Source organism: Indicator indicator, chromosome 13 (assembly GCF_027791375.1).
Source record: "Indicator indicator isolate 239-I01 chromosome 13, UM_Iind_1.1, whole genome shotgun sequence".
Lineage (NCBI taxonomy): Eukaryota > Metazoa > Chordata > Aves > Piciformes > Indicatoridae > Indicator > Indicator indicator.
The window spans coordinates 9438630-9507784 of NC_072022.1; the positions used below are offsets into that span (position 1 = coordinate 9438630).

General features: G+C 52.2%; 2 protein-coding genes across 4 annotated transcripts in view; one reads left to right on the forward strand and one right to left on the reverse strand.

Moving 5' to 3' along the window:
- Nucleotides 1–6675: 6675 nt before the first annotated feature.
- MFSD1 (major facilitator superfamily domain containing 1) lies at nt 6676–29184 on the reverse strand. Of its 3 annotated transcripts, XM_054385681.1 has the most exons (17): nt 29129–29184; nt 28982–29034; nt 28184–28296; nt 27757–27799; nt 26670–26737; nt 25000–25108; nt 23871–23973; nt 21980–22078; nt 21083–21194; nt 19305–19361; nt 17889–18045; nt 16534–16631; nt 15333–15445; nt 14009–14056; nt 12694–12754; nt 8971–9085; nt 6676–6857 (listed from the first exon to the last, which is right to left on the reverse strand). In XM_054385681.1, the coding sequence occupies exons 1-17, from the start codon at nt 29145–29147 to the stop codon at nt 6798–6800; spliced, it is 1428 nt and encodes a 475-aa protein (XP_054241656.1). In that variant the 5' UTR covers nt 29148–29184; the 3' UTR covers nt 6676–6797. The 3 variants fall into 3 exon arrangements, with proteins under 3 accessions (XP_054241656.1, XP_054241658.1, XP_054241657.1); XM_054385683.1 differs by lacking the exons at nt 6676–6857; nt 8971–9085 and adding an exon at nt 10353–10430 and having other exon boundaries at nt 12715–12754; XM_054385682.1 differs by lacking the exons at nt 6676–6857; nt 8971–9085 and having other exon boundaries at nt 12676–12754; nt 28253–28296.
- Nucleotides 29185–57692: 28508 nt separating this feature from the next.
- RARRES1 (retinoic acid receptor responder 1) overlaps nt 57693–69155 on the forward strand; it is a 13830-nt gene continuing 2367 nt past the window's right edge. Inside the window, exons 1-3 of the mRNA XM_054386195.1 lie at nt 57693–57923; nt 68069–68131; nt 68552–68726. Coding sequence (XP_054242170.1) covers nt 57693–57923; nt 68069–68131; nt 68552–68726 — 469 coding nt within the window. The remainder of the gene's footprint in view (nt 57924–68068; nt 68132–68551; nt 68727–69155) is intronic.

A 69155-nucleotide genomic window follows, 5' to 3' on the forward strand; every position in this document is an offset into this window, starting at 1 on the left:
GTAGGTTCTTCTCCCTCACACAATGAAATTGCAGCTGCTTTTTCTTGGGAAAGAATTGAGCTGGCAGCTCCCTCCTTGTCTCCACAGGTTGGGGAAGATCCTTGCTCTGAGCCTGGGTGGCACAGGCCCACATCTCCTAGGAGAGAGGAATCTAGGGGAGGGCAGAGGTGTGGGGAGATGAATACCCTCAGGTATCAGAGCATTTACTTCTGTTAGGTGAGAAAACAGCAGCTTATTGCTGCTACTGCAGGGAAGTCATCCTGCCCTGTGCTCAGCTCTGGTCAGGCCACACCTTGAGTGCTGTGTCCAGTTCTGGGCTCCTCAGTTTCAATAACGATGTTGAGATGTTGGAACGTGTCCAGAGAAGGGCAGCAAGGCTGGGGAGGGGTCTGGAGCACAGCCCTGTGAGGAGAGGCTGAGGGAGCTGGGGGTGTTCAGCCTGGAGAAGAGGAGGCTCAGGGCAGACCTCATTGCTGTCTACAACTACCTGAAGGGAGGTTGTAGCCAGGTGGGGGTTGGGCTCTTCTCCCAGGCAACCAGCACCAGAACAAGAGGACACAGTCTCAAGCTGCCCCAGGGGAGGTTTAGGCTGATGTGAGGAAGAAATTCTTCCCAGACAGATTGGCCACTGGGATGTGCTGCTCAGCATCCCTGGAAGTGTTTCAGAAGAGCCTGGCTGAGGCCCTTGGTGCCATGGTTGAGTTGATTGGATGGTGCTGGGTGATAGGTTGGACTGGATGATCTTGGAGGTCTCTTCCAACCTGGTTCATTCTGTGATTCCAACAACACAGCTGAAGGTTGCTCTTTCTCTGAGCTCTCTTGGAAACAACCCCTCTGATTTCCCCTCTGGAGTTGCTCTCCAGCTTCAGGTGATGCTCTTCAGTTGCTGAGATGTAAATAAGATGAGGGTCAATCAGAAAGAGTCAGCATCTTCCTCCTCCTTCCTCATCCCAGCCTCCTCTGGGACCAAACACAGCCCCCTCCTTGCTGCTCCCACGACAATCCTCTCTTCGGTGACATTGGTCCAACAACAGAGTTCAGAGGGTTGTGGGCAGCAGTGCAGAGTCCAGTTGGAGGCCTGTGGCCAGGGGTGTTCAGGGATCAGCACTGGCTCCAGTTTTGTTCAGTGCCCTCCTCAGTGCCCTGGCTGAGGGGATGGAGTCTGCTGACCATACCACACGGGGGGTGGGGGGGTGCAGCTGGTGTCTTTTTCAACTGAAACAGCTCCTTGATCTTATGACATTTGGGCCATGAATTCTTGGCCATCTGGAGCTGTAAACAGTTAGCAACCCCCCCACACACATCCCCACCAAGCCTGGAAAGCCTCCTTGAAGCTCATCCCTGCCTTCCCTGCAGCGCTCTGGCTTCCTGGGCTTCCATCCCCTGCCTGCAGGCACTTTGCATCTGATTTAGTGCCCTGCTGGTGCCAGGCCTCTCCTGTTGGGGCTGAGGAAGTGGAGCAGCCCTGGCAACCCTTTTGATGAGGGGCACAGCTCAAAGTGATCATTTTGGAGCCCCCAGGTACAGGCTAGCAGCCAGCAGCCCGCTGGTTAGTGTAATGTGCTTGACCTTCATGCCTGGCAGGGTGAGCTCTGATGGTCTCTTGGAGGGCTAATTGCCTTTTGATTATTCTTCTCCAACCCTGCTATTGTCTAATGGGCAGATTAGTGTCTTGCTCCTGAGCTATGGTTCCAAAGGGTGGCTCTACCAAACATCCTGCTAGTCTGTCCTGGCTGCAATCACCATAGTAACATCTGAGGGGAAAGAAGCCTGCTTTGTATTTTTATCCCCTGCTGAAATATCAGGGCTGGTTAATGTGCTTCCTCCATTGGTCCTCCTCTCATCTCTCACACTTGTGGGGAGGCTGGAGGAAGTTCTGCCTTTGGTTTCAAGATGATTGTGGTGTCTCCTGTGGACGTGGATGTGACTGGGCCATGCAAGACACCATGATGAAGCACTGAGAGCAGCTCAGCAGAAAAGGATTTGGGGGTGCTGGGGGGTGAGAAGCTGGAGAGGAGCCAGCAATGGGCACTTGCAGCCCAGAAGGCCAAGGGCAGGCTGGGCTGCATCCAAAGCAGTGTGGCCAGAGATGGAGAGAGGGGATCCTGCCCCTCTGATCTGCTGAGACCTCACCTGCAGTGCTGTGTCCAGCTCTGGGCACAAGAGAGTCAAGGACCTGATGGAGAGGGTCCAGAGGAGGCCATGAAGATGGTCAGAGGGCTGAACCTCTCCTGTGAGGACAGGCTGGGAAAGTTGAAGTTGTTTTTCTCTGCCACAGCCACAGCTGGAATACTGTGTCCAGTTCTGGGCTCCCCAGTTCAAGAGAGAAAAGAAACTACTGCAGAGTCCAGGGGAGGCTGCAAAGATGCTGAAGTGACCTGGAGCAGCTCTGTGAGGAGCAAAGGCTGAGAGCCCTGGGGCTGGTGAGCAGCCCCAGCGGGGATCTGAGCAATGCTCAGCAAGAGACAAAGGAGCTGTGGGGGGCAAGAGGCTGGGGGCAAGAGGCACCAGTGGTGCCCAGGGACAGGCCAAGGGGGAATGGGCACAAAGTGGAACCCAGGAGGTTCCATCTGAAGAGAAGGAGAAAGTTGTTTGGTGTGAGGGTGCTGGAGGCCTGGAGCAGGCTGCCCAGAGAGGTTGTGGAGTCTCCTTGTGTGGAGAGCTTCCAACCATTTTGGGGAAGAAATTGTTCCTCATGTCCTACCTAAACCTCCCCTGGGGCAGCCTGAGGATATTGCATCTCATCCTGTCACTTGCTGCATGGGGGAAGGGTCCAGCCCCAACCTGCCTCCAACCTCCTTTCAGGGAGTTGCAGAGAGCCAGAAGGTCTCCCCTCAGCCTCCTTCTCTCAACGCTGAACACCCCCAGGTCCTTCAGCTGCTCCTCACAAGACCAAAGGCAGCTGTAGCAGCAACCCAGGGCAGCTGCTGACAGGGAACATGGATGGGAGAGAGTCCCTCAAGCAGAAACAGGAGAATAGGTATTATGAGGAGTGACTGAGGGACCTGGGGTTGTTCAGCCTGGAGAAAAGGAGGCTGAGGGGAGACCTCACTGCTCCCCACAACTCCCTGAGGAAAGAAGAATGGAGCCAGGTGGGGATTGGTCTCTTCTCCCTAGTATCAGGTAACAGACCAGGCGAAAATGGCCTGAAGTTGTGCCAGGGGAGGCTTAGGTTGGAGATGAGGAAAGATCTCTTTGCTGCAAGAGTGGTGAGGGATTGGCACAGGCTGCCCAGGGAGGTGGTGGAGTCCCCATCCCTGGAGGTGTTCAAGAGCTGTGTGGCCATGGCACTGGGGACAGGGTTTAATGGCCCTCGTGGTGTTACTTTAGCACCTGGACTCGATGGGCTTGGAGGTCCTTCCCAGCTGACACAATTCCAAGAGTCTATGAGCTGCACAAGTCCCTTCCAACCTCACTCAACCATTCAGGCAATCAGCTTTGAACAGACCTAAGCTTGGTCACTTTCTCACCTTCCCTTGTGTTATTTACAGGAGAAGGAGCAAGAGGGAGCTCCTCCTGCTGAAGACTGAACCTTTCCCCTTGGCAACCAACCTCCAAAGGGATGGAAACAAGGGACAGCAAGGAACGACAGCAGCCACAGCCTTGAAGGAGTTTTGGTCCTGTCACAGAAGACATTTCCTGGCTATCTACGTTGCAGTACTGACCTCTAGTGACAGACAGCCCAGGAAGCAGAATCAGACACTGCTAGGGCTGGAAAAGCCCTCAGAGGGCCTTTCATCCAGTCCAACCACCAACCCAACACCTCCATGACCACCCAACCCTGTCCCCAAGTGCCATTTACACACATTTGTCCAACACCTCCAGGGATGAGGACTTCACCACCTCCCTGGGCAGCCTCTTCCAATCCCTGACCACTCCAATACAGACCCTGGAAGCCTTCTCCTCCCAAACTTTCCTGAGGAACTCTCCATGTTTCTCAGGAGACAGGAGATACACATCTAAATAAGATTAAGTCTTCTGGAATATGATCTTAGGCCTTCTGGAGCATGACCTTGGACCTTCTGGCACATGACCTTATGCCCTCTGGAAGATCCCTGGTCTTCCCTCCTACCTAGCATTGCTCTTTTGTAGGTCTTTAGGATGCCTTGAAGACTCAGTCCCAAGTTGCATGGATCCCATCTGGACCATCAGGAACCAAAAATTCCTCTGGACCTTGTCAAGGCTTGGCCCAGGCTGCCCAGAGCAGTGGTAGAGTCCCCAGCCCTGGAGGGGCTTCAAAGCTGTGGAGATGTAGTGATGAAGGAGATGGATTAGAAGTGGACTTGGTGGTGCTGGGCTAACACTGGGACTTGAAAGCAGCCCTGAGGAGAGGGACTTGGGGGTGCTGGGGGATGAGAAGCTCAGCAGGAGCCAGCAGTGAGCACTTGCAGCCCAGAGAGCCAAGCAGAGCCTGGGCTGCAGCAAGAGAAGTGTGGGCAGCAGGGCCAGGGAGGGGATTCTCCCCCTCTGCTCCACTCTGTGAGACCACACCTGGAGCTCTGTGTCCAGTGCTGGAGCCTCTGTTCCAGGAAGGCTCTGGAGGGGCTGGAAGGTGTCCAGAGAAGGGCCATGAGGATGAGCAGAGGGCTGGAGCTGCTCTGCTCTGGAGACAGCCTGAGAGAGTTGGGGTTGTGCAGTCTGGAGAGGAGAAGGCTCCCAGGAGACCTTCTTGTGGCCTTCCAGGATCTGAAGGGGGCTCCAGGAAAGCTGGGGAGGGACTTTGGAGGGTGTCAGGGAGTGACAGGACTGGGGGGGATGGAGCAAAAGTAGAAGTGGGGAGATTCAGATTGGATGTTAGGAAGAAATTCTTCCCCAGGAGGGTGGTGAGAGACTGGCAGAGGTTGTCCAGGGAGGTGGTGGAAGCCTCATGCCTGGAGGATTTTGCAGCCAGGCTGGATGTGGCTGTGAGCAACCTGCTGTAGTGTGAGGTGTCCCTGCCCATGGCAGGGGGGTTGGAACTGGCTGAGCCTTGAGGTCCCTCCCAACCCTGACAATTCTATGCTCCTCAAGGTCTCTTCCAACCTGGCAGTGCTGGGGTAATGCTTGGACTTCATGATCTGAGAGGTCTCTTTTAACCAGAACAAGTGGTCAGGCATTGGAAGAGGCTGCCCAGGGAGGCAGTGGAGTCACCATCCCTGCAGATCTTCAAACAATGTGCAAGACACAGCACCCAGGGACATGGTTTAGAGGCCATGGTGGTGTTGGGCTGATGGTTGGACTTGAGGAACTCAAAAGGTCTTTTCTAACCCATACTTCAGTCTTCCAGGAGGAAAAAAGAAATCTCCACAGAGAAGTATCTTTAAGAAACCCTCCCTAAGACCACAAGGGGCAGGTCTGCTTAAACTACCATGGGCCAAGGAAGAATTCATCCTTCTACAGCTCTAAATGGAACATTTTTTATTACAACTAACCACTTTTCCCACAGGGAAGTCACTTCTCAAAATCCTTTATGGGTCACAAGCACTCCTTAAGTCAACTTAGGAAAGCTCAGTGGCCTTCTCCTCTACCTACAGATGTAAAAGGCCTCTTACCTTTTGAATTCAGGTTGATTTGGAACTCATGTGTCCCATTACCTAATTGACCCTTTCACATTAATCTGAACAAAGAAAACTGTACTCTGAAGGGAGTTCAGCAGCTACTCAGCAGCCAGCCTTCCACTCAAACAATGGGAGAGAAGCCAGGAAGTTTCATCATGAAATTGAACATTTCTCTACTTGAAAGCCAAAACTTCAGTGCTCATCCTCAGCTCTTCCCCACCCTCACCTCCCTTTGCTTGCCTTCAACTCCTTTGGCCCACCCTCAGCTCCCTTAGCCTTCCCATCAGCTCCCTTTTGCTGCCCTCAGCTCCCTGCCTGCATTTAACTCCTTTTGCATACCTCAAATCCCCTTCCCAGCCCTCAGCTCCTTTTGCTTGCCCTCAGTTCCCTCTGCCTGCCCTCAACTCCTTGCCTGCATTTAACTCCCTTTTGCCCACCTTCAGCTCCCTTAGCCTTCCCCTCAGCTCCCTGCCTGCATTTAACTCCTTCTGCATGCCTCAAATCCCTTTACTTGCCCTCAGCTCCCTTTGCTTGCCTTCATCATTTTTAGTCACCACTTGCCTGCCCTCAGCTCATAACTTCTAGTTACCACTTGCCTGCCCTCAGCTCTCTTCACACTTTTTAGTCACCACCTCTTAAACACAACTCCCCTTTTTCACCTGAATCAGGACTTACAGGAGGCTTACTGCTAGGATCTGTGTCCTAGTAGTAAAATTCCAGGGCTAGCACTTCTTGAACTGGGAACACTGAAACTACAGAACTTCAGTTGCCTCTGGAATATTTGCTTGGACCAAAGACTTTCTTTTCTTCACATTTTTTCCTATAATAAGAAAAAAAAAGTTAAACCACCTTCCCAACTTCCAACGTGGCAGCAGAGCTGCCCAACTCGAGGCTGCCTAACCCAAAGCTCCACCCAGGCTCATTTCACAGGGATTTGATGCCTGAAGTGAAGCTTTCAGACCTCCTTGTGTGGAGAGAGGAGATCATTCTCAGCTCTTGACTCAAGCCACTCACTGAGCATTTCTGAGCAACAGGAGAATGCAGCAGCACAAAGCTCCTGGCTTCAAACAAACAGCCAGATGGCTCTCCCTTGGGATCTGTGTTGTTAACCCATGGGGTATGAGGGGGAATTTAAGCCAAGTGATGAAAAAAAAAAAAAAAAAGATTTAGGCTTGCAGAAAAGTGCAGTGCATGGTTCTGCTGGATGCTGTCAATACCAGGAACAAAGGTTTTGTGGCCCAGGAGCTTCCTTCCCCCATGCTACTTCAGCACGCTTCTGTGTGCCATTGTTGAGAAATAGGATGAGTAATTATCTGGTAGCTGGGGGGGAGAGAAAAAGAACAGAAGAGGTATAAAATGTTAACAGTCATGATTCAGAACAGGCTTTGCTCCTCAACTCAACTTGCATTCCAAGAATCACAGAATTAATCAGGTTGGAAAAGACCTTGGAGATCACCCAGTCCAACCTATCACCCAGCACCATCCAATCAACTCAACCATGGCACCAAGGGCCTCAGCCAGTCTCTTTTGAAACACTTCCAGGGAAGGTGACTCCACCACCTCCCCGGGCAGTACATCCCAGTGGCCAATCTCTCTGGCTTTGATTTTCTTCCTAACATCTTCCCCTGGCACAGCTTGAGACTGTGTCCTCTGCTTCTGTCACTGGGTGCCTGGGAGCAGAGCCCAACCCCCACCTGGCTACAACCTCCCTTCAGGTAGTTGTAGACAGCAATGAGGTCTGCCCTGAGCCTCCTCTTCTCCAGGCTAAACACCCCCAGCTCCCTCAGCCTCTCCTCACAGGGCTGTGCTCCAGAGCCCTCCCCAGCCTTGCTGCCCTTCTCTGGACACCTTCCAGTACCTCAACATCTTTCTTGAACTGAGGAGCCCAGAACTGGACACAGCACTCAAGGTGTGGCCTGACCAGAGCTGAGCACAGGGCAGGATGACTTCCCTGCTCCTGCTGGCCACACTACTCCTGACCCAGGCCAGGATGCCATTGGCCTTCTTGGCCACCTGGGCACACTGCTGGCTCCTGTTCAGCTGCTGTCACCCAGCACCCCCAGGTCCCTCTCTGCCTGGCTGCTCTCCAGCCACTCTGTCTCCAGCCTGTAGCACTGCTTGGGGTTGTTGTGGCCAACGTGTAAAATGCGGCAGTTAGATGTGCTAAATTTCACACCCTTGGACCCTGTCCATCTGTCCAGCCTGGCAAGGTCCCTCTGTAGAGTCCTCCTACCCTCTAAGACATCAACTCCTGCCCCCAGCTTGGTGTCCTCTGCAAACTCACTGATGGTAAACTCTATCTCCTCATCTGGATCATCAATAAAGATATTGAACAGGATGGGGCCCAGCACTGACCCCTGGGGGACACCACTAGTGCCTGGCTGCCAGCTGGCAGTGGCACATCCACCACCATTCTTGCACAGCTAACTCAGCAAGCCCACGTACTGCTGTGCAGTGGGGACAGAGCCAGTGTCCTAGAACTTGGGGGGGTCCCAGCAGCAGGTACCTGATGCCTCCATGTTTGATCAAACAACACTCAAAAAGAACCCAGTCCCAGCTCTCAGGGACACAGCAACAGACTTCAATGGGGCCAGACTCTTGGCAGGGGAAAAGAATTGGTTGCTGCTCTTTGTAGCAGTAATCAGGGACAGCTCTGTGAGGAGCAAAGGCTGAGAGCCCTGGGGCTGAGAGCCTGCAGAAGAGCAGCCCCAGAGGGGAGCTGAGCAATGCTCAACAAGAGCTGAAGAAGCTGTGGGGTGTAAAAGGCTGGGGCCAGACTCTGCTCAGTGGTGCCCAGGGACAGGCCAAGGGGCAATGAGCACAAACTGGAACCCAGGAGGTTCCATCTGAAGAGGAGGAGAAAGTTGTTTGGTGTGAGGGTGCTGGAGGCCTGGAGCAGGCTGCCCAGAGAGGTTGTGGAGTCTCCTTGTGTGGAGACCTTCCAACCCCCCCAGGCCACTGTGATCCTGGGCAAGCTGCTGTGGGTGCTGTGGACTGGCTGATCTCCAGAGGTCCCTTCCAAACTCCCCCATGCAATTTCAGCCACTGTTGATGCCACTGGTGATAAATTAAGATGAGCAAGTATCTGGTAGCTGAAAAAAATAAAAAGCAAACCAAAAAAAAAACCCCAAACCACCCCACAAAATGAAACCAGCATGCCTCAGCAGAAGCTTGCTCCTCAACTGATTTGGTTCTGCAGCCAGGAAGGCAGCTTCCTTTTCTTCAGGAGGCTTTGGAATTACCACTGGTGAAAACCCATTTCTGAGGCCAAGCAGCCATTTAGCAGCTTTAAGGAGATGCTGTGCTGCTGCTTGAGAACAAGGAGCCAAGTCAAACAAACATCTCATTGCTCTAGCAAGATACTAACCCCCCTGCCCACCCCTCACACACACAGACACCCCCCCCACCCCCCACCTAACTTTGTTACTAATACCTGAGCTCCTAGTTTGGAGAGGTATTTATTCCTGAAACTAAAGTCATCAGCTTTTGGCTGCAATTTAGCCAAGTCATCTTCAGTTTGACGTCTGAGCCTCTCTTGTTCTTCTGCTCTGGAAAAGAAAATGGGGGGTTAAAGATCAATTTGCACACCAAGGGTGTGCACAAACTCAAGCAACTTTTATCCTGGTGGGCTTAGGGGGGGATTTTTAACCACCAGAAAATGCTGCTGAGGTCAGGAGGGGAGTCTCTGGCCCTCAGATTCAAGAGAGAGGTGTGTGAAAAGAAAAATAAAGAGAGAGGCTGTTTGCTGCAGTTTCCTTTTATTTAAAGGTTGGGTAGAAAGAGAAACCTTCTTGATGTGCACAGATTACAAGGTGCTCAGTGAGCTCTGGTGACAGGTTGTGTGATAGCCTTTATTAAAACAAGCTTTTCCCTTCTTTAGAAAAAGAAAAAAAAAAAAAAAAAGGTTACAAGACCCAAAAAGACAATCAACAAAAAAAATCATCAAAAATGCAAATAAAGGCTGCTGAGCAGCCTCAGGATTAACAGTCTCCCACCCAAGAGTCAATGTTTGAGCAGAGCTTTCGCAGCTCTTGCTGTGAAAGACAAACAGACCCCACAGAAAGCTCTACATACACTTGGTTTAAGACAGTGCTTTGTGTTAAGGCAGTGGCAGAAGCAGTACCAGTGACCCATTTCTTGCTCTGCAAGACAAAGAGCTTTGCTACAGGCCACTAAAAGCCATCAGGATAATACCTCCAGCCCCAGCAAGAAGTCTTTTCAAGTGCAGCTCAGGCACTTCTCCCTCCTCCTCAGCTGAAGAGGGAATGTTTTTGGCTGGGGCTGCAGTGCCCTCTGCAGTGACAGAGCCTAAACACCAGGCAGAGCTCCTCAGCTGCAGCCACCCACAGGCTGAAAGGGGAAGCTGGGAGAGGGTCCAGTGGGGCCAGGGAGCCTTCCCCAGCCCTGAGGTGTGGAAATTGCTCAGCTGTGAGCTCTTTTGTTCACGGCAGGGCCTTTTTCTTCAGGTGCTGGCATGGATCAGGCAGCCCAAGGCCCTAGGGACAGAACTGCCCCAGCTCCCACAGCAGTTCTGGAGGCTCCAAGCCTGGAGGCCAGGTTGGATGAGGCCTTGAGCAACCTGGGCTGGGGGAAGGTGTCCCTGCCCATGGCAAGGGGTTGGAACTGGATGATCTTGAAGGTCCCTTCCAACCCAAAGCATTCTATGGTTCTCAAACCCACTCTTGTGCAAAGGAGGAAGGGATTTAGCATCAGTGAAAGCTGGGTGAGAAAGCACCAGATTTAACCAGTCCCTATCAAGCCCCACACCAGGGTGGAAGTTTCTTTTCCAAAGGGCTAGAGTGCAGAGTGACCAAACAACAACCACACTCTCTCATTCTTCAGGTTGCCATGCTGCTGATCAAATGCTGCCCCACTTCTGGATGGGAGATTTTGCTATTCAAATGTCTTGTCTGAAAAACACATTACAATAAAAAAAATAAAGAAAATTACTGATGACACTGGTCTGTACCCACCCCCAGCACAAACCAACAGGACAAGGGGCAGTGGGCACAAAGTGGAACCCAGGAGGTTCTCCATCTGAAAAGGAGGAGAAGCTCCTTTGGTGTGAGGGTGCTGGAGGCCTGGAGCAGGCTGGAGAGAGAGGTTGTGGAGTCTCCTTGTGTGGAGAGCTTCCAACCCCCCCTGGGCATTGTGCTGCTGGGCAAGCTGCTGTGGGTGCCCTGCTGGAGCAGGGGGTTGGACTGGGTGAGCTCCAGAGGTCCCTTCCAGCCACACCATGATGGGATTCTGTGAATATTGCAAAGGTGTTTTAAGACCTGATTCTGACCATCACATCTAAGCTGCTCTGCTCCCACTGCTATCTTACAAAATAACCCCAAAAGAGATCTGTCTAAAAATACAGAACAATATTCACAGAGTCATAGACTCACCTGGTTGGAAAAGACCTAAAGATCATTGAGAGTCCCTAACCTAACAGCCCCAGAGGGGAGCTGAGCAATGCTCAGCAAGAGCTAAAGGAGCTGTGGGGGGCAAGAGGCTGGGGCCAGACTCTGCTCAGTGGTGCCCAGGGACAGGCCAAGGGGCAGTGGGCACAAAGTGGAACCCAGGAGGTTCCATGTGAAGAGGAGGAGAAATTTGTTTGGTGTGAGGGTGCTGGAGGCCTGGAGCAGGCTGCCCAGAGAGGTTGTGGAGTCTCCTTGTGTGGAGAGCTTCCAACCCCCCCTGGGCATTGTGCTGCTGGGCAAGCTGCTGTGGGTGCCCTGCTGGAGCAGGGGTTGGACTGGGTGAGCTCCAGAGGTCCCTTCCAGCCCTCACCATGCTGGGACTGACACATCAGCAATATTTAGGCAAGAACAAGGAAGACAATTGAAGTTATTCTGAAGAGCATCACTGTCCTTATTTTCTAGAGAGAGGAAAGCAGGACACACAAGTCTCCCACAGAATAAAGTTAGCTTAATTAGGCAAACTGTCCAAAGTTGCTTACTTTAACAATTTCTGCCATTCACCCACCCTCAAATGCTCCATTTCCTTTTAAAGGAAGTTAATTCTACTTTAGTGAAACACCCCTGCTCTATTTTCTTCCTAAAAAATGGAAACTTTTCATTGTTTTCAACATTTGGGTAGATTTAGACTGGAAAGTAGAAGAAATTCTTTCCAGTGAGGGGGAGGAAGACACTGGAACAGGTTGCCCAGGGAGGCTGTGGATGTCCCTAGAGGTGTTCCAAGGCCAGGTTGGATGAGGCCTTGAGCAAGCTGGGCTAGTGGGAGGTGTCCCTGCCCATGGCAGAGGTTTGGAACTGATGACCTTTAAGGCCCTTTCCAACCCAACCCATTCTATGATTTCTGACACAGATCTGACCACAAACTGAGTTTCAATCAGTGCCACACTTTAGAATGAAGCCATAGTTTGCAGAGGCAAATTGAACTGAGACTTCAGGTTGGTCTCTTCTCCCAAGATAAAAGGGATAGGACAAGAGGAAATGGCCTCAAGTTGCCCCAGGGCAGGTTTAGGTTGGACATGAGGAATAATTTCCTCACAGAAAGGGTTATCAAGGCCTGGCCCAGGCTTCCCAGGGCAGTGGTGGAGTTCCCATCCCTAGAGGGACAGAAGTGGTGGAGATGTGGTGCTGAGGAACATGGTTTAGTGGTGACCTGGCTGTGTAGGGTTAATGGTTGAATTCAACCTTAAAGATGTTTTCCAAACAAAATAATTCTCTAAGAGGAGCAAGCTGAAAGTGAAGGGGACAGGACTGGAATGGAGCTTCTTCTGGAAGGAGATGCAGCTTTGCAGGACACTAAAAGAATTCAGTCCCTGCTATTCCCTGACATCAAAGCCAGCAAATGTTTGCTGCTGCCTGGGTCTGGTCCTCACCAGAGCAATGGAACACACTGAAGTTAAAAAAAACCCAAACCAATACAACATTTAAACCACATTTCAGTTCCACTCAATTGGCAGCCAAGGGAAAGAAAACAAAACAGGAAGGAGGAGTGCCAGGAAAAGACACCTGGTTAATTGCTGCTGCATCTCATTATCATTCACAGGAGGCAGCAAAATGGAATCCTGCCACTGGCTGGGGAGAAAGAAAACAAAACCCAACACAAAGTGCAGAGCTCCAAGAGGCTGACTGCAGACAGATCTCTACTTCACTCCTTCAGCTCCACAAGGACACTGCTCTGGGGTTTGCTTTGTACTTACTCAGCTGCAGCAACTTTTTGCACCTTTTCCCTTTTCTTTGCAGACCAGTTGAGATCACCACCTGCAACAGAAGGAACAGACACTCTGAAACCTCAGCAATTGGTCTTTTGTGGGTATAATTTCTTTGCCACAGCTCACTGCAGAAGTTCTCAGAGCACCTGACAAGTGAAATTGATTCATAGAATGGTTTGGGGTTGGAAGGGACCTTAAAGGTCATCCAGTTCCAACCCCCCTGCCATGGGCAGGGACACCTCCCACCAGCCCAGGTAGCTCAAGGCTTAGAATCATAGAATCAACCAGCTTGGAAGAGACCCCCAAGACCATCCAGTCCAACCTATCCCCCAGCCCTATCCAATCAACCAGACCATGGCACTAAGTGCCTCATCCAGGCTTCTCTTGAACACCTCCAGGGATGGTGACTCCACCACCTCCCTGGGCAGCACATCCCAATGGGCAATCACCCTCTCTGTGAAGAACTTCCTCCTAACATCCAGCCTAGACCTCCCCTGCCACACCTTGAGACTGTGTCCTCTCCTTCTGTCACTGGGTGCCTGGGAGAAGAGCCCAACCCCCACCTGGCTACAACCTCCCTTCAGGTAGTTGTAGACAGCAATGAGGTCTGCCCTGAGCCTCCTCTTCTCCAGGCTGAACACCCCCAGCTCCCTCAGCCTCTCCTCACAGGGCTGTGCTCCAGACCCCTCCCCAGCCTTGCTGCCCTTCTCTGGACACATTCCAGCATCTCAATATCTCTCTTGAATTGAGGAGCCCAGAACTGGACACAGCACTCAAGGTGTGTCCTGACCAGAGCTGAGCACAGGGCAGAATAACCTCCCTTGTCCTGCTGGCCACACTATTCCTGATCCAGGCCAGGATGCCATTGGCTCTCTTGGCCACCTGGGCACACTGCTGGCTCCTGTTCAGCTGCTGTCACCCAGCACCCCCAGGTCCCTCTCTGCCTGGCTGCTCTCCAGCCACTCTGTCCCCAGCCTGTAGCACTGCTTGGGGTTGTTGTGGCCAAAGTGTAGAACCCTGCCCTTAGCCTTGTTCAATCTCATCCAACCTGGCTTTGAATCTTCTACCAAAGTAGAAAGTAAGGTCAAAAGGAAGAGCAAACATGTTCATAAACACCTGAGCAAGCAACATCAGGACCCAAACTAAGCTCTCAAGCCTGAGGCAGTTTTCTGTCAAGCAACAGTGGTGAAGAGCTGCTCCTGGGCCTGAGAGCTACACCTTCATTAACCACTCCTAATCAATTCAGTTTGATAGTTTCAAGAATGATGATGAAAAGACATGAAGGGCAGCTGAAAACCCTTACCTGTGAGGTGATTCACAAAATACAGCATGACCACAGCTATTAGTGACACTGGAAAGAGGGGGGAAAAAGGCAACAATTTTAGCTGACAATACAAGGACAGAAGAACAGCTTGAACACAACCAACAACTAAGCTTCTTCACAGAGGCTGTGCCTGAGGGGAGCTTTGGGCCTGGAGCATCTCTTCATTGCTCTGGGAAGTTCCACTGTGAACTGCAGAAGGTGATTTTAGTTTTACTTGTCAGCCCTCCAGGGATGGGGACTCCACCCTGGCCTTGGGCAGCCTGGGCCAGGCCTTCACAACCCTTCTGGGGAAGAAACTGTCCAACCTAAACCTTGCCTGGAGCAACCTGAAGCTGTTTCCTCTCATCCTGTCACTTGTTCCTTGTAACCTGAGAGGAGAGACCAACCCCCACCCAAACCCAGCCTCCTTTCAGGGAGCTGTAGGGAGCCAGAAGGTCTCCCCTCAGCCTTCCTTCCTCCAGGCTGAACAATCCCAGGTCCCTCAGCTGCTCCTCACCAGCCCTGTTCCAGCTTCCTTGCCCCTCTCTGGACCCACTTCAACCCCTCAATGTCCTTCTTGAAATGAGGGCCCCAAAAATGAACCCAGGACTCAAGGTATGGCCTCACCAGTGCCCAGTCCAGGGGGACAATCCCTGCCCTGCTCTTGCTGGCCACACCATTGCCGATCCAGGCCAGGATGCTGGTGGCCTTCTTGGCCACCTGGGCAGGCTCCTGGCTCACCTTCAGCTGCTGTCAGCCAGCACCCACAGCTCCTTTTCCACCAGGCAGTTTCCAGCCACTCTGAAGCTTTCTGAAGCTCCACCCAGTCCTGACGCTTTCATGGGGCTGTTGTGACCTAGGGGCAGGATGCAGCACTCAGCCTTCTTAAACCTCAGCCCCTCAAACCAGCCTCTGGAGATCCTCCCTACCCTCCAGCAGCTCAACACTCCCACCCAGCTTGGTGTGACCTGCAGACTCACTGAGGGTGCCTCAATCCCCTCACCCAGATCATCACTGAAGATTATTAAGGAGAAGTGGCTCCAGTGCTGAGCCCTGGAGAACACCACTGGTGGCCAGCCCCCAACTGGAGTTAACTCCATCCACCACCACTCTTTGGGGCCAGCCAGTTCTCCACCCAGCAAAGCATTCCCTCACTGGTGAGCATCACCTCACCAGGTCTGGGTGACTTTCAACCAGCTCAAACCTCTAACTGCAGAAAATTGCTACTGTCTGACAGGAAACAGTAAAGGGGTGGTGGGGGGGGAAGCTTTATAAAGCCTCCTGGATGGCCAGAAGCCATCTGAAGTCTCTTTTGAATACTCACAACAAACACAAGCACTGAAGAAGACTTCAAGAAACAAGTAGCCACTGGTGTCCAGAATCATCCCAGCTGCTATAGCAATGATGGCCAGGCCAAGGTTCTGGATGGACTGCATGCTGCCAGAGACACCAAGGGTTAGACAGGGGACAAAAGGGCTTGGAAACAAAACAGCAGCAGTGGCACTCAGCAGACACTGAGATGGACTTCTCCCTCTTTCTTCTGACCTGTGGCTGAGTGCTGACTCCATCATTCTCCAGAGGTTTCTGTGCATCTACCACCAGCATGTGTTTGACCACGCACACATCCTGCAACCACAGCACACCCCTGACAGACTCAGCTGGGAAGCATTAGCAACCACTCCCCTCCTGGAATCATGGAGTCAGTTAGGTTGGGAGAGACCTTTAAGGGCATGGAGTCCATCCCTTAGCCCAGCAGTGCCAGCTCAACACCAAACCATGGCCCTCAGCACCACATCTACATGGCACTGAAACCCCTCCAGGGACTCCACCACTGCCCTGGGCAGCCTGGGCCAGGCCTTCACAACCCTCAAGGAAAAGAAATTTTCCCCATATTCAATCATAACCTCCCCTGGGGCAACCTCAGGCCATTTAGTTCTCATCCTGTCACTTGCGGTCTGGGAGGAGAGCCCAAGCCCCACCTGGCTCCAGCCTCCTTTCAGGGAGCTGCAGAGAGCCAGAAGGTCTTCCCTCAGCCTCCTCTTCTCCAGGCTGAACACCCCCAGCTGCTCCTCCCCAGCTCTGTCCTCCAGACCCTTCCCCAGTTTGTTGCTCTTCTCTGGACCTGCTCCAGCCCTCAATGTCCTTCTTGGCACAAAGAGCCCAAAACTGACCCCAGGATTCAAGCTGTGGCCTCAGCAGTGCCCAGTCCAGGGTGACCATCCCTGCCCCACTCCGGCAGGCCACACTGTTGCTGATCCAGTGGGATCTTGGCCACCTGGGCACACTCCTGGCTTGTCTCCAATTGCTGCTGACCAACCCTCCCAAGTCCTTTTCTACCAGGCAGTTCCCAGCCACTCTGCCCCAAGTCCTGGAGCCTTCATGAGGCTGTTGAGACCCAAGTGCAGAACCCAGCACCCAGCCTTGTGGAGCCTCAGCCCATCAAGCCAAGTCAGAGCTGCTTCAGCAGCTCAGCAGTATCAAGAGAGGGACACTGTAGAGCAGCAGAGACAGGCCTCAGTACTTACAAGCCATAAGCAGTTCCCAGCTGGTGTTCTGGAACAACATAGGCCACCATGGGCCACAGGGCACAGGCCAGCAATGAGTAGGCCACTCCTAGCAAACACTGGAAATAAGAACAAGGAAACAGATGTTAGATGAGGACTATTAAGACTTTAAAGCAAAGATAATGAACATGCTGGGTTTCCCTTCAGCCAAAAGAGGAGAAGAAGAAGAGTTCCAGTATTATCCCTCTAGGCAAACAGTCACATTGAAAGGAGAGAGCTTTGCCAGGAGGGACCCACAAACTGAACCCTACCTAACTAGCACTGAGTCAAGAGCTTAGAGCAAGAAGCAAAGCATGAAGCACCTCTGGAGCTCACCCAGTCCAACCCCCTGCCCACCCTGAAACTGTACTCTAGAGCCTCAAGTCATGCTCCCCCCTTATCATCAGGCCCCACCCAAATGCATCTACACCCAACAGGTAAAAGATTTTGGTTCCTTTCCATTTCTATTTCACTCATGACAGCATCCCAGCATGGTGGGAGTTAGAAGGGACCTCTGGAGCTCACCCAGTCCAACCCCCTGGTCAAGCAGGGCACCCACAGCAGCTTGCCCAGCAGCACAATGCCCAGGGGGGGTTGGAAGCTCTCCACACAAGGAGACTCCACAACCTCTCTGGGCAGCCTGCTCCAGGCCTCCAGCACCCTCACACCAAACAACTTTCTCCTCCTCTTCAGATGGAACCTCCTGGGTTCCACTTTGTGCCCATTGCCCCTTGTCCTGTCCCTGGGCACCACTGAGCAGAGTCTGGCCCCAGCCTCTTGCCCCCCACAGCTCCTTTGTCTCTTGCTGAGCATTGCTCAGCTCCCCTCTGGGGCTGCTCTTCTGCAGGCTCTCAGCCCCAGGGCTCTCAGCCTTTGCTCCTCACAGAGATGCTCCAGGCCCTAATTACTACTACAGACAGCAGCAGCCAATTTTTTTTCCACCTCAAAACTGATGAAGTTGCTTTAGTTGCAGCTCACTGCAGGGTGGTTGGACTGGATGACCTTTCAAAGTCCCTTCCAGCCCAAAACACCCTGTGATTCCATGAAAACACTCATGAACTGCCTCCCTGCATGAAACACCAAACCCTGAGGTGCTCTTTTCAGGCCACAACAGAAGCTCCCATCAGTTCTGTTTGGGTTTATGCACTGTTTGCTTTCATCAACCTTTAGTTTCCAACCCTGCAGATCCTTTCTTGAAAGCATGGAGAGCAAAATAGGTTTTGAGAACTACCTAACCTGTCAGAAAACACTGGGGGTAAGTTCTGTAGAGCAAGAAAAGGAGCTGATGCTGAATGTTTTGCTCATCTTCAAGCTCTAAGGCTCAGAGAGTTCATTACCATTGCTATCCAAGGGTTCCAGAAGGTAAAAGCCAACATGATATGAGAGGCAAGTGTGGTCACCACAGCACATGAAACCCAGATGATATTCCTGCCAACTTTATCCACCAACAATCCAAAGACTGGGGACATGGGTGCTGAGATGATATAGACAATGCTGCAAGAGAATCAAAACAAGGACTGAACTCTATCTAGCCAGGGACAGCTGCACAAGCCAAGTGTCTCCAGATGAAACACCACCACCACCCTCCTTACCTGTGAGAACAGAAAAAAGACACAAAAAAACTCCCCTGATCCCAGAAACTGGAAATCCCAAATGTTTGAGGATGTGAAAACAAGGGCTGGGAGTGACAGGATGAGGGCCAATGGCTTTGAGCTGGAAGAGGGCAGGTTGAGACTGGAGAGTAGGAAGAAATTCTTGACAGTGAGGGTGGGGAGACACTGGCACAGGTTGCCCAGGGAGGCTGTGGATGCCTCCTCCCTGGAGGTGTTCAAGGCCAGGCTGGATGAGGCCTTGAGCAAGCTGGGCTGGTGGGAGGTGTCCCTGCCCATGGCAGGGGACTGGAACTGGATGATCTTGAAGGTCCCTTCCAACCCAAACCATTCTGTGAATCCATGAAACATTCCATTTCAGCAGAAGGTGCTGTGTGTAGGTCTGGCCCTTCTAGGATATCTTTTTCCCTCTCATCCCAGTTTAACACAGCACAGCCCCAGAGAGAGGATGGAGGTGATGTAACTTCTCACTCTCTGTTCTTCAGCAAATCAAACTCTGCCTCATTTCCCAGCCTTAAGGTTCATAGATTCACAGAATGGGTTGGGTTGGAAGGGACCTTCAAAGAACACTCAGTTCCAAACCTCTGCCATGGGCAGGGACACCTCCCACCAGCCCAGGTTGCTCAAGGCCTCATCCAACCTGGCCTTGAACACTTCCAAGGAGGGGACAGCCACAACCTCCCTGGGCAACTTGTTCCAGTGACTCCCCACCCTCACTGGATAGAATTTCTTCCTCATCTCCAGTCTCAATCTGCCCTCCTGAAGCTTCAATCCATTCCATCTTCCAGCCATGTCATTGGGTTTTGTTGCTTTGGTTGTGTGCCACATCACAAATTCCTCTCAGAACTAAGCAAAGTTACTTCATTACCTGCTTCTGCCCCTCAGACACCCACCAAGTACCAGAGCAACACCCTGCCAGCAGAGCTTTGTCTTTCTGATTCCTCAGTGTGAACCCCTGAGACATTTCTATTTCAACAAGCACCCACAGCTCCCAGTTATTCCTTGGGCCATCTGAATTCTGGCTTCTTAAATTCAAGTCACCACCTGCCACAGCAAAACCCACAACCTCCTCCCACATGGCCAGAGCCCAGAGAGAGAAACCCCACCCCTAGAACACAGAGTTGAGTGTCAAGCACAACATACCTGTTAATTGCACTTGCTTCTTGAGGGGAGAATTTGAATTTCTCAATAAAGAAAACCCTGAAGGAAAAAAAAAAAAAAAGAGAGAAAAAAATAAAAGATTTGCCACGATGCAGATTTGATGAGGTGAAAGAAAAACTGAGCCAGGCAAGGACACAAGAAGGGGGTGGGCACTAGGCAAGGACACAAGAAGGGGGTGGGCACTAGGCAAGGACACAAGAAGGGGGTGGGCACAAGGATTTCACAGGAAGCCTTCTAAATGTAGCTTTGACAAAGACCCCATCACAGAGCTTCATTCAGAAGGAGTTTTAAGAGCTTCTTATCAGACTCCACCCTCTAAGGACTGTTTAAAATTGCACCTTGGGATAAACATCCCAGGTCTGTAACCAACCTATAAGCCAACCAGGAGATACTGGCACTGAGCAGACTCTAAGAGACCAAAGAGACAACTTGGATAAGCAAAAACAGAGGTTGCTGCATTCCTGACTGGGAGGTCTCTCCAAGTCACTTCAGTCTTTTCCACCTCAGCACAGAACCTGCATTGAGCTCAAGAGATCTGTTTCTAATTCCAAGTATATTCAGCCAGCAGGGACAGCTGCAGCTAGAGCAGGTTGCTCAGAGCCCCCAAACAACCTCACCTGAGATGGTTCCAGCCATGGGGCATCTCCCACCTCTCTGGGCAACCTCAGCCAGGCTCTCACCACCCTCATCTTAAAAACATTTCTCCCTTCTCTCCATCTAAATCTCCCTCTTTCAGTTCAAACCATCCCCCCTTGTCCTGTCCCAACAGACCCTGCTCAGAAGTCTGTCCCCAGCTTCCTGCTCAGCTCCTTTTAGCACTGCAAGGCCACCAGAAGCTCTCCTTGGAGCCTTCTCCTCTCCAGGCTGCACAACCTCAACTCTCTCAGCCTGGCCTCCCAGCAGAGGGCTTCCAGCCCTGCCAGCATTGCTGTGGCCTCCTCTGGCCCTGCTCCAACAGGTCCCTGTCTGTGCTGAGGACTCCAGAGATGGCCACAGCAACTCCAGCTGAGGTCTCACCACAGGCAAGCAGAGGGAGAGAATCATCTCCCAAAATGCCCAAGACATGAACAAACCACAGCACAGAGAGGGACCTGCTGGCAGAGCAGTGGATCTGTAGCTGTCTGGGAGTCCTGGCACTAGCCTGCACCTCACCCTTTGTAAGCAGAGTTACAAACACTGCTGTCCCCCTGCACTGGGCACTGGGGAGGCCACACCTCAAATCCTGGGGTCAGTTCTTGGCTCCTCATGCCAAGAAGAACATTGAGGGCTGGAGTAGGTCCAGAGAAGGGCAACAAAGCTGGGGAAGGGTCTGGGGAACAGGGCTGGGGATGAGCAGCTGAGGGAGCTGGGGGTGTTTAGTGTGGAGAAAAGGAGGCTGAGGGGAGAGCTCATTGCTCTCTACAGCTACCTGGAAGGAGACTGGGGTGAGGTGAGGGTTGGCCTTTTCTCCCAAGTTACAACTGACAGGATGAGAAGAAATGGCCTGAAACTGTGCCAGGGGAGGGTGAGGTTGCAGATTAGGAAAATTTTCTTTTTGGAAAGGGTGGTCAGGCACTGGCACAGGCTGCCCAGGGAGGTGGTGGAGTCCCCATCCCTGGAGGTGTTCAAGAGCTGTGTGGCCATGGCACTGGGGACAGGGTTTAGTGGCCATGGTGGTGTTGGGTTGAGGGTTGGACTGGATGATCTTCCAACCAAAACAATCCTATGACAATCCTAAGCAAATTCAAGGGGAAGAGCTACAGAAGTTGACAACCACTTACTTTCCAAGTCCAATGAAAGGAAAGACTGCTGCATAGTAACAGACACAGATGACAAATATAAGCCACAAGGACAGAGAGAAGTCCTTCACATCTGTTAGCTTAATCACTTCACCTGGAGTGGAGCAAGAGAGAAGATTGTCTGAGGCAACAGAAGCACACCTGGAACTCACCCACACTGAATAAACACCCAGGTGATCCCAAGTCCCTGCTAAAGCACCACTCCCTGCCACTGTCTTGTTTGAAGTTTACACAGGGAGAGCTGCTGAAGAACATCCAAGCCCTAAATCAACACTGCCAAAGCCAACAACAAATTGTCTCACCCCCACATCAAGCTGGATGTCCAAGCTCTCTTAAGTCTCTTCAAGTCTTATGCAGCAGAATTAAATACAATCCACTTTGTGCCAGGAGATGTTTAACCAGCCAGCAAAAACCATGGCTGAAGCCTCCCTCTTATAAGCTCTTGGATCTTAAGTTTCATTTGTTTGTATTTACCTGGTCTAAATTCTCCACCCCCACAGAGAAATCTGAAAGCACCACAAGGTGAGGGAGAAAAGCTGCAGGGTTTTGCACACCTATTAAAGGAGACCAAAAGAAACCCAATCCCAACCAAAAAAGTACCAGTGGCAATGGCAGAGATCAACCTGGTGTGAACTGGGAGCCTCTCCAGATGCTTTATAAATCAAGCAGATGGTGGTCTGCCTGGAAAGTGGTGCTTAAAACTATCAAAGCTTCCTACTGATGTAAAAATGACCTAAGAAAAGAGGAGCAAAGGTCTGACTGTGGGAAAGATGTTAAGCAGCAACCACCCAATTCCTTAGAGTCCCAAACCTGCCCAGTGGGACTGGGGATGCTCCAAAGCAAAACCTGAGGTACCCAACACCCCCCCCCACCACTCACCTGTTTTCCCTTGCTCTTTACAGAGCAGCTTCTCTGCTCTCCTGTCCAGGTAAGCCAGGATTAATGCACAGGAGAGTGAAAAGAGGCATGTGACACCACCTGCAAAGAAGCCAAGGTGACATCCTGAGCTGGTGACTGAAGCAGCAGTTTGGCTTTAGGGCACAGCTGGCACAGTCAAACTTCACACACCTACTAAAAACCTAAGTTTAGCCCCAGCTTGGCTCATGCCTGAGACTCCACAGCTGCACAGCTCAAAGGTGTGAATGCTGAAGCCTGCCAGAGGAGACTGGCACTGGAGCACAAACACTGCTTTCACTTAAAGCATTATCATCACTCCCACTCAGCTCCTTGTCCTAAGAACAGCAACAAAACCTGGGCCTCATTAGCAGCACATCAGGGCCTCAAGACCCACAGCTCTGAAGGGCCCAAAGGTGGCTGAAATGTCACTTTTCAATACCTTGGACATGACACCCCTCAGGGAACCTGCCAAGCCTGTCCTTTATTCAAAGCATGCTGAAGGTTTCTTCCCCATAAAATACACCACAAAAATCAGAGCAGTTTGGGTTGGAAGGGACCCTAAAGATCATCTTGATTCAACTTCCCCTGCTATGAGCAGGGACATCTTCAACTAGCCCAGGTTGCTCAAGGCCTCATCCAATCTGGCTTTCAACAGAGCCAGGGCTGAGGCATCCACAACTCCCTGGGCAACCTGTTCCAGAGCCTCACCAAATCATGGGGAAGAATTTCTTCCTAATGTCCAATCTCAACCCAGCTTCTTCCTGTTTGAAGCCATCACCCCTGGCTCTGGCACTCCATGCCTTGCTCAACATTCCCTCTCCAGCTCTCCTGTAGCCCACTTTTAATCCTGGAAGGCTTCTCTAAGGCCTCCCCTCATCAGCTGCATTCATCACACACCCTGCACAAGAACATTGGGCACTGACAAGCAGTGTGTGAACCTCTCTTACTGCTCTCAAATATCTTCATCCAACCTTCAAATCAGGAAGAAATAAATCACAGAAGCACTCAGGTTGGGAAAGAGCCTCATCAGCATTATCTCTTTTAGTCTGGAGAAGAGAAGACTGAGAGGGGATTTAACAAATGTTTATAAGTATCTGAGGGCTGAGTGTCAAGAGGGAGGGGACAGGCTCTGCTCTGTTGCACCCTGGGATAGGACAAGGAGCAATGGATAGAAACCACAGCACAGGAGGTTCCACCTCACCATGAGCAGGAACTTCTTCACTGGGAGGGTTCCAGAGCCTTGGCACAAGCTGCCCAGAGAGGTTGTGGAGTCTCCTTCTCTGGAGAATTTCCAGCCCCATCTGGATGTGTTCCTGTGTGACCTGTGCTGGATTCTATGGTCCTGCTCTGACAGGGGGGCTGGACTTGATGATTTTTGAAGGTCCCTTCCAACCCCTAACATCCTGTGATCCTAAGTCCAACCCAGAACCCTACTCTGCAAGGCTCACCCCTAAACCATAGCCCCAAGCACCACATCCAAACCACCTTGAAACACAGCCAGGCTTGGGGACTCCACCACCTCCCCTGGGCAGCACTTTCCAAGGCCTGACCACTCTTGCTGGGAAAAATTTCTTCCTCATGTCCAGTCTAAACCTACCCAGCCACAGCCTGAGGCCATTCCCTCTTGTTCTATCACTAATTCCCTGTGAGAAGAGACCAGCAGCAGCCTCTCCACAACCTCCTTTCAGGTAGCTGTAGACAGCCATGAGGTCTCCCTCAGCCTCCTCTGTTTCACACTAACCATCCCCAGCTCCTTCAGCTGCTCTTCATCATTCTCCCTATATTCATCCTCCATAACAATTAACACTTCAGCACACTCTGCAGATCCAGAAGCCTACAGCAGCAAGTGGCAGCAACCCACAGCATTACTGACCTATCATGAGAGTCAGCCCAAGAGTACTGGGACCAGCATAGCCCACAAGATCTTGAACTCTGGAGTAGATCCATGCCATGATGTTCATGTTGACTGTGCTCCCCTAGGCAGAGAAGCAGCATGTGAGGAATAGTCTCACCATCAGGTGAGCTGAAAATGAGTGTTAGGCAGACTGCTTGTGGAGCAGTGGTTAAAACAGGCAGGAAAGATGCTCCCAGGGAACATAAACCACCAACAGGACTGATGAAACTATTCCCTGCTACTTTGGTCAGTGTGTGGAAGAAATGAACCACAAGAAGAAGGAAATAGCCCCACAAACTGAAATCTTCTACAGAGATTGCAGCTTTCATTCATCAGTCTGAAGGTGTGTGGCTTGTCTTGGCAGTGAGGCAGGTGGGAAGCAGCATTTCTAATGCTCCTCAGGGACTCCCAGTTAAAAATGGATGTGAAATGTCATAGAATGGCTCAGGCTGGAAGGGATCTCAGAGATACCTGCTCCAACCTCTCTGCCATGGACAGAGACTCAACTACACTCAGCTGCTCAAGGTCTCATCCAGCCTGGCCTTCAACACTCCCAGCAAGGAGGCAGCCACAGCCTCCCTGGGCAGCCTGTGCCAGAGTCTCACCACCTCCTGCTCAACAACTTCTTCCTCAGCTCCACTCTAACCCTGCTCTGCCTCAGCTTCAAACCATTGCCCCTTGGCCTGTCTCTAGATCCCCTCAGCAAAAGTCTCTCTGCAGCCTTCCTGCAGGACCCCTTCAGGTCCTGGCAGGCAGCTCTGAGGTCCCCCTGGAGCCTTCTCCTCTCCAGGCTGAACACCCCCAGCTCCCTCAGCCTGGCCTCACAGCAGAGCTGCTCCAGCCCTTGGATTATCAGCCAAGTCTAGTTGAGAGACTGTTGAGAGATGTCCCTGCCCACAGCAGGGAGGTTGGAGCAGGTATCTCTGAGATCCCTTCCAGCCTGAGCCATTCTATGACATTTCACATCCATTTTTAACTGGGAGACCCTGAGGAGCATTAGAAATGCTGCTTCCCACCTGCCTCACTGCCAAGACAAGCCACACACCTTCAGACTGATGAATGAAAGCTCCAAGAGCTCTACAAGAGCTTTACAATGAGTTTTACTTACAATCCTGGCCATGCTCAGCTGTAATCCAAACACAAGATTTAACTCCTTGCCTTTAAACCAACTGACTGCATAGGTGTTCTGTGCCACTGCCAAGGACTCTCCACCTATTCTGCAAAGAGAAATAAGGGTACAAAAAAAAAAAAAAAAACAAAACAAAAAAACCCACAAACCACAAATCAGGTTAATTACACCAGGAGAAGCCAGGAACTGTATGAATTACATCAAGCAGCAGCCCAGGAATTGCTGGCAATACCATGATGAGAGTATTTCAGAGGAATTTATCTGCCTGCTGGTAGATTTAGTGCATAAATAATAGGGAATGTAGGTTTTAAAGCCAATTTAGTAGAGAGTTGCAGTGCCCTAAGCAGTCTAGGAATGACTGGAATCACTTTGGGTCACTTACAAACATTAAACCATAGGCAGCAGCTTGTCATTTCTCTCCTAAAAAGCTGAGGGGGAGAGCACCTGACCCAAACAAAAGCCAAAAGCAGGGATCTCACCTGGGATCTGAACTTCACACAACCCGCTACATTAGGAAGAATTATCATCTAGATATTAGGAAGACATTTCTTTAGAGTGTGGGTGGGGAGACACTGGAGCAGGTTCCCCAGGGAGGTTGTGGATGCCCCCTCCCTGGAGGTGTTCAAGGTCAAGGCAGGATGAGGCCTTCAGCAAGCTGAGCTGGTGGGAGGTGTCCTGCCCATGGCAGGGGGTTGGAACTGGATGGTCTTGAAGGTTCCTTCCAACCTAAACCATTCTATGAACACCTTTGCAGTCAGGCAGATTTTCTAACATTTTTCATGCTGTGGCACACAGAATTTGCTGTTTCAGCTGACTTCTGCTTTCATTTCTTGCCACCCTCTTCTATTTGTTGGTGCCAAGAACTCTTTTGACTGAGGAAGAAAGGATTAGGAGAAAATGAGGAAGTAACCCAGCCCCACTACATCTTTATTTGGGTAGTTTCATCATTTCTGGAGTATTGCATCCAGCTCTGGGCCCCTCAGTTCAGGAAAGACCTCAGGGAACTGCTTGACAGAGTCCAGCACAGAGCCACAAAAAATGATGAAAGCAGTGGAACATCTTCCTTATGAGGAGAGCCTGAGGGAGCTGAGGGCTCTGGAGCTTGGAGAGGAGGAGCCTGAGAGGTGACCTCATTGCTGGTGCTAAAGATGTGCAGGGGGAGTGCCCAGAGGCTGGAGCCAGGCTCTGCTGGGTGATGCCCAATGCCAGCACAAGGGGCAGTGGTGGAAGCTGAGGCACAGGAAGTTCCATGGAAACAGCAGGAAAAGTTTTTTCCCTGTGAGGGTGACAGAGCCCTGCAACAGGCTGCCCAGGGGGGTTGTGGAGTCTCCCTCTCTGGGGATATTCAAACCCCACCTGGCTGTGTTCCTGTGTGACCTGCTCTAGGTGCTCCTGCTCTGGCAGGGGAGTTGGACTGGTTGAGCTTTGGAGGTCCCTTCCAGCCCCTGACATTCTGTGATTTCTGAGTTCAGCAAGAGCTGCACAGTCCTGGCTTCTTGTTTGCTAACTAAATTAGACTGAGAATGTGACTGCCTCATCTTAAGAGGGCTCAAACTGCAACAATTTTAGCTCCAAGTGCAAACATGGCAGCAGTTTCCTAGGACACAGAAAGCCCTCAGAAAGCACACACTGTCCTCTTCTTCACTTACCCAAATATGAATCTACCTGCATCCATCAGCCAGAAAGCATTAAACAGTGCTCCCAAAGCAAAAATCACCTGCCAGGGAAACATTTAAGGAAAACAAATGTGGTATTTGAAGTATGGAGCAAACCAGAACCATCCCCAAATTGAAACAAAAGTACTTTCCCCTTCCCAGACTTGAGTAAGTACTTCACACCTGCTTCCTACTCTTAGCTTTCTGCCTTATCCATCATCCTTTTAGGTACAGAACACCCAACTCAGCTCACCTTGAAACTGTACTCCAGAGACTCAAGTCATGCTCTACCTTTACCATCAGGCCCTACCCAAATGCACCTACATCCCACAGGTAAAAGATTTTGGTTCCTTTCCATTTCTATTTCACTCATGACAGCATCCCAGCATGGTGGGAGTTAGAAGGGACCTCTGGAGCTCACCCAGTCCAACCCCCTGCTCCAGCAGGGCACCCACAGCAGCTTGCCCAGCAGCACAATGCCCAGGGGGGGTTGGAAGCTCTCCACACAAGGAGACTCCACAACCTCTCTGGGCAGCCTGCTCCAGGCCTACAGCACCCTCACACCAAACAACTTTCTCCTCCTCTTCAGATGGAACCTCCTGGATTCCACTTTGTGCCCCTTGGCCTGTCCCTGGGCACCACTGAGCAGAGTTTGGCCCCAGCCTCTTGCCCCCCACAGCTCCTTCAGCTCTTGCTGAGCATTGCTCAGATGCCCTCTGGGGCTGCTCTTCTCCAGGGCTCTCAGCCTTTGCTCCTCACAGAGCTCCTCCAGGCCCCTCAGCAGCTTTGCAACCTTCCCTGTCTCTCTTGAACTGGGGAGCCCAGAACTGGACCCAGAACTTCAGCTAGAGCTTCTCTGGGCCAGAGCAGGGAAGAGGAAGCTCCCTCTGTTCCCTGGTGCCTCATCCACTCCCAACCACCCCAATATAACTCACAGTCCTCCCATCTGAGTTCCCTTCACCTGCCCACTCCCACCTGAAGCAATCACTATGATGTGAGAAGCCACCTGAGCTTCTCTCCCCACCTCAAAGCAGAGAAGCTTCAGACACACCCTCCCCTTCACTCTCCCCTTTGCACTTACCTGGCCAACACAAACAAAGATGCTGAATATTATTGTGCCCAACCTGTAAGAGAAATAAAATCACTTACTTCAGAGACAGAACCTTTCCCTTTTTAGAAAGGGCTGCTTTAGAGGTACAGCAAGGAAACAAGGGGAGGCTAAGGGCTCTGTAGTAAATACTACAGCTTGAAAACTTCCTTGTTAAAAGGTAGTAAAGGCTGGCAATTCTGGTTTTATTTAAGCTATACAGGGAAAGAAGTTCCTTTATCTACCTGGAAACTGCTAGATCCTATTAAACAAAAGTAATTTAAATCTTATTCTAACTGGAAGAAACTTTCAGTGACAACAGCCTATGCCTCAGTGGCACCTTAAGCCTGTTGTGAGGGGCACTCAACAGAACATGAAGTCCCCCAGGGGTTGAAGGGAGCACCACCACCATCACACCTACCGTATCCCAAACACTCTGTCTATCAGAAAGCCTCCAAAGAAGCAGAGGACCACGTTGGGCCAGGAATACCAGGCATAAAGTGTCATGAACTGGGCTGTGTTCATCTTCATGTCCTATGTAATGGAAGGGAGGGATTAAAAAGAGTAATCAGTTCTCAGGTAATTACAGGCACTTCTTACACACAAGGACACTTTCTGACCTGGAAACTGCCCACACTTCCCTAAACTCTGCTCTGCTGAGACCTCACTTGGAGTACAATCTCCAGATATGAGGCCCCCAATAGAAGGACACAGTCCTGCTGGGGCAGGTCCAGAGGAGGCCACGAAGATGATCAGAGGGCTGGGGAACCTCTGCCATAAAGCCAGGCTGAAAGAATTGGGGTTGTTCAGTCAGGAGAAGAGAAGGCTCCAGTGAGCTCTCTTAACTACATTTCAGTACCTGAAGGGGGCCTGCAGGCAGGCTGGGGAGGGACTGTTCAGAAGGGGCTGTGGGGACAGGACGAGGGACAGTGGTTTGGAACTGGAGCCGGGCAGAGTTAGGCTGGACATCAGGAGAAGTTCTGCACAGTGAGAGTGGGGAGACACTGGAACAGGCTGCCCAGGGAGATGGCTGAGGCCTCATCCCTTTGGACATTCAAGACCTCAGAGCAGCCCTCAGCAGCCTGCTCTGGCTGGAGGTGTCCCTGCTGCCTGCAGGGGGGATTGGCCGCGATGCCCTCTGAGCTCCCTTCCGACCCACTGCAACCTGTGGCTCTCCCTAAGCCCACTCCCACCCCGGCAGCAGCGAGCAGCTACTCACCCGCTGCACCTGCGTTTGGAGCGCCGCCGGGTTGTCGTAGCAGAAGTAGCTGCCTGCAAGGAGAAGGGAAAGCCTCAGAGCTCTGCCGCCGGCGCCCCGCCGTTCCCGCCCAGACCGCGGCGCGCCCCGGCCGCCCCCGGCACCCACCGAAGCCCAGGAAACACATGAGGGTGAGGACGATGAGGCGGTGCGGCAGGCGGCGCGGGTCGCAGAGGGCGGGCAGGCTGCGAAGGGGCCCCGGAGGGCTGCATTCCGAGGAGCTGCCGCCATGCCCGCTCCCGGCCGCGGCGGCGCCCAGCAGCGCGCGCTGCTCCTCCGCCATGGCCGCCGCGTCCCTGACCGCCCCACGTCACGTGAACCGCCCCCTGCCCCGCGTGACCGACCCACGTCACGTGAACCGCCCCCTGCCCCGCGTGACCGCCACGCGAGCAGCCCGTCCCTGCCCCGCGGACCGCCGCTCCCGGGGCAGCCCCGGGAGCTGTGTGCGTAGGGAAGGCCTTTCAGGAGGGACTTCCCGACCTGAAACCGAGTCCAGCCTTACCCCAGCCCTGCCAGCTCACCACCAAACTATAGCCCTCAGCACCACACCTCCACGGCTTTGAATCCCCTCCAGGGATGGGGACTCCACCACTGCCCTGGGCAGCCTGGGCCAGGCCTTCACAACCCTTTTGGGGAAGAAATTGTTCCTCATGCCCAACCTAAACCTCCTTTGGGGCAACTTGCAGCCGCTGCATCGCATTCTGTCACTTGTTCTTTGGGAGAAGACTCCTATCCCCACCTGGCTCCAGCCTCTTTTCAGGAAGTTGCAGAGACCCAGGAGGTCTCCCCTCAGCGTCCTCCAGGCTGAACACCCCCAGCTCCCTCAGCTGCTCCTCACCAGCCCTTCCCCAGCTTTGTTCCCCTTCTGTGGACCTGCTCCAGCCCTCACAGAATCACAAAGGTTGTAAAAGACCTCAAGGATCATCAAAATCCAACCTGTCACCCAAGACCTCATGACCACTAAACCCTCAATGTCCTTCTTGTAGTAAGGGTCCCTAAACTGCACCCAGGATTCAGGGTGTGTGGCAGGGAACAATCCCTGCCCTGCTCCTTCTTCCATTACTGATCCAGGCTGGGATACTGGGGACCTTCTAGGCCACCTGTGCACACATTGGTTCATCTTCAGCTGGTTGTCAAACAACAGCCCCCAGCTCCTTTTCCTCCAGACAGCTTTCCACTCTGCCCAATGCCATTCTGCCAGACAGGCTTCCCTCAAACCTTCCACATCTGGGAGAAAGGAGGAGGTCACTCAAACGAGGTGTAAAATCCCAAGTATAAGACACTACAACTAATGAGGCTTCTGGATTAAATAAAAAATGGAATAGTGGCAAAAAAAAAAAAAAAATCCTTGAAGACCCCTAAGCTGACCTGATGAGGGCATTGGTGATTAAAATCATAGTCACAGAATTGTCAGGTTTGGAAGGGACCTCAAGGCTCAGCCAGTCCCAACCCCCCTGCCATGGACAGGGACACCTCACACTACAGCAGGTTGCTCACAGCCACATCCAGCCTGGCTGCAAAAACCTCCAGGCATGAGGCTTCCACCACCTCCCTGGGCAACCTCTGCCAGTCTCTCACCACTCTCATGGGGAAGAACTTCTTCCTAACATCCAATCTGAATCTCCCCACTTCTAGTTTTGCTCCATTCCCCCCAGTCCTATCACTCCCTGACACCCTCAAAAATCCCTCCCCATCTTTCTTGGAGCCCCCTTCAGGTCCTGGAAGGCCACAAGAAGGTCTCCTGGGAGCCTTCTCCTCTCCAGACTGCACAACCCCAACTCTCTCAGGCTGTCTCCAGAGCAGAGCAGCTCCATCCCTCTGCTCATCCTCATGGCCCTTCTCTGGACACCTTCCAGCACCTCCAGATCCTTCCTGGAACAGAGGCTCCAGCACTGGACACAGAGCTCCAGGTGTGGTCTCACAGAGTGGAGCAGAGGGGGAGAATCCCCTCCCTGGCCCTGCTGCCCACACTTCTCCTGATGCAGCCCAGGCTCTGCTTGGCTCTCTGGGCTGCAAGTGCTCACTGCTGGCTCCTGCTGAGCTTCTCATCCCCCAGCACCCCAAGTCCCTCTCCTCAGGGCTGCTCTCCAACCAGTCCCTGCCCAGCCTATATCAGTGCCTGGGATTGCCCTGACCCAGCTGCAGGACCTTGCACTTGGTCTTGTTGAACCTCCTGAGGTTGGCTTGTGCTCACCTCTGCAGCCTGTCCAGGTCCCTCTGGAAGGATCCCTTCCCTCCAGCTGTCAGCTGCACCACACAGCTTGGTGCTGAGGGAGCCTCAGTGCCTCTGTCCATGGCACCAACAAAGATGTTAAGCAAGCCTGGTCCCAGGACTGATTCCCTGAGGGACTCCACTTGTCACTGGCCTCCACCTGGACATGGAGCCATTGACAGCCACTCTTTGGGTGTGGTTGTCAAGCCAGCTTTGTGCCCAGCATTGCAGGTAGAACCAAGAGTGTTGAGGTTTGCTCACTTTCCAGCTCCTCTGTCATGAATTTGAGCAGAAACACTTCAAGAAAGCCAAAACATGGTGACAAAACATGCTGCTTGTAGCTCATGTGCTGAGAACTCAGCTGAAACACTTGGTTTTCACTCAGTAAGTGTCTGTTAACTGATCTCTGTGTGCCAAAGGAGAATTGTGGCAGGAAATCCAGGGGTCACATTATCAGATGTACCCTAAACGGATCGAGATTCCTTGAAATCATAGAGTCATGGAATGGTTTGGGTTGAGAGGGGCCTTTAAAGGTCATGGAGTTCAACCTCCAGTCACCATAAATCAGAGAAACTCTTCCACTTTTTTATAGTTAGTGTTAAAGTCACCATCAGAAGCTTCAAGGCTTCCTTGCAAACACACAGGTGTGACAGATGTGATGGCTTCGTGGTCACTTGAGGGAGCTCAAGAGTAAAGTGTGGCCATGCAGATCAGCTCTGATTTCATAGCAGAGGGGAGTTAGTTGGTTTACACACACAGATCACAGAGAACCCCAGCATGGTGAGGGCTGGAAGAGACCTCTGGAGCTCACCCAGTCCAACCCCCTGCTAAAGCAGGGCACCCACAGCAGCTTGCCCAGCAGCACAATGCCCAAGGGGGTTGGAAGCTCTCCACACAAGGAGACTCCACAACCTCTCTGGGCAGCCTGCTCCAGGCCTCCAGCACTCTCACACCAAACAACTTTCTCCTCCTGGGCACCACTGAGCAGAGTCTGGCCCCAGCCTCTTGCCCCCCACAGCTCCTTCATCTCTTGCTGAGCATTGCTCAGATCCCCTCTGGGGCTGCTCTTCTGCAGGCTCTCAGCCCCAGGGCTCTCAGCCTTTGCTCCTCACAGAGCTGCTCCAGGCCCCTCAGCAGCTTTGGTGACTCTCTCTTCTGGATGCTCCAGCAGTCTCCTGTCTCTCTTGAACTGGGGAGCCCAAAACTGGACTCAGTACTCCAGATGTGGCCTCACTAGCCAGGAAGAGAAGCTTCCCTGTTCAAGTCACCCCATCTGTTCCTAACTATACATTTCATAGTTCTCCCATTTCAGTTCTCTTCACCTGCCTTTAGAAAGCAAAATTGTATCTAGCAAAGCTTGTGTACAGAAGATCAATGTGGTCTTTGTCCCAGCTAGCTAGCCCAATTATTGCAGAAGACCACTGTCATACCACCCAGTACCTTTCTAGGCCTTTATAGTTGCAAATGTCCCTGCTGCCTGCAGGGGTGGGTTGGACTTGATGACCTTAGAAGGTCCCTTCCCACCCAAACCAGGCTGGGATTCTATAATTCATTCCAGAAGAAGAATTCAAGTAAATGCTGGAGCAAAGGGGAAGCAGGAGCAGGGAGGGGATTGTCCCCTGGGACTCAGCTCTGGGGAGGCCACACCTCGACTGCTGTGTCCAGTTTGGGGACACAAGAGAGATGTGGAGGTGCTGGAGACAGGGCAGAGAGGGCAAGGAAGGGCCTGGAGAAGAAATCTGATGGAGAGAGACTGAAGGAGCTGGGGATGGTTAGTGTGAAACAGAGGAGGCTGAGGGAGACCTCATGGCTGTCTACAGCTACCTGAGAGGAGGTTGTGGGGAGGTTGGTGCTGGTCTCATCTCACAGGGAATTAGTGATGGAACAAGAGGGAATGGCCTCAAGCTATGACTGGATAGGTTTAGATTGGACAGTAGGAAAGAGTAGTCAGGCATTGGGATGTGCTGCCCAGGGAGGTGGTGGAGTCCCCAAGCCTGGCTGTGTTTCAAGGTGGTTTGGATGTGTACTTGGGGATATGGTTTAGGGGTGAGCCTTGCAGAGTAGAGTTCTGGGTTGGACTTGGTGATGCTGAGGGTGTTTTCCAGCCTGAATGTTTCTGTGATTCTGTGAAGTGATCATAAACCAGGAAACTTGGAATTGATGGCAGGATGTCTCCTGGAATAACAATTGCTGGCTAAAAGTGCATAGAGGGTAGGGGATAATGATCAGGGTGTTGTCAGGGAAGAGCTCCTGCTCTGCAGCAGGTTGAAGTAGGACCTCAAATAGAAGGTTGCTCAGTGGAAGAGATGACAGATTGCACAGGGTTGAAAGGGACCCTCAAAAGCCATCTTGCAGTCAGCAGGGACACTTCCAACCACTTCAGATGTTTCAAACAAATGCACTCACAGGATGAAAGTGGAAATAACTTCTTCAGATCCAGGGATCTGAGAAGGAAAATTGCACAAAGATCATAGAATCATAGAATCGGTCAGGGTTGGAAGGGACCACAAGGATCAGCCAGTTCCAACCCCCTGCCATGGGCAGGGACACCTCACACCAGAGCAGGCTGGCCAGAGCCTCATCCAGCCTGGCTGCAAACACCTCCAGGGATGGGACCTCAACCACCTCTCTGCACAACCCATTCCAGGCTCTCACCACTCTCATGGGGAAGAACTTCTTCCTCACATCCAGTCTGAATCTCCCCACTTCCAGCTTTGTTCCATTCCCCCCAGTCCTGTCACTCTCTGACACCCTCCAAAGTCCCTCCCCAGATTTCTTGGAGCCCCCTTCAGATCCTGGAAGGCCACAAGAAGGTCTCCTGGGAGCCTTCTCCTCTCCAGCCTGCACAACCCCAACTCTCTCAGGCTGTCTCCAGAGCAGAGCAGCTCCAGCCCTCTGCTCATCCTCGTGGCCCTTCTCTGGACACCTTCCAGCCCCTCCAGAGCCTTCCTGGAACAGAGGCTCCAGAACAGGACACAGAGCTCCAGGTGTGGTCTCACAGAGTGGAGCAGAGGGGGAGAATCCCCTCCCTGGCCCTGCTGGCCACACTTCTCCTGCTGCAGCCCAGGCTCTGCTTGGCTCTCTGGGCTGCAAGTGCTCACTGCTGGCTCCTGCTGAGCTTCTCATCCACCAGATGAGAGGATCCACTTGGAAGGAAAGGAAAGATCAGATGTGACAGCAAATAATCACAGAGTTCAGGCAGCAGTGGTGCTGCTGAACCAAGCTCTTTGCTTGCAAAGTTCTGCTTAGCTCTGGGTTGCAGCCTGGAGAGAGCAGGAAGGAAAACCAACCCACCTTGCCCATGTTGTGGAACCTCTCCAGAAAATTTCAGTCACTTGAGGGTGGAGGAAATGCCTGATGAAGAACTGCTCAATGTGCATAAAATATTCAGCCTTGAGGGCAGGGAAAAAAGAGTTTGAGAGGAGGTCTGCTTTAGGAACCTGAGTAACTGAAGGAGAGAATCACAGAGCTAGGTGGGGACACCAGGAGGCTTTCAATGCTGTGGTTAGAACGGAGAAGTTCTCGTGGGATACTTGGAATGTATGACAGCCTGGGAGCAACCCAAGTTGCTGGGTGGTAGGAGTTAGACCTCAGGTGAAGAGCAGAATGCAGTCTATGTGGTGATCTGCTCCCAGGATGTGTTTACAGACTTGGTAAGGGCAGGCTGCAAGGCCTGTGATGAATTTGGTAGGAAATGGCTTCTTTCTCCCATCCAGAATCACAGAATCAGCCAGGTTGGAAGAGACCTCCAAGACCATCAAGTCCAACTGATCACCCAGCCCTAACTGATCAACCAGACCATGGCACTGAGTGCCTCCTCCAGGCTTTTCTTAAACACCTCCCTCCAAGGGATGCTGACCCCACCACCTCCCAGGGAAGCCCATCCCAATGGCCAGTCTCTCTGGCTGTGAAGAACTTCTTTCTAAGATCAAGCCTAAACTTCCTCCAGCACAGCTTGAGACTGTGTCCTCTTGTTCTGCTGCTGGGTGCCTGGGAGAAGAGCCCAACCCCCACCTGGCTACAACCTCCCTTCAGGTAGTTGTAGACAGCAATGAGGTCTGCCCTGAGCCTCCTCTTCTCCAGGCTGAACACCCCCAGCTCCCTCAGCCTCTCCTCACAGGGCTGTGCTCCAGACCCCTCCCCAGCCTTGCTGCCATTCTCTGGACACATTCCAGCATCTCAACATCTTTCTGGAATTGAATCCATTCCTGTCTCTGTACTTTCATCTCAAAAGAATGAACAGTCCAGCCCTGGGGCCAAAGAGCTTTCACTTGGTCTTCAGCCAGAGGGAGGGGAGCAGAGTCCTTGTCAAGGGTGTGAACTTCCTCCATTCCCAGGCAGAGAGAGGTGCTGGTGTGTCACACCAACCACTGGGCACGTTAGGCCCCACCAAAGCTTCTTTCCCACATTGCTGGGCTTGCTTGCACACTGTTTCATGTGCATCCCCCTGGAAGAAGCACTGGAGATTCCACAGTGTGGAAATGTCAGGAGAAGGAATCTTTCCCATGGTGGACTCTCACTGGAAATGCTTTGGTCTGGTGTCTCTCAGGCACTCAGTGTTGTTCCCTGAAGGAACCTGGAGCTTTTCAAAGCTTAGCACTCTCAGCATACACTGGCACTGTGGTGACAGACACAGGAATATGGAACCACAGAATGGTGAAGGGGTGAAAAGGCTTTTAGCATTATCCAGTCCAACCTTGAACCCACCACTGCCAGCTCACCACCAAACCATGGCCCTCAGCACCACATCTCCATGGCTTTGAAACCCTTCCAGAGATGATGACTGCCCAGGGCAGCCTGGGCCAGGTCTTGACAACCCTCTTGGGGAAGAAATTGTTCCTCTTCTGAACTTCCCCTGGGGCAACTTGAGGCCATTTCCTCTTTTCCTGTCACTTGTTCCTTGGGAGAAGAGACCAACCCCCACCTCACTCCAACCTCCTTTCAGGGAGCCAGAAGGTCTCCCCTCAGCCTCCTCTTCTCCAGACTCAACACCCCCAGCTCCCTCAGCTGCTCCTCACCAGCCCTCTGCAGACCCTTCCCCAGCTTCATTGCCCTTCTCTGGCCCTGCTCCAGTCCCCCAATGTCCTTCTGGGAGTGGGAGCCCCAGAACTGAACCCAGGATTTGAGGTGTGGCCTCCCCAGTGCCCAGTCCAGAGGCACAGTGTGTCACACACTGGTGATTCTCTTACACTCCCTGTAGGCATTGTTTTGTGCATGACCTGAGCAGTTTGGCTGCAGAAGCAGCCCCTGGTCCCCCCTTTCCTTATGGAGCAGCCAGAGGCTTGAATGAATTATGGGGACCACTAAGATGAATCTTTCTTGCTGAGTGTTCTTAGGAAAAGGAGCAAGAAGCTCACAGCCCTGAGGTTTGTTGTCTGACTCAGCTGAGAGTGGAGGGGGTGTTTGCTTTGGCAGAGCATCCTCTCAAACCTCAGGAGGTTCCTTAGGCCAAGATCTTTGCTCTCAGAGAGATTTATGGGGAAAAAAAAAAAAAAAGATCTCCCTCAGCCTTTCTTCCAGCTGTTTACAGCAATTAAACATGTCTGGAGGAGAGTGTGTGCAAGGCAAGGACATGGAGAGCTTTAGAATAACACAGTCCTCACCTCATGAAGGGATTCACAGCCACCAAGGCTGAGGTCAGGAAGGTTTAAGGTCATTGACAGGAACTTAGAAATATTGGGGAGACCTTGGAGCAGCCTTCCAGTACCAGAAGGGGGCCTACAAGAAAGCCAGGAAGGGACTTTGCAAGGAGTTGTAGTAACAGGATGAGAGGGAATGGATGGAAGCTGGAAGAGGGGAGATTGAGACTGGAGGTTAGGGAGAAATTCTTTCCAGTGGGGGTGGTGAGACACTGAACAAGGTTGCCCAGGGAGGCTGTGGATGCCTCTTCCCTGAAGGTGTTCAAGGCCAGGCAGGATGAGGCCTTGAGCAACCTGGGCTGGTGGGAGGTGTCCCTGCCCATGGCAGGGGAATGGAACTGGATGATTTCTAAGGTCCCTTCCAACCCACAGCATTTTGGGAATCTATGAATTAAAAAGCAGGAGCCCAAAAGAGGAAGCTGGTGCAGAGTTTTGTTTGGTGCATCACACACAACCTGTCCTCTTCTAGGGCTTTTATTGCTGATGTCTTAGTGCCAGCAGGAGAAGCAGAGATCATGGCATGGGCTGGGTTGGAAAGGACATCTCAAGCTCATCTAGCCCAACACCCCTGCAGTCAGCCCCAAAGCATTCAGTGAGTCTGTGGATCTGTGTCAGCATGTGACAGATCTTTCAGAAGAGGTCACTCATGCATGCTGGGAGCAAAGCACAAGAGATTTATTCTTCCAGAGTCTGGGGAATAGCCTACTGATGGTGAAGGAAATAAAATCCTGTTAAAAGTGGCTCCTGCTTCCCTGCAGTTTTGTTCAGCCTTTGAAGCATCCTCCCAGGAGAGAGTAATAACTCAACAGAACTGAACTCTGAAGGCTGAGGGTGGTTTCAGGTGAGCATTCACTGTCCTGAGTGTTCAGTGGACTTGGCTGATCTGGGCAATGCCAAAACAAAAAGGTGAGGCCACGAGCAGAAGAATTATCCAGCCCCTCCTAAGCCCTGTGTCCAGCTCCCTCTTGATGCTGTGCTGGTGAAGCTTTTGGTGTCCTATGGCACTCTAGGTGCTTGGACTGATGTGAGGACAGAAAATGCATCTCTAGTAAACACTTTGAAGTAGGAGTTGAAGAGCAATCCCTGCATTCGTCTGTGACAAACCCTCACCTGCAGTACAGCTGAGAACTCACAGGGCACATGACAGCCATCGAGCCTCACAGGATCACAGAACTGTAAGGGTTGGAAGCGACCTCAAGGCTCAGCCAGTCCCAACCCCCCTGCCATGGGCAGGGACACCTCACACTACAGCAGGTTGCTCACAGCCACATCCAGCCTGGCTGCAAAAACCTCCAGGCATGAGGCTTCCACCACCTCCCAGTTCCAGTGTCTCACCAACCTCATGGGGAAGAATTTCTTCATAAAATCCAATCTGAATCTCCCCACTTCTAGTTTTGTTCCATTCCCCCCATTCCTATCACTCCCTGACACCCTCCAAAGTCCCTCCCCAGATTTCTTGGAGCCCCCTTCTCCTGGAAGGCCACAAGAAGGTCTCCTGGGAGCCTTCTCCTCTCCAGACTGCACAACCCCAACTCTCTCAGGCTGTCTCCAGAGCAGAGCAGCTCCAGCCCTCTGCTCATCCTCGTGGCCCTTCTCTGGACACCTTCCAGCACCTCCAGATCCTTCCTGGAACAGAGGCTCCAGAACTGGACACAGAGCTCCAGGTGTGGTCTCACAGAGTGGAGCAGAGGGGGAGAATCCCCTCCCTGGCCCTGCTGCCCACACTTCTCCTGCTGCAGCCCAGGCTCTGCTTGGCTCTCTGGGCTGCAAGTGCTCACTGCTGGCTCATCAACAACCCCTGGCACCAGAAAGGTCATACCCAGGGTGAAGATGGGAAGTGAGTGGGAAGAAAGGAGTGGGTGGCAGGTATTGTGAAAGATCAAGGGAAAAAAAATCTTCCTTTGCTGCTGTTAAATGTTCTGGATACATGGCTGTGATTTCTTACCCTGGGATAAAAAGTCCTGAGTTCTACTGGATGAGATCTAGAACAAGTCCACTCCTGTTTAATGTGAAAGATTTCAGGGTGCAGCCATGAATTGTACAGTCAAAAAATGGTTTGGGTTAGAAGGGATCTCTCCAGCTCACCCAGTCCAGCCCCCCTGCAGCCAGCAGGGACAGCTGCAGCTAGAGCAGGCTCACATCTCCAAACAACCTCACCTGGGATGGTTCCAGCCAAGGGCATCTACCACCTCTGGGCAACCTGGGACAGGCTCTCACCACCCTCAGCATAAAAAATTCCTTCTTCTCTCCAGCCTGAACCTCCCTCTTTCAGTTCAAACCTCCCCCCTTGTCCTGTCCCAACAGGCCCTGCTCACAAGTCTGTCCCCAGCTTCCTGCTCAGCTCCTTTTAGCACTGCAAGGCCACCAGAAGCTCTCCCTGGAGCCTTCTCCTCTCCAGGCTGCACAACCTCAACTCTCTCAGCCTGGCTCCCAGCAGAGGGCTTCCAGCCCTGCCAGCATTGCTGTGGCCTCCTCTGGCCCTGCTCCAACAGGTCCCTGTCTGTGCTGAGGACTCCAGAGCTGCCCCAGCACTGCAGGGAGGGTCTCAGCAGAGCACAGCAGAGGGGCAGAATCCCCTCCCTGCCCCTGCTGCCCACCCTGCTGGGGATCAGCTGAGGACAGGCTGGGGCTGGGCTGGCAGTGCTCGTTGCTGGCTCATGTGGAGCTTCTCTTCACCCAGCACCCCCAAGTCCTTCTGCTCAGGGCTGCTCTCCATCCATTCTTTCTCCAGCCTGGATTTGTGCTTGGGATTGCCCCAACTCCGGTGAGGAACCTTGCCCTTTGCTGAAGTTGATGACCCAGCTCTGCAGCCTGCCCAGGGCCCTCTGGGTGACCTCCCTTCCTTCCAGCACATCAGCCACACCACCCAGTTCCATCAAATGCCCACTTCCCATCTTTGCTTTCCTTCATAGGGGGGAATGAAAACTTATTCTGCACAGCAAGAAAACCACTTGGCATACAACTCAGCAAACAGATTGTTGACTTTGGAAGCATCTTCCTCCCCACTTGCTTTCACCCTTCCATTCCTCAGGGCTCAACCATTCTTTGCATGATTTTTTGTGCCTCTGAGTTCAGCACCTTTGTGGTTTAGAAGTACAAACAACTTCATAAAGCTTATTCAGAGCATTAGCAGTGGGGGGAGAGGAAAAAAACCAAAAATCCAGTAGACTCAGGTTGTTCCACATAAATGAGAAGGGAATAAATTCCAGCCCCATGGGTGACTAAGGGAAATATCACAGCAACCTTTCCTGGCACTGTGGGTGTATCAGGATTGCCCTACAAGGGGTCACACTGAGCTAACCTGTGCCAAAGCTGCCCTAGGCCAAGGTTGCAGTGAAAAGGCCTCCTGGGTTTGTTAGTGGGGAAGATTTTACCCTAAGAGGCTTTGTTTCTCCTGGGACCTACAGAATTCACCACCTTGCTTTCTTTCTCACTCCAGGACTCACAGCTGAGGATTTGCCTGGGACCCAGAGCTCAGGAACTGCCTGAAATCCAGAGCTGGGATTCTCAGGAGTCAGAGCTGGGAGCTGCACAGGAGCCTGAGCTAGGGATCTGCCTGGGATCCAGAGATGGGGATCTGCTTGGGATCCAGAGTTCAGGAACTGCCTGAAATCCAGTTCTCAGGAACTGCCTGAAATGCAGAGCTGGGAATTCTCAGGAGCCAGAGCTGGGAGCTGCCCAGGAGCCAGAGATGAGGATTTGCCTGGGACCCAGAGCTCAGGAACTGCCTGAAATCCAGAGCTAGGATTCTCAGGAGCCAGAGCTGAGAACTGCCCAGGAGTCAGAGCTGGGGATCTGCCTGGGATCCAGAGCTCAGGAACTGCCTGAAATCCAGAGCTCAGGAAGTGCCTGAAATCAAGAGCTGAGAACTGCCCAGGAGTCAGAGCTGGGGATCTGCCTGGGATCCAGAGCTCAGGAACTGCCTGAAATCCAGAGCTGGGAATTCCCAGGAGCCAGAACTGGGAACTGCCCAGGAGCCAGAGCTTGGGATCTTCCCAGGAGCCAGAGCTCAGGATCTGCTTGAGATCTAGAGCTGCGAACTGCCCAGGAGCCAGAGCTTGAGAACTGCCTGAAATGGAGTCAGAAACTGCCCGGAAGCTCGAGCCCAGGATCTTCTTGGGATCCAGAGCTGGGAACAGTCCAGGAGCCAGACTTTGGCTCTCCCAGGCACCATCCATGCTGAGGGCTGAGAAGAGGGCACGTGCTCCGGACCCCAGGCTGGCAAGGGCAGGGCTCGACTCGTGCAGGTCATGCCAGACCTCACGCTGTGCATGTCACCTGTCTGCAACCTGAGTCACACTTACCCACAGGAAAGCAGGTTTGTTCCTGGGCCCTGGGTGGATCCTTTCAGAAAAGAGAAAAACAACAGAGTTCTTTGAAAACAGCTTCTTTGAGGGGAAGGAATCCTAGAAGAACCCTAGCCAGCCTTCTGAGCTGTAAGAACCTGTTAGCTTTTTGGAAACAGCCCAAGAATTTTCTCCTCTTGTTCAGATGGAACCTCCTGGGTTCCACTTTGTGTCCGTTGTCCCTTGTGCTGTCCCTGGGCACCACTGAGCAGAGTCTGGCCCCAGCCTCTTGCCCCCCACAGCTCCTTTGTCTCTTGCTGAGCATTGCTCAGCTCCCCTCTGGGGCTGCTCTTCTGCAGGCTCTCAGCCCCAGGGCTCTCAGCCTTTGCTCCTCACAGAGCTGCTCCAGGCCCCTCAGCAGTTTGGAGACTCTCTGCCCTGGACTGTCTCCAGTTGTTCCCTGTCTCTCTGGAACAGAGGGGCCCAGGATGGGACTCAGTACTCCAGATGTGGCCTCACTGGGGCAGAGTAGAGTGGGAGGAGAGCCTCCCTTGACCTGCTGGCCACACTCTTCTTCATGCCCCCTGGGAGACCATTGGCCTTCTTGGCCACAAGGAGCATGAACGAGGGCAGGGTTTAGATGCCTTGTTCCACCCCTCCTGTGACTCCACTGACTTGAATTCCCTGAAATAATCAGATTTTCAGAAGTCACCAAAGCACTCAGTGTTTGTTTCTTCTCTTTCTGTCGTGATTTAAACCTCCCATGCAGCACAGAAAAGCCAAATAAAATAACAGAGTTGCTCCCAGGGCTTGGAAGGGCTCTGAGGGACACATTCCCCACAGAGATTAGGAGTCAGTTGGTGTTCCCCAGTGGGTTGATGCCAGTTGGAGAGCAGGGCATGAACTGGAGGTCTCCAAGCTTAGGTCTGCCCCAAAGCACTTGCTGTTTGGCTGGGAGAAGTGTGATGCCATCCCTTTGCCAAAGGGAAGCAAACTCTCCAGCTCATGTAGAGGGGCCAGGGTGGGATGTTTGCACTCGGTTAAAAACCCTGCTCTGGAGAATGATGCCAAGTGCAAACATCAGCTCCCTTTCCTCAGATCACTTTTTTCTTTCCATTTTACTTTCCTTCTAGTTTTACTGAAGCAGGATGCTTGGGGCATGTGTTCTCAGATGGGAGATATTTGAGATCCAAGCAGCAGGGCAGCTCACTGCCTTCTCTTTTCCTTAAATGCTTTGTGGTTGCAGATCCCACTGCAGATACCTCACACTGACTGCTCAGCTTGCCAGAAGAAAAGAAAATCTGCATTTGCTTTCCAGATAAGAGAAGGAATTCCAGCAGCTTGGGATAGGTGAAGCCAGCACAAGCCCTTTCCATGCCCCCTCCTTGGAGGTGTTCAAGGCCAGGCTGGATGAGGCCTTGAGCAAGCTGGGCTGGTGGGAAGTGTCCCTGCCCATGGCATGGGGGGTTGGAACTGGATGATATTGAAGGTCCCTTCCAACCCAAACTATTCTATGAATCTGTGAACTAATCCCTTCTAGGCTGTTGAGGAACACCAGGGATGTCCAAGGGCCAAAGGGAGGTGCTCACAAGCTTCCCCAACAGGCAACTGGGTGAGGTGAGCTCTTCTCTGAAGGTTTGCTTTCCCTTCATCTGGAGCTCTGTCCTGTGAAGGGGTGGCACCAGCAGAGAAGCATCTCTGCTGCCTTCTCCTTGTGCAGCCAAGCTGCAGACACAGGGCTGCTCTCAGAGAGGAGCTAGCACCATCCAGTTCCAACCCCCTGCCATGGGCAGGGACACTTCCCACTGGCCCAGCTTGCTCAAGGCCTCATCCAACTTGGCCTTGAACACCTGCAGGCAGGTGGGACTCTTCAGAAGCATCTTCCATAAAGGACCTTCCTGCCTCCACCTCTCACTGTCCCAGCATCATCTCAGCCTCCAGCCTGGTTTTCCCTAGCCCTGCCTCCCATTTCACTGCACTTTCTGCTGAAGCAGCAAGAACTCAGTTTTGTGTAAGCTCCTTAGGCTGCTCTCAGCACATTCCAAGCCTGGGAAGAATTCCCACAACCAGCCTCACCCCTTGTGTGCCCCCTTTGGAAAAGCCATTTTCCTACAAACCCAGAGGCCTGGGAATTTCTGGGAGATAATGTCCCGGATGTTAACACCCAGGAGATAACATTTCAGCAGCCAGCTCTGGCTGTGGTGTGGCCATGGAAGGTGTCCAGCAGCAGAAGGTAGCCCAGCAACCTGCCCCAAACACCAAGTGCTTCCAGGAAATGGAAAAGAAACACAGCACTGCTAACAACCCTTTCACAGGTCCCAAGGGACTGGGAAGAGCTGGTGGATGAATCACACCTCCTGCCACATGTCTTGGAGGCAGCCAGAAAAATAAACCAGCTCCAAATTGGGATAATTGGCTCCCTGGGGGGTTCTGAGGGACACTTTGCTGAAGGCTACAACCATGGTCATGCTTAGACCCATGCCACCATCATCATGGTTCAGCCTGCAGAAGAGAAGGCTCCAGGGAGGAAACCTTAGAGCAGCCTTCCAGTACCTGAAGGGAGCTACAGAAAAGCTGGGGAGGGGATTTTTGCAGGGCCTTGGAGTGACAGGACAAGGGGCAATGGATTGAAGGTGGAGGAGTGGAGATGAGGAAGAAATTCTTTCCAGTGAGGGTGGGGAGACACTGGCACAGGTTGCCCAGGGAGGCTGTGGATGCCTCCTCCCTGGAGGTGTTCAAGGCCAGGCTGGATGAGGCCTTGAGCAACCTGGACTGGTGGGAGGTGTCCCTGCCCATGGCAGGGGGTTGGAACTGGATGAGCTTTGAGGTCCCTTCCAACCCAACCCATTCTATGGTCTATGAATCTTGATGCCCACAGCAACTGACTTAGAGTCCAGGAAGAGGGGAGGCTGTGAGGAAATGGACACCACCCAGCAGGGAAGGGTCCTGCTGGCACAGCACCAGGGGTGGAAGCTGTAAGAGGATCTCTGCGCTGTCGCAAGGCTTCCCTCACTTCCCTGTGCTCTGGGTACTCAGTAAACAGATTTAGCAGCCAGGCATTGCTGAAGTAAAGCATGCTCCTCCTTCAGGCTCTCTTCTCTGCCCTTGCCACCCCTGCAGTTCAGAGATTCACAGAATGGGTTGGCTTAGAAGGAACCTTAAAGACCATCCAGTTCCAACCTCCTTAGCATGGGCCAGCGACACCCCCCACTAGCCCAGGTTGCTCAAGGTCTCATCCAACCTGGCCTGGAACACCTCCAGTATCTGAATGGGGCTCCAAGAAAGCTGGGGAAGGACTTTTTAGGATGTCAGGTAGTGACAGGACTGGGGGAAATGGAACAAAGCTGGAAGTGGGGAGATTCAGACTGGACATAAGGAAGAAGTTCTTCCCCATGAGAGTGGTGAGAGCCTGGAATGGGTTGTCCAGGGAGGTGGTTGAGGCCCCATCCCTGGAGGTCAGAATCAGAATCAGAATCAACCAGGTTGGAAGAGACCTCCAAGATCATCAAGTCCAACCGATCACCCAACCCTATCTAATCAACCAGGCCACGGCACTGAGCTCCTCATCCAAGCTTTTCTTAAACACCCAACACCACCACTCCAAAGTGCCATGACTCAGCTCAGCAAGGTGACACGACCACCTGGCGATGGGAGACGGTGCCAAGAGGGGCAACTCCCAGCCACTGGATGCCAAAAGGTTTTACCAGTCACCTGCAGCGTGGCCAGCAACCACCACTATCTGCCAAAGGGCTTTTCCAGCAACTGTGGTGACTGGTGTTTAAGGCCAGGCTGGATGAGGTTCTGGCCAGCCTGATCTGGTGTGAGGTGTCCCTGCCCATGGCAGGGGGGTTGGAACTGGCTGAGCCTTGTGGTCCCTTCCAACCCTGACTGATTCTAGGATTCTATAATAAGGAATCCACAACCTCCCTCTGTGTTAGCCTAAATGTTGTCCCCAGGTGATGCTTTACCATTGGTGGTGGTGTCTTAGGATAAGCCACACAAAAGTCCAGCTCCCAAACAGCAACTCACTCCTAGAGGCTTGTCAGATGCTCCTCTGCTCCAACCTGAGGGTTGGTGGTGCTCAGCATCTCTCAGCCAAATGAGGAAAAACAGGGATAAACCTGAGGAATCCCAGACTCCCAGCATGGTGAGGATGGAAGAGACCTCTGGAGCTCACCCAGTCCATAATGATCTGCTAAAGCAGGGCACCCACAGCAGCTTGCCCAGCAGCACAATGCCCAGGGGGGGTTGGAAGCTCTCCACACAAGGAGACTCCACAACCTCTCTGGGCAGCCTGCTCCAGGCCTCCAGCACCCTCACGCCAAACAACCGTCTCCTTCTGGTCAGGTGGAACCTCCTGGGTTCCACTTTGTGCCCATTGCCCCTTGGCCTGTCCCTGGGCACCATTGAGCAGAGTCTGACCCCAGGCTCTTGAGGGGTCTCAAGCACCCTCAAAGGGATGAAGTTTTTCCTTGTTTCTACCTAAGAAGATTTCTGATCCCTCCTGTGCCTCCTTTGAAGCTTTCCCTTGGATGATGTCCATCATCCAAGTCACAGAAGAGTCACAGATATCAAGTCCAGGAGGAAAATCCAGCATCTGTCCCTGCTGGCACTGAAGACATTCTTCAATTTTCAGGTCCCTTCAATATTTGCACAAGAAACTGTTTCCTGCCACAGTCAGCAGCAGCTCTGGGCTGGCTGCTGCCAGCAATCTGTCTGGGGTTACAGCAGGTGCTGGTGACTCGCTCCCTGGGCTCGCCAGGCATTTCCTCTCTGGATCAATAGCTGCCTTCAGAAGGCAGAGCTTCACATCTAGACCTCCTCCACTTGAAGTGTCTTGTTAAGAAGCCAGGGTTTATGCCTGAAACAAATTTACTCAGCTCCTTCTCAAGTGCTGCATTCACTGCTAGTATCTGAAGTTGGTTATTAGAAGCCAGAAGGAGAGAAAAAAATCATCATAGAGTCACAGAATTGTTTTGGTTGAGAAAGACCTTTAGGATCATCCAGTCCAACCCTTAGCCCAGCACTGCCAGCTCACCACCAAACCAGGGCCCTCAGCACCACATCTCCACAGCTTTCAAACCTCTCCAGGGGATGGGGACACCACCACTGCTCTGGGCAGCCTGGGCCAGGCCTTGACAACCCTTCTGGGGAAGAAATTGTTCCTCATGCCCAACCTAAACCTGCCCCAGGGCAACCTGAGGCCATTTCCTCTTGTCCTATTGCTTTTATCTTGGGAGAAGAGCCCAACCCCACCTGGCTCCAGCCTCCTTTCAGGTAGTTGTAGAAAGCCAGAAGGTCTCCCTTCAGCTTCCTCTTCTCTAGGCTGAACACCCCCAGCTCCCTCAGGTGATCCTCCCCAGCCCTGTTCTCCAGACCCTTCCCCAGCTTGGTTGCCCTTCTCTGGGCAATGTGTTTCAAAAGTGTATCTTAGAATCTAGACTGGGTTGGGTGGGAAGGGACATCTCAAAGTCACCCAGTCCAACCCCCCTGCAGCCAGCAGGGACAGCTGCAGCTAGAGCAGGTTGCTCAGAGCCCCAAACAACCTCACCTGGGATGGTTCCAGCCATGGGCATCTCCCACCTCTCTGGGCAACCTGGAACAGGCTCTCACCACCCTCATCTTAAAAACATTTCCTCCTTCTCCACAGTCTGAATCTCCCTCTTTCAGTTCAAATCCTCCCCCCTTGTCCTGTCCCTGCTCAGAAGTCTTTCCCCAGCTTTCTGCTCAGCTCCTTTCAGCACTGCCAGGCCACCAGAAGGTCTCCAGGAGCCTTCTCTCCTCCAGGCTGAACGACCCCAACTCCAAGCTGAGTGTAATTTAATATCAGCCCTGCTGTGATGAGATTTCATTGTGCCATTAAAGTGCTAGCACCAGAACCTGGGTGTTATCACCTCATTGAAGAGAGTCAGGGAAGCAGAGACCAGGAGCACAGTGATGGGGACAAGCCCTAGGTGCTGTCAGGGGAAGGAAAAGGACTTGGTGGCACTGGAGGTCACCAGCACTTCCCATTATTGTGCTTTAAATACTCTCAGGGTTCACTGCCCTGCCATTGTTTGTCACATCCACCTCTGGGAGCAAGGTCAACCAGAACTGCTTCCAAAAAGATGAGGCAAGATGGCAACAGAGCTCTGAGCTGTCTGCCTGGAAAACTCTGCTCCAATCATCATGGCTCACACAAGGGAAAGCAAAAAGTCCTCCCTCTTTTTTGAACCTACCACAATAATCTGCCTTTAAATCTTCTACATTTGCTTGGGCCAGACCAAGGATGGAACATGGCTCTCCATGAAAAATTCCTTCAAAAGGAAAAGGTGGATGGGATTAGGGATTCAGGAAGGAAACCTTAACCACAGGATTCACAGCAACACTGCACAGAACCATCTAGCTTGGAAGAGACCTCTGAGATCACCACCTCCAGCCCTTAACCCAGCACTGCCAGCTCACCACCAAACCATGGCCCTCAGCACCACACTGAAACCCCTTCAGGGATGGGGACTCCACCACTGCCCTGGGCAGCCTGGGCCAGGCCTTGACAACCCTTTGGGGGAAGAAATTGTTCCTCATGTCCAACTTGAACTGGTATCAGAAAGAATAAAATTCCACAACTGTAAATTAATTTTTTCCTCTTAAAAAATCAGCAAACCCACCCTGAACAGGGTTTTGCCTTGCAACCTAAACCTACCTCTGATACTAACATTGAGTTCTGGTTGGACTTGATGATCTTAAAGGTTTCTTCCAGCCTAAAAAATTCTATGGTTCTGCCTTGAGGAGGGCAGACTGAGACTGGAGATGAGGAAGAAATTCTTTCCAGTGAGGGTGGGGGGAGACACTGGAACAGGTTGCTCAGGGAGGTTGTAGATGTCCCCTCTCTGAAGGTGTTCAAGGCCAGGCAGGATGAGGCCTTGAACAACCTGGGCTGGTGGGAGGTGTCCCTGCCCGTGGCAGGGGGTTGGAACTGGATGGTCTTGAAAGTCCCTTCCAGCCCAAACCATTCTATGAATCTATGAATTAAAAATCAGGAGCCCAAAAGAGGAAGCTGGTGCAGAGTTTTGCCTGATGCATCACACACAACTTCTGACCACAACTTGTCCTGTCCCAGAGCTTTTATTCCTGATGTATAGTGCCAGCAGGAGAAGCAGAGATCATGGCATGGGTTGGAAGGAGCCTTTCAAGCTCATCCAGTCCAAACCCCCTGCAGTCAGCAGGCACATCTGCAACTAGAGCAGGTTGCTCAGAGCCCATTCCAGATCTACCAGCAGAAAACATCAGTTTTGCATTTGTAAGATAGAAAATATTGGTCTGGTGTCTGCCATAAGTTGCATTTTCTTAAACTCTTGGGAGGGTATAATCCCTGATATTTTGGTTTCATTTGTCAAAACAGCAGAAAGATTTCAGGGAAACAGCAGAAGGATTCCAGTGGAACAGCAGAAAGATTCCAGAGAAACAGCAGCAGGATTCCAGTGTAACAGCAGCAGGATTCCAGTGAAAGAGCAGAGGGATCCCAGTGAAAGAGCAGAGGGATCCCAGTGAAAGAGCAGAGGGATCCCAGTGAAACAGCAGAAGGATCCCAGTGAAACAGCAGCAGGATTCCAGTGAAACAGCAGCAGGATTCCAGGGAAACAGCAGAGGGATCCCAGTGAAACAGCAGAATCCTTTCCCAGGTCCTACTGTGTTCCCTGCCAGAAGCAGCTTAGCCAGAGAGTTAGAGACATTTAGCTGCTGGAACAAAGCCAGTGCTGGAGAAATGGGTTGCTAGGGGACAAGTGGGTTCTACAAGTGACAGGACAGAGCTGGTGACTGCTCAGTGCCATCATGTCAGGATCTAGAAATGCAAACAAACCCCAAACCTCCCCAGAATAGCTCTGTGGTTTGTGCTGGAGCTGGGCATAGATGTCTGGAGTTGAACTAAAAGACCTTTAAAGGGCCCTTCCAACCCAAAGCACTCTACCATAGAATCATTAAAGTTGGAGAAGCCCCCTAAGATCAGAGAATCATAGAATGGGCTGGGCTGGGAGGGACCTCCAAAGCTCATCCAGTCCAACCTCCCCACAGTCAGCAGGGACATCCCCAACTACATCAGGCTGCCCAGAGCCCTGTTGAGCCTCACCTTGAATATCTCCAGGGTAGGAGATATTCACCTCCTCCTCAACCACCTCCCTGGGCAACCTGTTCCAGTGTTTTACCACCCTCACAGTGAAGAACTTGTTCCTCACATCCAATCTCAATCTGCTCTTCTCCAGCTTAAAGCCATTGCCCCTGGTCCTGTCCCTCTCCATCCTTCTTGGAGCCCCCTTCAGGTCCTGGCAGGCTGCTATTAGGTCTCCCTGGAGCCTTCTCCTCTCCAGGCTGAACACCCCCAGCTCCCTCAGCCTGGCCTCACAGCTGAGCTGCTCCAACCCCCTGAGCATTTTTGTGGCCCTCCTCTGGACCTGCTCCATCAGCTCCATGTCCTTGCTGTGTTGAGGGCTCCAGAGCTGGATACAGTACTCCAGGTGAGGTCTCAGCAGAGCAGAGCAAAGTGGCAGAATCACCTCTTTGGATCTCTGGCAATGCTGCTTTGGATGCAGCCCAGGCTGCCCTTGGCCTTCTGGATCCAACCCTCTACCGAACAGCTCCGTGAGCACTAGTCCATGTCCCAGAGTGCCATCTCCTGAGCTACACTAAGAGGGCCACTGCTGTCATGGCAAATTTCCCTTCAGCATCTTTATATGAAGGAAAAACGCTTCCCATTAATGCTCCCTGTCACAAGGTGCACGGTGAGAGGTGAGCACCCGAGCAGGCAGCTTCCTCCCTGCAGCAGCACTGGGCAGCACTGGAGGTTTGCCAGCTTACACAAGCTCCCTTAAACTTCAAAGCAATGAGAGCTGAAGAAGTTTTCTCCTTGCACTCTCTCCAGCTGGAATTAGTGTTGCTGAAGATGGCTAACCCTAACCCTAACCCTAACCCTAACCCTAACCCTAACTCCTCTACTCTTCTTCACCAATTGCTTTTTTCACTTGAGCTTTCAGCGCTTCAAAATCAGAGTCACAAACTGGTTTGGGTTGGAAGGGACCTCAAAGATCATCCAGTTCCAAACCCCTGCCATGGGTTGGGGCACCTCCTACTAGAGCAGGCTGCTCAGGGCCCCATCCAACCTGACTTTGACACATTCAGCCTTGGAGCCTCCACAGCTTCTCAGGACAACCTGTTCCAGTGCCTCACCACCCTCATGGGAAAGAATTTTCTCCTAATGTCTCATCTCTCTTCCAGTCTGAAGCCATCACCCCTCACCCTGTCACTACATGCCTTAGGAAAAAGTCCCTCTCCAGCTCTCCTGTAGGCTGCTGGACTCTCTCCAGTAGTTCTTTTTCTCTCTTGAACTGGGGAGCCCAGAACTGGACCCAGTAATCCAGATGTGGCCTTATTAGGGCAGAGCAGACAAGGAGGAGAACTTCCCTTGACCTGTTGTGCAAACTCTTATTAATGCATTAAAAAAAAAAAAATTTAAAAAAAGTCTATTAGGATCACATTTTGGGTGTGGCAGTGTAGAGGTGCCCCCAGGTTTGCTTTCTCCCATTTTTTCTCCCCTTTTTGGCTTTTGGGGTCCACGAACCATTGGACCCCACAGCTCAGCACCCACATTCTGTGGAGGGAGACCAAAGCCTTGGAAGTGGTTGCTGAGAGAGAGAAAAGCATTGACAAAGGAGAGGGCAAAAGGGAGGCTGTAGTGAGCAAGAGGTGGGAAATGTGTTTCCTCTCAACTGTTCCTTCTCTGGATCCTTTCATCCACGTCACCTTGGGAAAAAGATGCTTTGTGATACAATGCTGGGGAGTTTGGGGTTAGAATTCACCCCTTTGGCCCCACCTGGAGACGTCACCCCTTTGTTGTTCAAATATTTAATGCCTTGTGCAAACATTGCACAACAAAACACCTCCAAAGCCATTGTCCTGTTGCAAGAACTGTCTCACAGTGACATATATTGAGCCTTGATAAAACCAGTGCCAAAAAACTGCTGTTCCCAGAGGGGGTTTTATTGCTGGCAGCTAGAAGTAAATGCTAGCCACAAACAAATTAAAGTAGCTTGTGTGAGGGACACAAGGGGTTATGACTTCCAGCCATCTGCATCTGCTAGGAGGAAAATCAGAGAATCATACAATGGCTCAGGTTGGAAGGGACCTCAGAGATCATCTACTCCAACCCCCCTGCCATCTGCCTCTGAATTAAACTCAGCTGCTCAAGGCCTCATCCAGCCTGGCTTTGAACACCCCCAGGCAGGAGGCAGCTACATCCTCCTTGGGCAGACTGTGTCAGAGTCTCACCACCCTCACACTTCTTCCTCAGCTCCACTCCAACCCTTCTCTGCCTCAGCTTCAAACCATTGCCCCTTGGGCTGTCTCTAGACCCCCTCAGCAAAAGTCTCTCTGCAGCCTTCCTGCAGGATCCCTTCAGGTCCTGGCAGGCAGCTCTGAGGTCCCCCTGGAGCCTTCTCTTCTGGAGGCTGAACACCCCCAGCTGCCTCAGCCTGGCCTCACAGCAGAGGTTGGAGCAGATGATCTCTGAGGTCCCTTCCAACCTAAGCCATTCTAGGATTCTATCATTTATTGCTTGATGTTTATTCCTGGCTCTGCTTGATTATATCTCACTGGGCATGTAAAGGATTTGTTTGCTGGGACCAGTCTATAAACTAAGATTTCTTCATTCCATACCTGTTCCAGAACCCAAAGTTATCCAAATAGGTTGTCAAAATGTTCTTTATTTTTTTTAATAATGTCTCCTTTTAATGTTAGAATGATAACAATCTGCAATGATTTACTGCCCTTGCTTCAAATAAATGTCACTGTTCAGTGAATAGATCTGGCAGGCTCAGAGAGTTGGGGTTGCCCAGCCTAGAGAAGAGTCACAGATATCAAATCCAGGGGGAAAATCCAGCATCTGTCCCTGCTGGCACTGAAGATTGATGTTTGACTTTCAAAACCAATCCTGTCCATAACCAGAAGGATTTAAAAATAGTCAAAAGCCTTCAAAACCAGGGGAAAGGAAAAAAAAAAAAAAAGCAAGCAGCTAGAGTAAACCAAACATCCATTTTTTATTTTTTATGCCTGTGCTCCAGCAATGCTACAGAAAATCATCTGTTCCCAGCCTGATTTATCCAGCAACAGATCTGGAGACTTAAGGACAGGGAAAAATGAGCTCTTGTGATGAATTCTTGGGAATAAAATCAAGCTTTGGTTATTGATGATGGTTTAAAAAAAACACACAAAAATGTAAATCCATAGAAGAATTCAAGAATTCACTTAAAAATCAAGTAACAGAGTTTGGCTTGAACTCCAGCAAGCTGCTGAAGTTAGAACTGGACAAGTAACAAAAGCAAATCAAGTGCAGTTTGCCCAAATTGATTGGATGATTTTACAGTCATCTGGTGGTGATTAGGAGCCAGGGAGGGCTGTTGTAAAGTGCTTACAAAGGATATAGAAATAGCCTGCAAATAGGAAACAAATGAGGACTAACTGGCCTGTGAGCAAGTATTTGATGTATGAAATGAGATGGCAAGAAAATGAAAACCAAGGAATGTTTTGGGTTCTTTTTTTCAGACCAGCTGCCTGCAGCAAACCTTCCATTTCCATCTCTAAAGGGCCCTAGTCAGCTGTGACATCAGCTTGATGCAAGCAGTCCCACAACCTTGGGGCAATCCCAAGCACAAATCCAGGCTGGGCAAGGAGTGGCTCAAGAGCAGTGCTGAGGAGAAGGCCTTGGGGGTGTCAGTTGGTGACAAACTCCCCAGGAGCCAGCAATGGTCCCTGGCAGCCCAGCTGTGTGCTGAGCTGCATCCAGAGCAGGGAGAGAGCAGCACAGGGAGGGGATTCTGCCCCTCTGCTCTGCTCAGACCCCACCTGCAGCACTGCCTCCAGCTCTGGTGCTCCCAGCACAAGGACCTGGAGCTGCTGGAGAGGATCCAGAGGAGGACATGAAGATGATCAGAGGGATGCAGAACCTCCCCTATGGGGACAGGCTGCAGAAGAGAAAGCTCCAGGGAGACCTTAGAGCAGCCTTCCTACTAGTACCTGAAGGGGCTCCAGGAGAGCTGGGGAGAGACTTTTGACAAGGACTGGGAGTGACAGGACGAGGGAGAATGGCTTTGAGCTGGGAGAGGGGAGATAGAGACTGGAGATTAGAAAGAAATTCTTTATGATCTTGAAGGTCCTTTCCAACCCAAACCATTCTATGAATCTATGAACCTGGAAATTAGGCACAATTTAGTTTGCTGAAGAACAGAGAAGAGGATGAGAAGCTTAATAACATTTAAGTTACATCACCTCCATCCTCTCTCTGGGGCTGAACTGTGTTAAACTGGGATGAGAGGGAAAAAGATATCCTAGAAGGGCCAGACCTACACACAGCACCTTCTGCTGAACTGGAATGTTTCATGGATTCATGGAATGGGTTGGGTTGGAAGGGACCTTCAAGATCATCCAGTCCAACCTCCCTGCAGTCAGCAGGGACACCTCCCACCAGCCCAGCTTGCTCAGGGGCTCATCCAGCCTGGCCTTGAACACATGGCATCCACAGCCTCCCTGGGCAACCTGTTCCAGTGTCTCCTCACCCTCACTGCAGAGAATTTCTTACCAATATTCCTGTCACTTCAGGTTAAATCACTCTCTTCACTTCCTTTTCTTCAGATGTTCCATGTTGTGGAGCTTTACTGTCACATAAGAACTTGAGGCAAAGCAGCTTCACTTCAGGCCTGGTTCTTAGAAGAAGAAGCTTTCAAGAGCCACATAAAATCAGGATTTTAAATCAGTTCCTTTTCTAGCTGCCCTGGGAGCTGCAGATTCCTGTGTTTGTTGACACATAGGAACATCCTCCCAGCCCTGACCTGGACCTGTACAGTATTTGGGCTCCTTAGTTTCCCCAGGTCAAAATGCTCTGTAAAGTCAGAGTCACATTGGAGCGACAGCAAATTATAGCAACACAACCTCTGCAGCAGGCTAGGAAGTTGCCATGGAATTGTCCCTGCTTGGTGACACAGCTTCTCTGTCCTTGTCACACTGACCCTCGGGTCTGGGTTGCTCTTTGTTGCACTCAAGAGGAAGGAAACAGCCATATCACCAACAGTGATGCTGAGAAAGCAGGAAAAGGAGGAGAACGCCAGAGGGAAAAGGAAGTGCATGGAAAGTCATGGATGGGGTCAAAGCCTGGCAGCTCAGACACTGGGAGCTGGGCTAGAAGAGAAGCAGTTCAGTGATTTTAGACCTCAGACACCAGGAGCTGGGCTAGAAGAGAAGCAGTTCAGTGATTTTAGATCTCAGACACCAGGAGCTGGGCCAGAAGAGAACCAGTTCTGTTCAGGGATTTTACAGCTCAGACATCAGGACACTCAGCTGGACATGAGCTGGCACTGTGCACTGCCAGCCCAGCCCCAGCCTGTCCTCAGCTGATCCCCAGCAGGGTGGGCAGCAGGGGCAGGGAGGGGATTCTGCCCCTCTGCTGTGCTCTGCTGAGACCCTCCCTGCAGTGCTGGGGCAGCTCTGGAGTCCTCAGCACAGACAGGGACCTGTTGGAGCAGGGCCAGAGGAGGCCACAGCAATGCTGGCAGGGCTGGAAGCCCTCTGCTGGGAGGCCAGGCTGAGAGAGTTGAGGTTGTGCAGCCTGGAGAGGAGAAGGCTCCAGGGAGAGCTTCTGGTGGCCTGGCAGTGCTGAAAGGAGCTGAGCAGAAAGCTGGGGACAGACTTCTGATCAGGGCCTGTTGGGACAGGACAAGGGGGGAGGGTTTGAACTGAAAGAGGGAGGTTTAGCCTGGAGAGAAGGAATTTTTTATGCTGAGGGTGGTGAAAGCCTGTCCCAGGTTGCCCAGAGAGGTGGGAGAAGCCCCATGGCTGGAACCATCCCAGGTGAGGTTGGTTGGAGCTGTGAGCAACCTGCTCTAGCTGCAGCTGTCCCTGCTGGCTGCAGGGGGGCTGGACTGGGTGACCTTGAAAGGTGCTTTCCAACCCAACCCAGTCTATGACTCTATGGTCCTCCAATCACTACATCAGGATGGAAGTAGAGTCAGAAAACATAAAGATGTGATGAAGGTGTTTTCAGGGCCTGACATGGGCAGTGCAGAGCAGAAATGCACTGAAGGTTACTAACCACTCAGAGAAGAGCTCTGTTGTCTCAGAGCCAGATGTGGTGGGAAGCTGAGAGACTGTTCCCAGGAAGCATCACCCGTTCCTGCCCCCTTCTTACGGTCACCACCAAGCAAAGTCACTGCTGAAGGATGCTGTGCTAGACAAGCTCTTGGCCCAAGCCCCTCTCTCTGTCTTCATCCTACACTTCCACTCCAAACACAGCCCATTTCTCTTGAGGCCCTTCAGAGTTTGTAACCAAGGATTGGTTAACCAGCAACCAAAAAGGAATAAAGCAAGCTGCAGAAGGGACAAAACAGAACCAACACATGGTTTGTGGGAAGGCAAAAAAAAGAGAGGAACAACATTGGCATCTGCTGCCCCAATGAAAAGAAAAGAAACAGCCTGCCAGGGAATGTGAGGAAGGACAATCATCATCTCCAGCAGAAGTCAGGGCAAGCTGAAGGAAGCTGGGTGGCACAGAAAATGGTGTAATAAAGAAAGCTGTTATGCTTTTGGTGTTGCAATTCTTTCCCTTACTTAGGAAAGCCTGGAAAACACTGAATTTCAAGTTCTCTGAAACAGCAGCACAGTGATAAAGGCAACTTAATGCTTCATGAAAGACAGTTCGAGGCTTTAATCAGAGTTCTGAGATACTGCAGGAGCATAAAAATAGACTCCCAGCTGCAGACAGGAGCACCCATCTGCTTGAGTCAGTAAAAAACCCTCAAGCACTTTTAACCCAGGAATCACAGAATGGCTCAGGTTGGAAGGGAGCTCAGAGCTCATCTGCTCCAACCTCCCCACCATGCCCAGGGACACCTCTCAGCCAGACTCAGCTGATCAAGGTCTCATCCAGCCTGGCCTTCAGCACCCCCAGCAAGGAGGCAGCCACAGCCTCCCTGGGCAGCCTGTGCCAGAGTCTCACCACCCTCCTGCTCAACAACTTCTTCCTCAGCTCCACTCTACCCCTGCACTGCCTCAGCTTCAAACCATTGCCCCTTGGCCTGTCTCTAGACCCCCTCAGCAAAAGTCCCTCTGCAGCCTTCCTGCAGGATCCCTTCAGGTCCTGGCAGGCAGCTCTAAGGTCCCCCTGGAGCCTTCTCCTCTCCAGGCTGCACACCCCCAGCTGCCTCAGCCTGGCCTCACAGCAGAGCTGCTCCAGCCCTTGGATCATCTTTGTGGCTTCCCCTGGACTCTCTCCAACAGCTCTGTGTCCTCCTTCTGCTGGGGACACCAGAACTGGAGGCAGTATTGCAGTCTTGTACATTTATACACCATTCAGCCTCTCCAAAACAAGGTGGGAGAGATCCCCTGCACCTCGGCATTCTGTGATTCCAGAAGCAGCAAAGCAGCAAACCCACTTCTGTCCTCAAAATCATCCTGAAGGAACGTGGCTGCCAGGGTGCTGTCTCAGTTCATTCTCTTTACACTCTGAGAGATAGGACCATACTGGTTCCAAAGAACTTCACAGGGGAGGAATGCTTCCTTCTGCTCCTGCACAGTTTGGGGAGCGTTTCAGCTGTGTCCTGAGGAAAGCTTGTCTCTGCCTGAGCGAGCCTGCTTGCTTTGCAGAAGTGTTGAGCTGCCATCCCACTCAGGAGGAGATTCTGGGGGGTTCCACATGACTGCCTGCGTTGGTTCTGATGTGTTATTGGAACTGCAGGTCTGTCTCACAGCTCACACGGACACCTCTCCTGCCTCGGGGGGCTGGTGGTTGTCTGGGGGATCACAGGGGTGGCCCTCAGCCAGACTCCCCTCAGACAACCCTTGGCCCCCCTCGAGTGCCCTCAGCTCCCCTCAGACAACCCTTGCCACACCTCAACCTTCTGGCTCCTCTCAGACAACCTGCAGCCCTCCTCAAGCCCCCTCAGCTGCCCTCAGACAACCCCCAGCATCCCTTAAGTCTCTGGGGCACCCCTCAACCATTCCTTGAGCACTCCTGGGTCCCCTCAGACAACCCCCTGGCACCCCACAAGCCCCCTTCAGCTCCCCTCAGATAACCCTTGGCTCCCCTTAAGCACCTCCAGGTCCCCTCAGACAACCCTTGCCACCGCACAAGCCCCTTCAGCACTCCTGAGACAACCTCCAGCCCTTCTCAAGTGCCCTCAGCTCCAACCAGAACCCCCAGCGCCCCTTAGACTCCTCTGGTGCCCCTCAACGCCCCTCGAGCCCTCCGGCTCCCCTCAGACAACCCTCGGTACCCCTCAAGCCCTGTGGCTCCCCTCAGCACCCCAGCTCGCTTCACACCTCTCCTGTGCCGGCCAAGGCGCAGGCGGTGGGAGGGCCGAGGGGCAGGGGAGTAGCCAGGAGCGCGGAGTTTGGCCGGGCACGGGCGGCGGAGGGCGGCGGCAGGCGGCGGGCCGGGCTCCGGCTATTAGTAGCGGCGCTGCGAAGCGTCCACCTCAGTGCGGAGCCGCCCGGGTCGCTGGTAGCCTCTCCGCACCATCATGCAGGGGCTCAGCGCCGCGTCTCCCGCCGCCTTCCTCCTCCTCCTTTTCCTCCTGAGCCCGCTGCAGCCGGCGGGAGCGGCTGCTCGGGAGGGCAGCGAGCAGGAGCTGGGCGCCGGCAGCCGGCGGGCGGCGGGGGCGGCGCGGGTGGCTCTGCAGTACCTCAACTTCCAGAGCGCCTCTCCCGCGGCGCTGCGGGCGCTGGGGCAGCTCCGCAAGGCCACGGTCAAGGTAAAGGGGGGAGCCGCCGGAACGGGCGGCCTGGGGGTTAGGGTGGTCCTGAGCCGCCCGTGAAGTGGCGCTGGGAAGAGTGCAGTTTGCGGCGGTGCGGCGCTGGGCTGGGCTGGGCTGGGCTGCGGGCGCAGGCACCGAGCGCCTGCACGGCTTGCTCGGGGGGCTGCTGCCCACCGCCTCGAACGGGCTTCGGGGCGACGGCTCCTCTCAGGGCGCTGCTGTCCCGTCCTTCATGAGGTTCAGGGCAGCCAGGTCGTCTCTGAAAGCTGCTGTCCCACCGCTCCTTTCCTTAGGGACCTGGGTATCCCAGGTGCCTTCTGAAAGCTGCTGTCCCACCGCTCCTTTGTTAGGGACCTGGGTATCCCAAGTACCTTCTGAAAGCTGCTGTCCCACCACTCCTTTCTTAGGAACCTGGGTATCCCAAGTACCTTCTGAAAGCTGCTGTCCCACCACTCCTTTCTTAGGGACCTGGGTATCCCAAGTACCTTCTGAAAGCTGCTGTCCCACCGCTCCTTTGTTAGGGACCTGGGTATCCCAGGTGCCTTCTGAAAGCTGCTGTCCCACCACTCCTTTCTTAGGGACCTGGGTATCCCAAGTACCTTCTGAAAGCTGCTGTCCCACCGCTCCTTTCTTAGGGACCTGGGTATCCCAGGTGCCTTCTGAAAGCTGCTGTCCCACCACTCCTTTCTTAGGGACCTGGGTATCCCAGGTGCCTTCTGAAAGCTGCTGTCGCACCGCTCCTTTCTTAGGGACCTGGGTATCCCAAGTACCTTCTGAAAGCTGCTGTCCCACCACTCCTTTCTTAGGGACCTGGGTATCCCAAGTACCTTCTGAAAGCTGCTGTCCCACCGCTCCTTTGTTAGGGACCTGGGTATCCCAGGTGCCTTCTGAAAGCTGCTGTCCCACCACTCCTTTCTTAGGGACCTGGGTATCCCAAGTACCTTCTGAAAGCTGCTGTCCCACCGCTCCTTTCTTAGGGACCTGGGTATCCCAGGTGCCTTCTGAAAGCTGCTGTCCCACCACTCCTTTCTTAGGGACCTGGGTATCCCAGGTGCCTTCTGAAAGCTGCTGTCGCACCGCTCCTTTCTTAGGGACCTGGGTATCCCAAGTACCTTCTGAAAGCTGCTGTCCCACCACTCCTTTCTTAGGGACCTGGGTATCCCAAGTACCTTCTGAAAGCTGCTGTCCCACCACTCCTTTCTTAGGGACCTGGGTATCCCAAGTACCTTCTGAAAGCTGCTGTCCCACCACTCCTTTCTTAGGGACCTGGGTATCCCAAGTACCTTCTGAAAGCTGCTGTCCCACCACTCCTTTCTTAGGGACCTGGCTGTCCCAAGTACCTTCTGAAAGCTGCTGTCCCACCGCTCCTTTCCTTAGGGACCTGGGTATCCCAAGTACCTTCTGAAAGCTGTTGTCCCACCACTCCTTCACTCAGGAATCTGGGACACTTGGGTCCCCTCTGAGAGCTGCTGTCCCACTGCTTCTTCCCTCATGGAGTTCAGGACACCAAGGTCTCCTCCAAAAGCTGCTGTCCCACCACCTTTTCCTCAGGGGGTTTGGGACACCCAGGTGCTCTCAAGGAGCTGCTGTCCCACGTTCTCCTTTTTCAGTGGGCTTGGGATACCAGGCTCCCCTCAGAGGGGAGTAGAGACCTACCTAGAAAAGTTGTTAACTTAGTAATGATTTAAATCTCTCTCAAATCCAAGCCCAGCATCCCTTTATGGATGTTGAGGTTGTCCTGGTATCAAAAGCAGCACAGCACAGATAAGGGAAAGGGGAATCTGAGGCATGTGGCAGGCACATGATGGAAAGGGAACGGTTTGGCAAGGAAGTATCTTCAGCAGAATCACTTCTGGAAAGATCATGTACTTTGTGCAAGTAGGGATGGACAGGACTTGGATTTCTGCCTCTGGAGACCAAGAGCTTTAAGGGAAGGTGGTGCAGTTCCCATCAGAAAGCATGCCAAAAAGATGTCCAATGGAGGTGACAGAAAAGGGGCAGGAGTCTGAAATAGACACAGCTACAGGGGCAGGGTTTTCCCACCACAGAGAGCTTGCTAGGGGATGCTCAAGGTAGTGCCCAGGGCATGCCTGGTGTACCTGTGCCTGCAAGCACTGTGCCATGCAGCTCTCTTCCCCCAGCCATGGATTTAGGCTTCTTTTACAGCTAACTCAGGTTCTGAGAGTAAGAGAACAGGCAAAACATTTGTCCAAGGCTGTAGCTCCTGGAAGGAAAGCACTGTGTTCCTGGAGAGCTGAGGAGGGTCTAAGCTGTCACAGAGGATGGGATTTAAAACTGGTCTTCCCCTCAGGCTAGTGCTGGGCATGCTCCCTAAGGCAAGACTGGTTCTTTTGGAGTCCCAGTCAGTGCCAAACATGGCACTGGAATCCACTGGACCCTTTTCACAGCTCTGGCAGCTGAAAAGGAGATCTTACATTTATCCTTCAGCATCTGCATGGCTTCTTCAATCCAGGCCCTCACTCCTAGAACTGAGAATAAGATGGTGCAGGGTGAAGTCTTCCCTTTCAAGCAAGAAGCTCCAAGTCAGCCTAAAATATTTAGGTTGTGCTGTTGTGGTCCTTCCAAGAGTGACCTTGAGCCTCAAGCTTTTCCAGAGATCCCATTTGACTGTGGTTCCAAACCAATGTGAAACCTGTTCTTCTCCTGAAACCTGCAAGGGCTTCTTCTGTATTTACTGATACCAATAGTTATGTAAATACTTCAGTAAATCTTTCTGTACAGACGGATAAATTCACACACACAAATGCTTGTGCCTCTTCAGCACACCAGCAGGGCCTCTGGAAGCTCTGTGTGCTGCTGGAAACTGCTCTTCATAGAATCACAGAATGGCTCAGGTTGGAAGGGACTTCAGATATATCTGCTCCAAGCTTCCCACCATGCCCAGGGACACCTCTCAGCCAGACTCAGCTGATCAAGGTCTCATCCAGCCTGGCCTTCAGCACCCCCAGCAAGGAGGCAGCCACAGCCTCCCTGGGCAGCCTGTGCCAGAGTCTCACCACCCTCCTGCTCAACAACTTCTTCCTCAGCTCCACTCTACCCCTGCTCTGCCTCAGCTTCAAACCATTGCCCCTTGGCCTGTCTCTAGACCCCCTCAGCAAAAGTCCCTCTGCAGCCTTCCTGCAGGAGCCCTTCAGGTCCTGGCAGGCAGCTCTGAGGTCCCCCTGGAGTCTTCTCCTCTCCAGGCTGCACACCCCCAGCTGCCTCAGCCTGGCCTCACAGCAGAGCTGCTCCAGCCCTTGGAGCATCTTTGTGGCCTCCTCTGGACTCTCTCCAGCAGCTCTGTGTCCTTCTTCTGCTGGGGACACCAGAGCTGGAGGCAGGATTGGAGGTGAGGTCTGAGCAGAGCAGAGTCAAGGGGCAGAATACCCTCTCTGGCCCTGCTGCCCACACCCCTCTGGATGCCACCTAGGATATCATTTTCCTCCTCTTGTCTACTACCTCACAAGTAAGGGAGTTGCTTGGTGCAGATCCTCTTTCTAACCCCAGAGTATTTTTGAGGCAATTTTGATAGTGGGGAGGGAAAGAGATTTTTTTTTTTTCCCCACACAATATCAGCCACCACTCTTTTAATATAGGGAAGGAAAAAATGGATTAATTATAGAGAAGTGGAATGCTTCATTATTTCCTCACAGGACTCAGTGCTGCAGCTTGCTGTAACCACTTTCTGCAGTTTATTTCCCCCTTTCTCCCCCCCCCCCCCCCCTTCTGCAAGGTCTGTGAAAACAAGAGGAGAAATGCACTGGACCTGGTGACTTCCTTCTTTCCTGTCCTCCACTGTAAAAACATAAGAATTTCCTGGAAGGAATGGGCTGCACTTGGTGAATGAAAGAGACAGAACTGTTGGGGTTTGGGGTGGGTTTTTGTTCTCTTACTTGTCATAAGAAGGTGGTTTTGCTGTGGGCTGGTGTATTCCTGCAGCTATTAAAACAGGAGCAGTTTGTGATGGAGTTTCATCACGAGCACTGTCTCTCAAAACTGACATTGTTAGCCCACTAGCCAGTGGAACTGTGGTCATTAGGAAAGGGACTGAAGAGAGTCACCAGTGGGGTGACTCTGCTAGCTGGGAAGCACCTTGGAAGTTCAGGTACAATGGGATTTTAGTGCCTTTCTCTGCTGGCAGCAAACAGGTACAGAGCCACATAATCTTTTCAGTTGCAAAAGCTCTTTAAGATCATCAGTTCCACCCCTCCTCTAACTCTCCTCAGTCTGGTGCCAACCCACATCCCTCAGCACCACATCTCTGTTCTCTTTTCATCCCCTCCAGGGATGGGGATTCAACCACCTCCCTGGGTAGCCTGTGCCAGTGTTGGAGAACCTTTTCAGTCAAGAAGTTTCTTCTAATGTCCAACCTAAATTTCCCCTGGTGCAACTTGAGGCCATTTCCTCTTCTCCTGTGACTGTAACTAGAGAGAAGAGCCCAACCCCCACCTCACTCCAGCCTCCTTTCAGGGAGCTGTAGAGAGCCAGGAGGCCTCCCTTCAGCCTCCTCTTCCCCAGACTGAACAACCTCAGCTCCCTCAGCTGCTCCTCACCAGCCCTTTTCTCCAAACCCTTCACCAGGTCTAAACCCTTCTCTAGACCTGCTCCAGCCCCTCAGTGTCCTTCTTGGAGTGAGGGGCCCAAGACTGAAGGCAGTTCTCGAAGTGTGGCCTCACACAGTGCTGAATGCAGGGGGAGAATCACTTCCCTGGTCCTGCTGGCCACACCATTGCTGATCCAAGCCAGGATGCTGGTGGCCTTCTTGGCTGCTGGCTGTTAATCAACAGCCCCAAAAGATGAGGCACACATACAATAATTGCTACCTTTCCTCATGCTGCAGTTTTCTTTTTTGTTGTCCCTTCTCATCTCTGTGGGCTTTAGCTGGAACATCTTCCAGGAAAAAGCGGCAGGTGTCTCATGGACTTCTTGACACTTGCACTTCAAAATAGATTTCTGAGAAGCCTTAGTGTGTGCCAGCTGGAAAGCCTAGAAATCAGGAGAGAAACTTTCCAAACACTGATGCTGCACTTTCCCACAGCAAGCTGTCCACTTTGTGCCCACTGCCTCTTGTCCTGTCCCTGACAAGAGTCTGGCCCCACTCTCTTGCCCCCCCCCCCCCCAGCCTTTAGCTCTTGCTGAGCATTGATCAGATCTCCTCTGGGGCTGCTCTCCTCCAGCCCCAGGGCTCTCAGCCTTTCCTCCTGACAGAGATGCTCCAGGCCCCTCAGCATCTCTGCTGGCTTTTCCCTCCTACTTGGGGCAGCCCAAGAGCTCACCTGGCTGCAACACCTCTGGATGCCACAGGCTACCTGAGCTGGATGGTGGCAGGGCTGGGAGGGGAGAACCCTCTGGGCAAGCTCCACAAGGACACCTCTCATTCCTGTCTCAGGAGTGCCAGCAGCCTGATCAGTGACCAAAGAGTGGTCATAGGGAGGGGAAACACCGAGGAGAAGAGATGGAAGCCTCCAGTGAGGTGTGAGAGGGGGCTCATCCCTTCCCATGCCCATGTGGAGTCAGAGTAGAGAAAACCAATTGTGAAACCACCTCCTTTGGAGCCTGGAATGGAACTGCTCTTAAAATGCTCTTCTGGCCTTTCTGTCAGGGAAGTTCCATTAATTTTGAGGCTGGAAATCAAAGAATCTCGTGACCCACCTCCTTCAGTGGAAAAAAATGAATTACTCACTTGTTTTCTTCTCTTTTGGACTGCTTTCAGCCAGCCCTTGTTGGGAGATGTCACAGACTCCCCAGCTCTGATTTAACTAACACACTGCAAGAAGACTTTACAGGCTTTACGTTTTGGGATACTAGTGGGAATTAAGAGTGGAAATAAAAGGGATGGTTTGCTTTGAGACTAGAAATGCTTTGGTCAAGTTAAAATGATCCTCTGCCAAATGTCCCTGCTGCCTGCTAAGATCAAAGGAAGCCCTCTGTTCTGCACACCCAGCCTGAAAATCTGTTTAAGCTGTGTAGCACCTCTTGGAAGCTCTGCTGTGGTCCAGTTGGAGAGGGAATATCTACTTTAAACAGATCACACAAGGTTCTTTCTGTTCTTGGAAGTGGGTATTTACCCAGCCATTAGTCAGGAAGCTTTTGGATAGCCACCCACTGAGAAGAACCAAAGGCTGTATAATTAGTTTAGAGAACTTCCAATTGATTGTTTCTTCATTAGGGCTTGATATCAAGCAATGAAACTGCTGAGATAGTCTGGCAGGCTCTGATTAGGCTTCTCAGATTTATCACAGCCATAAAATTGTTTTTTTTCTTCAGCAGACAGAACAGGTGACAGCAATGCAAGAACAAATAATACTGGGAGCAGAACAGCATAAGAGGCATGGCATTGGTTAGGCTGGAAAAGAATTGTAAGGTCTTCAATGCCAACCATTAACCCAGCACTACCAACTCTGCTGCTAACCCATTGTGGTTGGAACAGATCATCCAGTCCAACCCTTAACCCAGCTCACCACCAAACCATGTCCCTAAGCATCACATCTACACAGCTTTGAAACCTCTCCAGGGATGGGGACTCCACCACTGTCTGGGCAACCTGAACCAGGCCTTGGCAACCCTTTTTGGGGAAGAAATTGTTCCTCATGTCCAACCTAAACCTCCTCTGGTTCAACCTGAGGCCATTTCCTCTTGTCTCTTGTCCTGCCACTTGTTACTAGGGACAAGAGACTGACCCCCACCTGGCTCCAGCCTCGTTTTGGGAGGTTGTAGAGAGCCAGAAGGTCTCCTCTTTTCTCCACAAGTCTCTGGAGATGCTTATTGGAGTCTCTACTTCAGAGAGACTTGAGGAATGGGGAAAGACTCTGCTCAGTGGTGCCTAGGGACAGCACAAGGGGCAGTGGGCACAAACTGGAACCCAGGAGGTTCCATCTGATCAGGAGGAGAAAGTTCTTTGTGGTGAGGGTGCTGGAGGCCTGGAGCAGGCTGCCCAGAGAGGTTGTGGAGTCTCCTTGTGTGGAGAGCTTCCAACCCCCTCTGGGCATTGTGCTGCTGGGCAAGCTGCTGTGGGTGCCCTGCTTGAGCAGGGGGTTGGACTGGATGAGCTCCAGAGGTCCCTTCCAGCCACACCATGATGGGAGTCTGTGATGAGGAGAGGAACGTTAGAAACAAAACCCCTAACACCTCTTGGGTAGCTTCACAACAACTGGAAGCTTAGACTGAAGTGCAGTGATGATGGTGAGAGCTAAGACCCTGCTTTGAGCACTTCAGAAAGCTACTTTTGACTACTCTTCCCTGTCTGAGTCTTGTCTCCTCATGTTCCTTTCTCTGCCATTTTGAGGGCAACATTTTATCCAGTAGACAAAATGGGCAGGAGAAGGGGAGAGTGAGGAGGCAGAGAAAAAAAGAGATGATAAAAGTCTGAACTCAGATCTTCTCTCCATCTCCTCCATTTCCTTCATAGATTCACTGAATGGTTTGGGTTGGAAGGGACCTTAGAGATCAGCCTGCTCCAACCCTCTGGTCCAGGTCCAGACTTACCTCATGGTAAAACATCAAGCAGGGAGTTTATAAAGCAGAGCAAGTGACCAAAGCAATTTGTCCTCTTACCTGCAGTGTCTGGGGGCAGGTGCTGGACTGGTGGCTTTGCTCTGGGAGTGAAATGTTGCTGACATGAGGTTGTTAATAGGAGGAGAACAGAAAGGTTCCAGTGTAGATAAAAAAAAAAAAAATCCAAAACCAACATTTGCTTTGGGTTCTAATCTTCAGGTTTATGGCAACAGCAGGAATTTTCCCCCTGCTCTTTATCTGAAGAGATTGTATTTCATAATTACATAAGAGCAGTGCTGGGGCTGGACAGCAGCAACTGACTCTGAGCAGCTTCTGTTCCTTGAATCACAGAGCCACAGACTGGTATGGGTTGGAGGGGACCTTAAAGATCATCTAGTTCCAAGTGCCAAGTTGCAGGGACACTTCTAACCTGGCTTTCAATACTTCCAGGCTTGGAACCTCCATAACCTCTCTGGGCAACCTGTTCCCATGCCTCACCACCCTGATGGGGAAGAATTTCCTCCTAATGTCTCCTCTAAATCCAACTTCTTCCAGTTTGAAGCCATCACCCCTCATCCCGTCACTCCATGCCTCCATCTCTCCTGTAGCCCCCTTCAGCTACTGGAGGGCTGCCCTAAGGTCTCCCTGGAGCCTTCTCTTCTCCAGGCTGAGCAGCCCCAACTCTCAGCCTGGCCTCACAGCAGAGGGCTTCCAGCCCTGCCAGCATTGCTATGGCCTCCTCTGGACCTTCTCTGGACAGTTCCAGGTCTTCCTCATGTTGGGGACTCCAGAAGTGGTCCCAGTACTGCAGGAAGGGGTCTCAGCAGAGGGGCAGAATCCCCTCCCTGCCCCTGCTGCTGAGGGTGCCTCAGAAAATGCAGTTTGTACACATGGCCTTGAGTGTACCAACAAAATCCCATGGCAGCAGCCAGCAGGAGCCAGAAGAGGTTCATGATAAGGACAAATATTTATTATTAAACCACCTAAGACATGCAAAAGGAACAAACTTCCTGACCCAGAAGTGACCTGCCTGGGCTATCAGGCAGCTTGTCTAATTAATCACACAAACCCCCTTCTTTATTTCATTTATTTCTGGCTGACTTAATCAGAGGAAGGGCCTGGAAATGGAGCAAGCCATTAAAAACCACTTCATGGCATTCAAACAAGGAACTGCTTCAGCAGCTCCCAAGTTTTCCACTCTGTTTGTTACTCTTTGCTCAAAAAAAAAAAAAAAAATTTCTAAAGGGATTTGAGGTGTTGGCAGGAAAATAAGAGCCTGGTGGATGAAGTCAAGAGCAGATATTGAGGATACTGTCATGAGGTGCTGCTCTCACCCTGTTGGATCAGACACTGAGCCTCTTTCAGGGTCATTAATACTTCTCAATGTTAAAAGCTGATCTCTGAAGGTCCCTTCCAACCCCAAGCATTCTATGACTCACAGAATAGTTTGGGTTGGAAGGGACCTTCAGGATCATCCAGTTCCAACCCCCTTGCCATGGGCAGGGACACCTCCCACCAGCCCAGCTTGCTCAAGGCCTCATCCTGCCTGGCCTTGAACACCTCCAGGGAGGGGACATCCACAACCTCCCTGGGCAACCTGTGCCAGTGTCTCCCCACCCTCACTCTAAAGGATTTCTGTTTCAGCCTGCTTGGGGCCAGGGCACTGTCATCTCACACACCAAGAAGGATGTAACTGAACTATTTGTGTCAGCAGCAGGGGAAACCAGACCAGACAGACTGAAATAAACCCCAAAGCCAAGATAATGCATAGAATGGGTGGGGTGGGAAGGCACCTCTCAAGGTCACCCAGTCCAACCCCTGCAGCCAGCAGGGACAGCTGCAGCTAGAGCAGGCTCACAGCTCCAAACAACCTCACCTGGGATGGTTCCAGCCATGAGGCATCTGCCACCTCTGGGCAACCTGGGACAGGCTCTCACCACCCTCAGCATAAAAAATTCCTTCTTCTCTCCAGTCTGAATCTCCCTCTTTCAGTTCAAACCTCCCCCCTTGTCCTGTCCCAACAGGCCCTGCTCAGAAGTCTGTCCCCAGCTTTCTGCTCAGCTCCTTTCAGCACTGCAAGGCCACCAGAAGCTCTCCCTGGAGCCTTCTCCTCTCCAGGCTGCACAACCTCAACTCTCTCAGCCTGGCTCCCAGCAGAGGGCTTCCAGCCCTGCCAGCATTGCTGTGGCCTCCTCTGGCCCTGCTCCAACAGGTCCCTGTCTGTGCTGAGGACTCCAGAGCTGCCCCAGCACTGCAGGGAGGGTCTCAGCAGAGCACAGCAGAGGGGCAGAATCCCCTCCTTGCCTTGCTTTAAAGTACCTAAAGGTGGTGTCCATTTCTAAAGCTTTTGTGCTCCAAGAGGTGCTGCAGCTGCTGCCAATGAGCAAAGCTGTCCTTAGCCAGCAGAATCTCAGGTGGTTGATTGGACAATTTAATTAGTGGTGTTTGAGGGCAGACCAGAGGAGAATCCACCTGTGAGGTGCTCTGCAGTGAAATCCAGCCCTGGGAGTGGCCACAGTGCCCTCAGTTTCCCTCTTCAGCACCACGAGGTGACCACAGTGCCCTCAGTTTCCCTTCTGAGCATCTCAAGCTGTAGCAGCCTGTAAGGTTAGAGCTATCCCTGATGGCTGAACCCTTGTCTCTTGCAGAGCACCCCAGACTCCGGGCACAAGTATTACCTGCAGTTCACTGCTGAGGACTACCAGAGTGGGGTGAGTTTCTGCTCCTGCACCTTTCACACAGAATCACACAATGGTCTGGCTTGGAAGGGACCTCCAAAGGTCATCTGCAGTAAGCAGGGGCATCCTCAGCTATATCAGGTTGCCCAGAGCCTTTCCTGTACCCAGTGTGTGTTAGATGGACTTCACCAGCTGCAAGCCAGTGCTGTGGTAAATGGACCTCTCACAGTGGACTTACCTGAATGTCCAGCATGGGGCATGGTTGCTCTGAGGATCACCTGAGTGTCTTCTGAAGAGTTTCTGGATGCCTCCACAGCTCATACAAAGCATCTCATGAAGACATAACTCTCCTCCTCATGCATGCATCATGAGTTACTACCAAGAGCTTCTCTAAGAGCCTTGCTGGTAAGTAAAATCTTGACCAGTGCTGAGTTTCCAATCCTGCTCTTCCAGGAAAACGCTGGCAGCTGCCTTGCTACAGTGCTGTATCCAAAGCAAGCAGCTCCACCTGTGGTCACCATCAAGTGCACACCCACCAAGGACCAGAAACAAATCCAAGAGGAGGACAAGAGACTTTACCAAACCCTGAGGCACCAGACCAAACCCATCACTGCAAGCAACATTCCAGGTTTGTTCCTCCAGATGCCCAGCCCTGCTTCACCTGCCCTCCCAGCTGCCTGAAGGACACAGATGCATTTTAACAGGAGACACCAACTTACAGCAGGACCCTAAGAGCACAGGGCCAGCAAACCAGTCCCAGCTCACCAGTGCTTCCTGGGGAGACAAAGCCCTGCTGGGTTTGCCAGCAGTGGGCACTCCTGGGCACTCCTCCAGGCAGAGTGGCTGGAAAGAGCCCAGAGCAGAGAAAGACCCAGGTGTGCTGGCTGGCAGTGGCTGGAGAGGAGTCAGTGTGCCCAGGTGGCCCAGAAGGCCACCAGCATCCTGGCTTGGATCAGCAATGGTGTGGCCAGCAGGAGTAGGGCAGGGATTGTCCTCCCATACCTGGGCACTGGGGAAGATGTACCTCAAATCCTGCCCTCAGTTTTGGACCCTTCCT

Excerpts from the sequence above, each read along its gene's own strand:
- MFSD1 (XM_054385681.1), bottom strand. Across the intron at positions 22,079-23,870 it reads TGGGCTGACTCTCATGATAG|GTGGTGTCACATGCCTCTTT; the intron begins GTCAGTAATGCT and ends GCTTCTTTGCAG. Across the intron at positions 15,446-16,533 it reads CTGGGAACTGCTTATGGCTT|CATGCAGTCCATCCAGAACC; the intron begins GTAAGTACTGAG and ends TGTCTCTGGCAG.